Genomic DNA, 72,089 nt, shown 5'->3' with positions numbered 1-72,089 from the left:
ACTTGCATCTTTTACTAGGCCTTGGGTCAGATATCAACTGTTTCACTCCACATTGGTCCGCTAGGTGCAAACTAGCTCAGACTGTAACGGGGCGAATCTGTCATTTTAAGTCCCTGCTCGAATTCTCCTTCTGAATCAGCTGTATGAGTGATCAATGTATCACAGCCATCATTTCAAACATTCGGAACATGATTTGAGTCGAGCACTTTGAGGCTTGCCTGCCCCTAGTACAAAGATCCCTATTGAGAGACACCTATTTCCCTCGGTTTACAATGAAATGACCAGAAACAAATGCCTAATGAGAAATGGCTACATTTCTTTTGGTTGGAATTTTTTTTTATAATGCATGGGGAGACCTCGCCCCACTTCCTCCTACCTTAACCTATACCCTTACACCACCCCACATCTCTATATTGTTAAAAATGTACAAAATACCTAACAAATTAGACCAAATACATTTTGGTCCTTTCTCATTAAGTATTTTTGGATTCGATTATTTCTGTGAATACCATTTCCCGCAGTGCTTAGTGAGGGGAATGCTGCTCTATTTGATAAAATGACCAAATCCCCCAAATTGTCTGCTTTGACCTGAATATATCATCTTCCGAGGTGCCACCCAAGTCACATGACTGGAGACCTAGGAGAAACTGAGGCTGTGTCATTTGCAGCTCTTTCTGGAACTGGAGTATAGTGGGACACAGCCCAAGACTTACATAATTCATGAAGCATTTGGCCTACACACATAAGCAGATATGTGACACAGGTGTGTGCCTGCAGATATTCCAATTTGACGATCATCGTCAATGTGGTAGGAGAATGCACGCTCTTTATGCCACTCGGTGTGTGCTCAGCTGGTATCTAAGGAACACTAATCGTAGCCAAATAACCAAACTAATTGCCAACGAGACCAACTGGTAGGGCCACTGGCAGTGGGAAAAGAATGCACTTGTGCTCGAAGGGAAATGCAGTATAGTTTAGGGGAGAGGTGCACAGAGACTAAAGACCACCACCCACCCAACCCACAAGAAAGTTGTTGAAATAGCAGAATACAGATTATACATGTCTTTCTAGGTTTGAAGGGGCTGGTAAAGCTACTACTTGTGTGATGTTCTTTTCTACAAAATGACTATTTCCACCTGTGCCTTTTGTTATGTTGGCTGACTATTGTTGTTCGGTGGATATTAATGTGTATATCTGAACCACAATTATTCAAGTGGCCCTGTAGTGGCATTCGTGATATATAACACAGCATAACATAACAAGATGCAGGTATGTACCATCAAGGTGATTTTTCAGACCATATTCTACATTAGACCGCTGTAAATGAAAAAAAAAGAGTGGATCTGTCATTCTCTATGCTCCCCAGTGAGTCACAATCACTTTCAATCTCGGAGTTGGGAAACTCAGGATTATGTGCTAGGCTAATCTTGTGTATTCACCAGCACAAGCAATGCTATGACTTGGTGTTTATATCTTGAATGTCCCTACAAGAAAATATTATGGTTCTGTGAGTCTCTCTATGCCCCTACTCCATGCCTGGCTATAGAGCTGAGTTATCAAGCATTTCACCCAAATACTAAGGCTAAGGGTTTAGCTGCTGAACAAGATTGAGACGGCCTTTTGCCTACAGGTGACAATTGTAAATTACCTGGAGGTGGGGACCAAGGAATGTACTTTATCCTCTACCATCTGCCCATGACCTCACAGGCATTTGAACCAAGTGTCCTTAACAGCCTGATGCTATGGTCAGAAGCAGCTGTCTTGGAGAGTGTGGCCCGGCCTGGGGGTCAATAGAGTTCATGGTGAACCAGCAGCGCAAGGTCAGAATGTAAGAGGAGACATGGTGCGCCGTCCCAACAATGGAGAATGGTGCATGCTTCATCACCACGTGACATGTAATGAATGAAGAATTAATAAAAGGCACACAGAGACAATACAAACTGCCAATGGTTTACATTTTGTTCTAGGCACGGCCACTGGTTTGAATGCCAAGAAGTCTAATGACAACATTTTCCCTTTCCAGGACAAATGTAACGTTCAATAACATAATGTGCATGAAAGTACTGCTGTCAATCAGAGCATGGTCAATATGCTGGATAGAGCCAAGCATAGGTTGAGCGTAGACTCTATTAAGTGATATACTTACTGCATCCGCTATATATAAAGTAGGACAAAGTTATGTTATGTTATTTTGTAGTTGTAGAACACCTCCTAACATTGGTTACGGCATTGAAGCGCTGTGCCTGTCAGAGAGGCAAAGGAGGAGTATGATGGAACATGCAGTAGTGTTAGGGAGGAGCAACATCAGTTCGAAAGTTGGGATGAGGGTGGAGGATAGATAGGATGCTTAGGAATGCATGAGATTGAAAAGTGGGAGGAACTCTGTGTATAATTGAACCAAATGCATCATAGGACTGAACTGTATTCTATGGGGTGCAGCACCAAGAGGAGAGATAGCTGCAGAAGAGGTGTTTGGCGCTCCAGGGTATATGTCTGGAACATACTCAGTCCAATATAGACACTAAGCACACCTAGTTAGATAGGTATTCTGATAAGTTAAAATGTTTGAAATTAGTTAGAGTATAGGGTGTTGGTCATTCAAGGTGTGGTGGAGAATACTACAACCTTGGCATCTAGGTTGTGAAACAATTAAATAAAGACTAAAGATCCCTACTCGGAAACTCACGTCCCCTACACACTGTTTTAGGCCATAGACAGTGTGCAGGGGACGTGAGTTCCCCAATAGTGAACTTTAGTCTTTATTGGAATATACTCAGTGCATGGTGAGCCTCGTTAGGTTGAAGCCATGCCCAAGAAAACACAAATGGCAAATCCATTCTATTTACTTCCATAGGGCCCCAACAACATTCGCGAGAGATTGTGTGTCAGAAATCTGAAATTGACAAGTTTGCAAAAGCTCCCAGAAAAGCAAGCAAAACAACGTCAATTCTTTTATTTATTTATTTATTTTCAACACTTTATTAATTTTACAAAATAAACCAACAAATAACTAATGCAATCATTTAGGTAATATCAGAGTTACAATTCCTTTCTGAACAATCAATGAAAACGCTAACACAACTTAAGAATCCTATGATGCAGGCTTGTACTATAATAACTGTAATATGGCACAATCCCCACTAACATGCATTGTCCTTGGACATAATACCCACAGAACACATCGAACGGCGACACAACATAAAAAAATAAGAGAAAAGAAAAACAGACAAAAATATAAAGGTTAAATGTACACATACCCTCCCCCCAATCGGAATTCCTTCACTAACCTAGTTCACACGCAAGTGATTATATACCTACCCACCATAGAGGCTGTTAAAAGATTACCAGAGTTCTAATTAATCATCCACTTTATTTTGTTTTTGAAACAAGATCTTCTCAAAGTCAGGTAGCACTTGCACATCACTCACCCATTTCTCCACTTGTGGTTTTTTCCTTGTTTTCCACAATGTTGATAATTGTTTAGCCACAACTCGCACTTTTCCAATCCATTGACTATACTTCCAGCAATCTTAGACATTCCTATATTGGCTAGTAAAAGGACTTGCAAAGGCATCCTAGGAAAGGTCATTGATAATACTGTATCCATTCTGTCCAATACATCACCCCAAAATTCCTTCACGTTAGAACAATCCCACAACATATGCACAAGAGTACCCCTCTCCTTACCCCAACCCCAGCAAACAGCATTTTAAATCAAGCCCAAACTATGCATACGCACCAGAGTCCAGTATAGAAATCCCCAAACTCTCTAATGTGTAAGTCTCAAATTCGGATCTAACTTACTCCTAAAACCTACTCGTCCTGTCTGCCCCCATTCCTTATCCAAAATTTCCCACATCCTCTTCAATTTTTTCCAGGAGTCATCAATGAGAGGATCCACGGGCATTAGCTTAACATATGTGGATACCATATGTGGTGACCAAGCAAATACAGCACACCCTGCCAGTTCATCCTGTATTGGCATAGATAACATGCCTAGTCTCTGTAAGAAACGGTCCTCAAGTCCATTGAATCTAACTCTCTCTCTCTCTCTCTCTCTCTCTCTCTTTCTCTCTCTCTCTGTCTCTCTCTCTCTCTCTCTCTCTATCGCTCAGACCATATAACTGTTGCAGTTCCTCAAAAGGTACCATTCGTCCATCCTGTAGCACATCCCCTATCTCAAGTTTTCCCCTTGAAAGTCAACTATGCCAATACAGTGTCCTATTAGCAATTTGAAGACCAGGATTATGCCACAGAGGGAGGCATTATAAGTAAGACAGACATTAGCTTCATAGTTAGATAGCGACTAATTAAGGATTTCTATAGTCACAGTAGCCATGGGCAACTTCTCAACCACATTCGGTATCTTCGCCACTGAGTAGATATTGATCAATTTATAAGGTTTAAAGATTCCCCTCTCAATTGATAACCAAATAGGGTCATAGGGATTCTCAAGTGATGTATAACGTGCAGCTATCTTCAGTCTGAAACCTCTGTAATATTTATCCAAATCATGGTAACCAAACCACCCCTCCTGCACACTACGTAATAGAATGAACCTCAGGATTTTATTAAAAATCCGATCAATTATTTTCACCATCTTTTTTGTGAATCTCAATGGTATGGACTGTATAATATAAAGCACTTTTAGTAACAGAGTCATCTTTATTGCACTGACTTTAGCCCAGATTCCCAAATTCAAATTCCCAATTTCTTATGTCCTTCTTCAAAGTCTCTGCTAACCTACTTAGGGTGAATTCTACAATCCTCTTCAGATACCTGATCAAGTAGATCCCTAAATACTTCCCATGTGAATCTGACCTCTTAAAGTTCCAATCAGCAAAACCCCCTCTCCTCCACGCCGCTGAAAGTGGCAAATCCTCTGTTTTGTCCCAGTTAACTTTGTGCCCCAAAGGTTTGCCAACCTTCTGAAAAGCATTCTTCAAAATTGCACTTCCTTCTTCTGGGTTAGAAAGGATAACCACCATTTCATCTGCGTAAGAGAACCTTGCCACGGCTCTTTAGGCCCTCTTATTCTTTGTTCACCCCTGATGTGAGCCACCAAAGGTTCTAATTCAATATTGAACAAAAAGGGTGACAGAGGGCATTCCTGCCTTGCACCCCGTGTAAGAGCAAGCATGTCCGATAGTTTATTATTCACCCAAATTGTAGCCCTCACTGCTTCGTTTAGACAACCAACTGCCTTAAGGAAATGAGTGGCAAACCCCATCCTTCTCATGGTAAATATTAAAAAATCCCAGTTGACTCTGTCAAAAGTCTTCTCTGCAGCAATGAACATCAACATAGTATCCAGAGTTTCTGTTTGGTGAAGACCCATTATATCAATAATGGAGCTTATATTATCATACCCAAACCTACCCCTCATAAATCCAACCTGAGATGCATGAATTAGACTCCCACATGTATCCAGCCTATTCGCTAAAAATTGAACAAATATTTTTACATCGACATGAAGTTGTGAAATAGGCTGATAATTCCCTAATTTGTTGCAACCTCTTCCCAGCTTTGATATCTAAGTGATCATGGCCTCTTGCATAGATGGACATACTCTCCCATCCTGTATGAAAACATTAAACAACTCACCTAGAATGGGTGCTAGAGTTGATCCAAATGATCTGTAAAACTCTACAGGCAAGCCATCTAAACATGGAGACTTTCCACCATTAAGGTGCTCAATTGCTCACAAAACTTCCTCAAGCATTAACTGTTCTTCCAAACCAGCACACTCTTCCCGACTCAAAAAAGGAATTTCAATAGACCTAAAAAAGTAATCCAAGTCGGAACCCAATGGAAATACGTCTTCTGTATATATTGCTCCATAAAATGACCAGAAACTCTTACATATGTCAACATTTTTCACTATCAATTGTCCATGTTCATCCTCTATTCCCTGAATATATGACTTTTCTCTCCTCCCCTTCAATCTGTTAGCTAACAATTATTTGTTGGTTTCCTCATTTATATCATTGCTACCAGAAGGATTGTGTATACTATATACTTGACCATAGTGAGTGCATTGACTTGCAATGTCAAATCACCATTCTTGTGAGCTGATCTACATTGCCCTGGCCAAATGCTGCTGGATTTCGCATTTATGTCCCCAGAATTGAACAAGACATTTCACATGAAGGTGAACATTTTTCATAGACTTGTTAAAATTACTTTTTGTAGTCACAGCCAGCTATGAGTCTTAATTGCTTGGTGGTTACTTTTTAAGCAAATCTTAATCTGAGTAGGGTCCACAGGTTCAAGGAATCTTCCATCTATCTACACCTGTAATCTCTTGGATCACTATGCATATTGTTAACCCTTTAGTGCTTATTCAGTAAACTTGTGTTTTGTTTCGTGGAAGAAAAGCCTCAAAGAGGATATGTATCCCAAAATGTCCAGTCATTGTTACCACCCTGTTGAAAGGTCATGCTAAGTTTGTTATATAACCCATCCGCTTCTTTTTGTCTAAAACATTGGCTAAGGTACATCCTGTAAAATAAGAGTTTGAAAGACTAAGCATCTATTTGTACTCTTGGTGCCTGCGAGGACTGCTTAGCTGGTGTGCAGCACATGGTAACTTGTCCTGTCTGTAAAATGTACCTTTAGGTAGATAATTCTGGACTTTCTTGGTAAGAATCAGCCAGTCCTTGTGGATCTGGTCAGACATATTTGCTCCATAATTAACCCAAGGAGGAATGTGATGTGATGTGAAGGAACCTAGTTCAGGATCATGCTGCATCCTGACACAAACAAAACACAAATGCAAGGCTGCATGTAAAAAGCAAGTCTATGTGCAGCAGTTAGTGATGTAAGCGAAGATCCCTTTTTTTTAGTTTAGACCATAAGATGACGATAAAGCGCCACCTGTTAACCGAAACTTTTGCATTAAATTACATCTAGGGAGAAATGGCATATGAGGAGGGACATAAAGCTTGTAGCTGATATTTGTTTTTTTACTCACCCATTAATTGGCCCTCCCAGGACAAAACACATCCTCCTGTCCACCAGGGATCTCTTTGAACTAGCATTATCAAGCCTTATCATCAACCAGTGTGCCCAAAGTTCCTGCCAGTGTGTCTTCAAAGCAGTCTTCTGAGAGTTAATGAATGAATTGCAGCTGTAAACACATTACTGGTATGGTAAAAACAGGTCTCAAGTTCCAAGACTGCCTTCAGCCACTCGATATATAAGCACATATATGTCTTTCACTGAAGTCCTGTTAAAGACAAGCTTTGGCAAAGCCAAAGGTTTTAGCTTGTGTCTACGTATTAGGCAATTGGCAGTCACTGCTAATATATGCCCAGGAACTTGCACCATTTTGCACCTGCTACCATCAGTGGCGAATTAATACCACTATGGCAGTACCCAGTGGTAGAAGTGGGCAGGCGCAGTTGGGAGAACTGTTCCTCTACTTTTGTTTAATTAAGTTCTACTTTTCCTATACTTTTATTTTAATAAGAAACCATTCTGGAATTGTTTTGTTTTAAATTAAAAGTGTAGGAAGAAGTTGAAACGTGCACTTTCAGTGCACAGACCTGACCGTTCCTGTAAACAGCGGGCACATGTGTTTTGGAGTTTGTATTATGCGTGGGAGGTGTGGTGATGGGGTGTGTGGGGAGTGGGGGCAGGTCAGCAGGGTACATAGTTCCTCTACTTCTTTTCGTACACTTCGACCACTGGCAGTACCTGGCAAATGCCTTTTGCATGCCTACACAAAAGCCCAAACTGCTGACATTGACAATGTTTGTTTATCAGGGTTTGGAACTCAGCATCTCATCAAGCTCCATCTTGTGCGATTTCCACAGGTGGAGTGGAATGGAGGGACATTTCCTGTCAGCACAGCACCACTAGATGCCACTAGATTGACCAGCTTTTAAAGGCAACACACGGTCAAGCGATTCTCTAAATATGTATTTCCTGTCCAGGCTGTCTCTTCTGTTCCCTGCACCCCTTTTCCATGCGCCCAACATTATCCCCCTTCTCCATAATCGAGGCCCTGTCAATCATTCTGCGCTGGCGCGGCCTATTTTGGTAATGTTAGCTCGAGCTGAGGCGCCGTCGGATCCAGTGGGACGTCAATGCTGCATCTCAGAGTCTCACGAGCAAGCTGTGAAAAGTAGACGTAATTGCAATTTCACAATGCGAAAACACACAGGCGAGGACAACCGTTACTTTGGGTTATTTTTATCACCGTTGAGTGCTCCTAACCGGCTCCCTCCTCGTGAAATAACAGCAACCCGCGCGTGCCTGAATAGAGCCATCAGCCATCAGCCGCAAAAAAATAGCAAAACCGGCAAAAAAAATCAACAAAATTGCAAGTGCTGCATCCGCCCTTCAGGGTACACGAACCAGGTTGTTAATTCTCAGGACAATAGAGCAAAGCCTGCCTACGTGTTCTCATCACGGTTTCCGAAACGTGCATTGTGCACCTCCGCAGAAGCTTAGAGAGGGGAATTGCGGGATTGAAAGGTCTCCAGTGGTCCCTAATCCCCAGCCTGAGAGCGAGGGAATGCTTGTGCAAGCTCTTCTGACGAGGTGTTGCTTTTGCTACAACGCCACGACAAATCACTAAGGCCTAGAACCTGTACTCCACACGGCAGCGGCGTCGCCAGGACACAAGATCTGTACCCGCATGACAGTGGAGTCGCCAGGAATTAAATTTAGGAGGGCCACAGAGGGGGCCAAAGACAAAAGTTGGGGGGGGCGCCTATGAAAGGTAATGTGTGACTCACAAGCACTCCTGCAGAGAGGCTTTTGTGCACACCAACTACCCACATTGCACTGCACTCCCCTCCCATCAGAAGGCAGGCACAAAACCATTCAGTGACTAATGGCCCATCATTAGCAGTTCCATGCACTACATTCTGATGGGAGGGGGCTACAAGCTGCTCTGCACACTATGGAGGTCGCTGTGCAGAAGCTGGGCTGGAACACCTGAGAAGTGGCTCGGACTCATGTTCATAACAATACCAGAATGCATACCAAGATCACTGCTAGCTTTGAAACAAAAGGAGAGTATTTGCTGTGGGATATGCAGACGTTTTCCTTAGTGAGTGTTCCAAATAACACCACGAACAGAGAACACGGGTATTGTTCGCCTTAGGTAGGGTGGGAACACGGGGGGCAAGGATTTCAGACCCCCATTCCCCCCAGGGACACCACTGCCACACAATAAAGCAGGAAGGTACTGCTTACCTGGCATTCACAGTTGAGCACATATCGTTGACTATCCCTTATTCGGGAAACCGTGACTTGATGTCATGACGTGAATGCTAAAACATACAGAAAATATGAGTGAGAGGAAGGTGGGGAGTAAGAGGGCAAGTGGGTGAAGGAGAGAGAGAGGCTGAGGACAGAAAAACATTGTGACAGACAGTGGCCACATCTCTTGTGGTTCTATGTTGCCGACTAAGACAACACATTGAAGTATACTGCCTCAAATCCAGACTCAGGCAGGTTGATTTGTATCAGAAATACTATCAGAGGTATTTCACACTCAAATAAATTACCATGGCTAACTAAATACTGACATTTAAGAAAAAATGGGGAACTAAATACTGGCATTAAAGCAAAAATGGGGAACTAAATACTGGCATTAAAGCAAAAATAAATCTTTACAGACAACATCTCCCAAATCCAACTGAACAAAGCAACAAACTCCCCAAACCCAGAAGAAGCTGCACACATACAGGGATAAGTAACCTGGTATCACTCTACACCTACTCGCAGGAGACATAACAAAGAGGCGCATCACACACTGGGAGGCCGAGAATCAAACACAACGAAATGAAATGTACAGGGTCCTAAACAAAAAGTACACACTAGCAGACGAAATCAAGACAATTGATGGCCAAATACAGGGTCAGTGACCAAGGTCTAGAAAGTGGCTTAAGCTGGCAAAGATGGTCTTGAAGGCAGAGCAAGATTGGATCTGAAAGCAGTGGGACCCAAGGCTTGTGGAGGAAAAAACACATTTCCTCTTACACTGCCGCAAATATTAATATTAATTGTATTTAATATTGTGAAATCTATGAACACATGCAACACATATAGGAAGACAAGTACAATATACTATGAGCAAATCTAAAGAAAGGTCAATGGGTTTGCAAAGCACAAAGATAAAAAAAAACTGGTAATCCTGCTACGAGAAACCCCAGATATAGAAGAAAAAGCAGCAGAATACCTAAAGCCTGCCATAACAGCCTGCAACCAACAATCTTGAGATTGCACATGTAATAAAGCACCATGTAATTGAAGTAAATTTATATCCTGGCCATGGCCACTAATAAGAGGCCCACTACTTCTGCTGAAGGAAATAAGTACAGGCTAAATGCCCCCACCCATGATATGATTTGTAGAATAAGATATATGCTCCTGGTATCTCAGCTAGACGATGTTGGTACATGATTAGTGATGGAAGAACTGTGGTAAGGTTACTTGTATGCAAAGTATTGGGGTTCTGAGCAGTGGAAGCACAAATGCAGGGAGCATGATAACCAGTACCCTTTTATTTTGTTTTTAATTAAGGGTTTCCGTAATATGTTAACATTTCCCTTGTGGCTCCTTTGGGGAGTGATGGTCTGCAAAGGAGTCAGATATAGTGTAAAGTCTGGGAGAAAGCGCACCTTGAGCCAAACCGAAACAGGAGTGTCTTCAGCACTTTGCTGTGCTTAAGCCAATGTGGAGCAGTAGGGATTTCCAAAGAAAATAAGGGGCTTGAGAATTCATGGTTCAGCCATTAACGTGCTTGCCTGTCTACTGGAGAATGGTCAAGATCTGTCCGCTCGGCTGGTATTGAGGAAAATCATTGGTGAGTTGCTCAGGTGTGGAATCGTGATAGGCTTTATGGGTCATCCAAGAGTCTTGAGGTCAATTTCTTGCTTTAACAGTACCCAATGAAGCTCCTCCAGTTCTATGGAAATAGGAGCACATTGTTCCAGACCATAGATGATCCGAAGGGCATAGTTATACATTCGCACGCGGAGAAGGCCGCTCAGCCAGCCAATCAGGTGGCTGGAACAGTGGGCGAGAATACACAATCCCTGCACGCTGTACCAGCCACCTAAGGCCCTTACCCAGGTGGGGCTTTTCTTTTTTCTTTTGTCATTGTGGGGAGGCAACAGGGAGTGTCTCCCTGTTGCCTCCCCACCCCCTCCACTTACCTGTCAGGACCGGAGCATTGTGCTCCGATCCCGGAGCTCCTCCCATCTGACCGCCTCCATAGACATGGAAAAGGAACTTAGTCCCTTTTCATATGGCGGCGGTCATCTTTTTTTCTTTCTATTTTTCATTGGGAGCTCAGCTGCGCTAGGGCAATTATTAAACGGCACTCCATTGTGCCCTGTGTTCTCTGCTGTCACACTTGAATAGCCTCCTCTCCTCCATCAGCTCTTTCCCCAAGAATGGCTGCACTAGGATACCCTTAATGTCCCCTATAACCAAGGTATTGACTCTTGTCATGTTTTCCAATTCATAAATCCCTTCCCGCACCCAATGTTAAATTCGTAAGTTTGCATCTTAAATTTTCCTTATCCATCTATGGCCATGGAATATACTGTGGTCTTGCTCCCCCTTTTTCCCATAAGGGAAACTGCCTAAACCCTAATCCGCAATCAGCTCCCATCATCTGGCTATCCATGGTAGGGACAATGGTTCCTGACCGCCTCCTCCCTGGCAAAGATCTTAAACTGCTCACATATAGCAGTGATTCTCCCTTCTCATTATACGATTGTCCTTTGGGACGCTCTGGATATATATGGGATCAAGGATCACTATCCTTAGGTTGTTCGAGATCAGACTATCTTACTTCCTTGCCTGACTGCAGGCTTCCCTCTGGGGTTCATGCACCTCCTCCCTCTTCGCCACGGAAAGATTCTCTTTCCTCGTCTGACATATCTGGTCCCCAGCTAATGTTAATCTCGTCTCCTTCACCCTTATCGAAGGTCATTCTTCTTAAGGATAATGCTATGTGCTCGAGATTAAATGGATTATTCTCTTTGCTTCGTGATTGGAAGACAAGTGTTTGATCTCCCTTCCCTCAGCTTCCTGATTTGCTACCTTCCCATAACTCTTGATAGGCCTTATCGATTCTGTCTCTGATACTTCCTATATCAAAGTTCTCTTCGATGGCCACTCTAGATGGCCTTGACGTTGCTCCCTGTAACGGGAAAAAACTCCTCTGTACTGCCCCATTGTATTGCTGGTTTTGGCTCCATTAGCTCCTTTTGAATGCGGTCAATATCACGCTCCCGCTGTCTCCTCATTTTTTCTAGTTCTTCATCTAATTTTCTTCGCTTTCTCACTTCCCATATAACTCTCTCCTCTTCCTGTCTTATCTCCTCTCTCCTTGCCCCTGCTCTCTTTTTTCCTCTTCTTTTCATCTCTGTATTCTTTCATCCCTTAACTTCTGCGCTTCCTCCTCTTCTCTTTTCCTTTCTTGCCTATCCCTTTCTTCTACTGCACTCTGCCTGTTGTCATACTTTTATTGCTCCTTTGCCCTTTCTTCTTTCTTTTGTTGCTCCTTCTGATACATCTGTTCTCACCGCTGTCTGTTCTTTCTTTTATGCTCATCTTCATTCAATCTTTTTGCTTGTTCCCTGTCTGTTCTATCTTGTTCATCCTGATCTTCCTTTTGGCTTACTTCCTCAATGCTTTTCCCATGTAGCGTGAGCAATATCTGTCCTCCCATCCATTAGTTCTGTAAGAGCGTTACCTCGTCAGCCTTATCCTTCTCTTCCTTGCATCACTTATAATCTCTCGTTCTATGTCTGTTGATACATTCGATCGCTCACTTTTCTCTTCATTGTTTTGCAAGATCTTAAAGATCTCTTCTTTTCTCTTAGTCTCTTCTGGACTATCCGTCACTGCTATAAGCGGGCAGTTCCTATATCGGATTACTATACCCCGTCGCCACTTTCAATTCCTTTAATGGATACAATCCTACATCTTCCGTACTATCGCCTTTTTCTTCTGGTGAGCTAAGGGTAGCTGGGGGCTCAACACCTTCCTCCCTACACTGGTTAAGCATCCACTCTTCAGGTGGTGGATCTTCCCTCTCTTCCTGGTACATCTTCCGAAGCTCTAAAATAGCTAACCTCTTCTCTAATTTTTTTCCTGTGTACGCAGCGTGCAAGTATGTGGTCATGTGTTGCAGTACTGCTTTTGACAATGATCCCCCTTGTGGCCATGTCATGAACATCTTATCTGCCGTACCTTTCACCCATTCCGCACTATACTGTTTGAGCTTGGGCATGTGCTTTGGCAATGTCTTACATAAATGCATCAGAGGAGTGATATCTCCCATTGTGACGAGTCTCAAATGACTGTCAATACTTACCCGTGTTCACAAAATACCTTTATAAAAACAACAGATATGAGCGCGCTCCAACAATCGCCACTCAAACCCTTTATTTCTCCAATAATCTCTGCCTACCTCTGCATTGGTTACAACCACTTCCCTAAATAGACAGTGTCACTTCTAAACTAAGTCTCAATTTTCACACAACTGTCTGTGTTGCCCCTCAACACCTTAATTCAACACAAATACATAAACAGACAGACTAGTTGACTCTTCACTTAAAAACATTGCTGCCCCTAATTAACACTCTGATTACAGAGTTTAGATTGTCTCTTTATGCAGACCTGTCCTGCACATAGCCTAGATTACTCCCATTGGAGTGTGAGACAACCTCTTCTAGACCCTTTTGGGTCAGGCTTCTGGGTGCTATATCTCTCCTTATCTTTTTACAAAATTTCCCATTACCCCCGTTACTTTACTGTTGTTACTTTCTTTACTTTCGTTACTTTTGTTAATTTCAAAATTATCACAACCCTATCCCCTCAGTTTGCCATTCCCCTTAGTCTATTCACCATTCGCTCATTTAGCTCAAGGCCTTCGGTATCCACTTCCTCCTCCAACCAACCACTTTCGCCTTCCGTCATATCATATTCTGTCAACATATCTCTCGAAGCATTTCATAAAAAACAATACTTTATAGCAAACATTCATGATACATGACGTCATACTATGTGGCAAACTAAGAAAACCTATGTGTTGTCTTTGGCTTAAGGGGAACATCTAAGTATACTTTCTATACAGGGAAGGGGTGTTATTGGGTCTCTACAATCAGGTGGACAACGTATGCCCACCCCTAGTGCAAGTCATCTTCATCAGTTATTAAGTACACAGTACAAGATTGGCTCTCAAACTAAAAGGCCCTTTGTTACATGGCCTTCTTCAATTGGTTGGCATGCTTGTACCTTTCTGGAACATTCTTCTCACTAGCAGCACGTAAGCTGGTACCTGGTACATGTCTCCCCACCCAATTAGCCTAACATCTCTCATCACTCATGCCGTCTGCCATCCAGACGGTCCTTTAACTTGCCCTTGCAAAGTAGCATTGCTCCTGAGAATAAAGGGGAGTATAGGCACACTCTTATCGCATTTCAGATCTGCACGACCAACTCCTATTTCCATCCTTGACTTACATGACAGGAGACTGTATTTCAGCCTGTTTTGCAGCATTTCATTGTCTTGAATTAATAAACTTGACCCTGATGGTGTTCCTTCCTTGCACCTTAACAAAGGTTGATTCAGCTTCTCATGTTCACTGTTTTTCAAGGATAGATAACCAGTTCTTGGCCGCTCCATCCATTGACACCAGGCCAGACAGCTATTATAGGCCTTTCCTCGGTCTTCAGCTGTTTTCTTACTGCGACACAGCCCTCCGATCCCTCTTTTTCTCTGGGTCTAAGCTTACTAAATATGTGACACCGATGTCCAGAATTCTATATAATGGCCGCACCGCCTGCAGTCTATTCACTACTTATAACTAGCCTTCAAGATTACTTAGTCTACTTATGTTGCTGAATCTGTACAGTTATAAAACGGCTTGCATTTTCTGCAGTGCTCTTCACATGTTCAATCTTCATTATATGAAAGTTTACCCGATTCCTTACTTCGTCATCAGGTTCTATAAGGTCTATGCATTTTCTTCTTCAGCGACTGTTCCCAGCGCATCAGGCTTGCGTCTTGTGAAGTCACCAGCTACTCTTTCTCTCATTTCGTATTCCTTTGGGATTCTCCTCCAAGAGATTGTCATCTCTACAGGGATACATCATATAGGGGCTTCTCAATGGATACCTTTTCTCAAAGGCTCTTCATGGAATAGGCTCCATCACTGGTGCTGTGCATGTCACAATTTTTGGTTTCCAACATATAGGCAAGATTGTGGCGGGAGTTCCTGCAGAGGCATTCAGCTGCTCCTCTACACTTGGGTTAATCACACAGATAAAGGAGGCACGTACTCTGATAGGGTAAACATTAACAGAATTATTGGAGTTGGGAGAGCAATCCAAAAGAGGCACATGTATGTAGCATCTCACTTCATTACCTCCTTGATAGACTTACAAGAGATGATAATGCCTTAAGCAGGGGTATGTGCTGAGTTTAACAGAATGAGAGCTTTCCACATGGCTAAAAACCAAGTGACTTATATACCCTGGGTAAACACAGATGACTGTCATGGAAACTCCCTATTCCAGGAGGGGTCACAGTCAGATGTGTTGGTGTGCAGCCCAAAAGAGAACTAAGTTACATGTGACCCAATATCTGGCAGAAGATGCAGACACCCATACCTCTGGGAATATCATGGCATGGAGAAATAGTTGGATCTCCTATACCAAGGGAATCTAAATGTAGATTATGGCGGAATTCTGCATAGGTTCATCCAGGGAATAATTGTAAGCACATATGATGCAGACTCTGGGAGAAGTCCACAGCAAAATATAAGAAATCACACATCACTCAAGTGGAGGAAGGCTGAGACTGGAAGACAACCTGCAGTTTCCTCTGATACCATGGAACTGCAATCGGACAACTTTCACCCCAAGTTGAATTAAGTGAAGTAGTATTGGCTAGCAAAGATTTTCTCCTGATATTAATGGGGCAACATTCTGGAGTTCTTCAGTGAGATCTCCATGGCATTTTATATTGAAACTTGTGAGGCTAGTATTGGTACCTTATTCTCAAGGTGCATGACTGAAAGTGCCTAAGTAATGGAAAAGTATGGAAACGTATGTCCACACTGGATCCGAGGGGACTTTGTCAAGGCTGTGATATTGTTACTGACCAGCCACAGGTTAACTTCTTGGGGCAAAGATTGGTGATTGGTGAGGGTCACTGAAGACAAAGAAAATCACTGACAACATTTATGATGCAGTAAATGCATGCCACTTACATCAGAGGGCCAATGTTGTAGGTGCACAGGTTTCCATAGGATTTCTTACTGATGACAGAAAGTGGGGCAAGGGTGTCTGCATTGGAGCATTTACTTTGTTATGTGGGAGGGGAGGCAAAACTATGGTAGAGAGGTTGGGCATGAGGTGCCTGGTAAACTCTCATTTGCAGGGAACTTTCCAACCCAGGGGCTGTGGCTATTGGGAGAACTGCTGCACAATGTGTTCTTAGGCCATGACTCAGGATAGACAAGGTGCTAAAAAAGAGGCTCTTGGGAATCCTCCAAATAATGCCTCCAAATATCTCTTCACACAGCTGGTGGACATCCCTGGTCCACAGAGCCCCAAAGAAAGATCATTCCATGTGAGTTCATTGAAGAGCCATAGTTGGCATCTGTTATTGGAAGTTTAGCGTGTCCTTCTCTATATTATTTTTCGCCTGTTTAGGCAAAATAATTAAATATAAATCCAGAAGAGTAAAGTCACTTCATTCAGTGCCTCCAAATAAAAGCTTTCAATTTGCCTTTCTTCTTAAAAATCACTACTCTTTGGAAGCATTGTGAGTGGATATTAGTGACAGGTGAATCTTGAACAAAGCCTGATTCCCCCCACCCTAATTTAAATTTCCTTACATGCCTTTTCATGCTTCCACATTCTTTTGAAATCATGAACTTGGATTCTGATTTCAATGACTTCCATTGAACAGTACAAGAATATCCAAGACCCTAATAATTCAGCTTTAGATGTTTTGTTGGAGATCACTGAGCCATACACATTCCATTTCTCTATTAAAGGTGAAAAGGAAGGTCGTGGTCAAAACCTCGCCATTCAAATAGTTGCATCGTTCATACTATTGTTAATCAGGTGACAACAGAAAGTCGATAAGGTCACTAGCCCCACTTGGGCAGCTGTACCAGCTTCTGTCCAGAATTGTGAAACAGTTTTCAGGCTTTAAACCTCAATTCCTAAGCAGAATGTCAGGTCAAGTGAGTGGTCTGCTCTATGAGTTGAGGATTCTAGTAAATGTTTGTAGGTTGGGTCTGTCGTGCACGAACAGTGTTATGTTGAGGGGTAATGCACCTGTATGGGTTAGGTCTCCCAGTATAATTATCTTATCAGAAGAAGCCTGTAGTGTCAAGTCACAGTAAAGGATTCTTTTTCAAAATACGTTTGCTTATTCTATGGCCTAGATGTAATAGTGTTATGTTCTAGTTACAGTGCAGAGAACATCTGCGTCGCAAGGAAGCCCACACTCTCATGGCACAACAGATGTGCCTCAACTCCAGACTTGACTTCTCTATTCCTGAATTGAGTCCTAAAATCTTTCAAGGGTAAGATGTCAAGAATTGATAGAACATTGTTTTGATTTACATCAAAGCTAGTAGTTTAGATGTAAGATGTGTTCATAAATAGGTAATCAGATATTTAGTATACCAACTTTTAGGCTATTTATTGAAAATCTACTTCCATGGTCCTGCGGATGTATCAAGCCTTGTTGGGTGTTAACTTGTCTCATGGTCAACTACACTTGTCACCCTCAACCTCTCTCTTTCTTAAGGTCCTAGTCTGAGAACATGAAATAGTAGCTGGTGATCTAAAGTGAGCCCTGCCCACTGCCCAGCATTGTCTAATAGCATTGAAATGAAGTGACTTTGCTCAGTTGTCTCAAACCCTGATAAAGTTCATTAATAGTTGGTGGGGAGCCCCGGTAGCTGGAATAGAAAGCTCATCCCAGGCAGGAGTGAAGCTATGAAATCTAAACTGAAGGATGGATGGACACTGACACTGTAGTCGTTTTAGTGAGTTAAAAGAATACTTCGATTGCTCCATTTATGAGATATTGCATAAAGAATTATGGTTTCCATAGTGTGTGGGTTGGGCGAGCATTTTCTGAGGTCAGAAGATTGATTAGTGAGCTACTTTTTACTTTTTCACTTAACAGATTCTTTTTAGAGGCGAATTGGAATGGAATGGACTTGAAAATCACAAGCCACACTTGAGCTGATACATAACTCGAGTGTTTATTTTGATGTAATCGTGTTATCATAAAAATACTGATCATTAGCAACTGTTTGATTCTGATACATTAGCAACAGAGGTACCAGCAGCGTTTTTATCTTAATTTCTCCTTAGTGTTATACCAGTCGGTACATTTTCAGATGGATGCCCAGTGCTTGCTGGGTAACTGCCAGCATCCAATGGCATAGAGTTGCTTTTGCATGCTTTTCCAACTCATTGGTCAGCTGTCTAAGGTGTGTCAGTATTTTTGTAGAATGGTTTTGCTGCTATCTGCATTTCATTAAATTGCACTTGGACACGTGTCAGATAGTTGAAAGGGCAGATGTGCCGGGGTTGCAATGAACTGTGTGCTGTTGTCTATGCACATGTAACGCAGCTGTGCATTTGTGTAGCCTGGGGGAAACCTCAGGGAGGGTTTGATAGATGTGGAATCCAAGATGGTGGCCCATACCGGGAGGGCTTAAGATCTCTAAGCGGAGAAAGATTACTGCTGAGTTCTGTAGACAATTATTGAACTTCTCTTATGTAACCTGAGTATTGTCCTACAAATTGCAGAAATAATGTGTGATATGTGAGCATATCAGGAAATGGATTGCAATGCAAACCTATTCCGAAATCAAGCAGATTTTTGACTGGCCTGTTATTTTGCAGAGAGTGAAGGTGATTTACCATTGGCTGAAAAGAAATAAGTGCGTAATCAGACCTAGTGATGGGTAATAGATCACCAAACTCTGTGAAATCATCATGAGTGATTAATACTTTGGTAAGTGCACTTGTGGGCACAGTCCTTTTCATACAGACTTGGCTAAGCCGGGCAGTGGAGGCTACTCGACTCACACACCTACAACCCTATTGGTCTTCAGCGGCACTGAGCTGTTTTGAAATGTACCATTTATTATGTCCATGGCAGTCATTTTATTGCATTCAAAAGGACACAGGATAAGCCAGGAACAGTGGCCATGGGCCTGATTGTGACGATTCCTAACGGACTTACGTGCCGGGCATGAAATCCCTCTATTCCGTATGACTCAATGCTTGGTACTTTTTATCACCCTGAGAAACATGACTGCTGAAGCGGGCATATGTGTCATGCAACTGAGTTTGCCTCAGCGTTAGTAGACTTCAACATTTACTAGCAGGGTATGACGTCTCCATTTTGCACAGAACGCATGAATGTTCTCGAGATGGAGTAAATGATGTGTCTGCCACACTCTACAGATGATGGACTCACCTCCTCCAACTCTGCTGGCTATTCAGAGGCTCCTGCATTTCATGAAATGTTCCCATTTCGAATCAGCCCACTAAAGGATACTCTTTTGATCTCTTTCGCGGTGATAACAGATTAAGACACCCTCAGAATGCGTGGGCTCCTGGCCCAGCCCTTCCAGAAAATCAGATGGAGTTACTTGCATTGTTTCACGTTTCCATCGATAATGCCTTCCTCAGTTCTCTTGCAGCCCCCTCAGAAAGATACGTGGTGAACAGGTCCCACCCGACAGGATTGTTTACAGCCCCGAGGTCAATCGTTCAACTGCACTGTGCTACTAAGAAATCCTAAGTATATCTTCAAAAAAAATCCCCTTTGGTTAGTGTTGCGTAGTGACTACGCGAATGTGCGCATGCGCGAGCGAGATAGAGGCTTGCGCATGCGCGGTTAGAATAAAGACGGTTCCACAGCAGTTGGCGCCGGGGACCTGAGCAAGCAACACGTCTCCGGCGTGGTTCCTGGTACGCGTGTGCGCGTTTGCCGTATGAATGCGGGTGGGGGGCCCAGGTCAGCCCCACCAACACAACAGTTAGGTGCAGCCATATCACTCTCCCCCCGCCCCCACCAGCTCACCCAATTACTTGCATCAGCTCATGTGCTGCACTAACATCATCCACCCCCTGCTGCACCATCTCTCTCTCTCCTCGTCTATATTTATTCCCGCTCTGCATGTATCTGTACACGTGCGTGGGAGTGAATGTGGGGGCGGAAGTGCAGTGTGTGCACGCGCGTGTGTGTGTACAGAAAACCAAGCAGCACACAATACTTTATCAGTAGGATAAGTCAGGCGGGTATTGAAAAAGCATGTACACAGAGGCAGAGATAGATGAATGCCTGTGTGCCTTGTCTCTTCTGGTGAAGTTCTAGAGTGGCGTACATACGTTGCCGCCCTCTCCATCGTGTCTTCTATTTCCCCAAGATGGAGGCAGAGCTATTGATGCTCTTTTTTTTTCAGGAAGTTTGCCTTTTCCTTGACAAAGGTGGTAAATATTAAGTCATCTTCGGCTCAGTCTAGGAGAAAGTGTCTTCCAGTCGCAGCTTCTTCCATGTCACATTGCTGACAGATTCGGGTCTCTCTGGGTTTCTCGCTTGAGCAGTGTTGGATAGTTTCTATTTCCAGTTTGTGATCACCCAGTCAACATTTGGTGAGCGTTTACCTGTGGTGTGTGCTGGTGGAAGTGTTGTGCGGGTGTCCTGTAGCATTCTAGTCTTTCTCACACTTTTTATGCTAGAAGGCTTTGTAGTCTCTGTGATCCCTTTTAGGTTCCCTAGGGATGTCTCTACTGGCATGTTTTCTACTATGTATTGGCTGGTTGTTTTGGTGGGGGCAGTTATTGTGCTGATGGAGAGCAGGTGCAAGTGGATCTATGTCACCTGGCCTAAGCCCCACCTACCTGGTGCCTTCCTGGTTGCTGCTCTTTTTCCCTACTTAAGGCGCCCTTCCGTCTCGTTTCCTTTGAAGATGGGGAGCAGGTGCAAGTGGATCTAGGTCACCTAGCCTAAGCCGTGCCCACCTGGCACGTTCCAGGTTGCCGCTCTTTTTCCCCATTTAGCAAGCCCCGCCCAACGTTTGCGTTCCTGGTTGCCGCTCTTTTTCCCTACTTAAGGAGCCCTCCATCCTCTTCTCCGTTTGTGTTCCTGGTTGCCGCTCTTTTTCCCCACTTAGCAAGCCCTGCCAACCTGGTGCCTTCCTGGCTGCCGCTCTTTTTACCTACTTAAGGCGCCCTCCAGCCTCTTTCCTTTGCAGATGGGGAGCAGGTGCAAGTGGATCCAGGTCACTTGGCCTAAGCCCCACCCACCTGGCACCTTCCAGGTTGCCGCTCTTTTTCCCCACTTAGCAAGCCCCGCCCAACGTTTGCGTTCCTGGTTGCCGCTCTTTTTCCCTACTTAAGGAGCCCTCCATCCTCTTCTCCGTTTGTGTTCCTGGTTGCCGCTCTTTTTCCCTACTTAAGGAGCCCTCCATCCTCTTTTCCTTTGGAGATGGGCAGCAGGTGCAAGTGAATCTGGGTTACCTGGCCAAGCCCCGCCCACCTGGTGTCTTCCTGGTTGCCACTCTTTTTCCCTACTTAAGGAGCCCTCCAGCCTCTTTTAGTTTGCAGATGAGGAGCAGGTGCAGCAAGTGGATCTAGGTCACCTGGCCTAAGCACCACCCACCTTATTAGCTCTGCCTCTTCCTTTCTGCTCTTAACTCTTAGATCAAGGGCCTCTCTCGCACGTGCATCTGAAATGAAGGGCTGATGAGGAAAAGGGCAATTCCTGTTTGGAACTGTTCGGACCAGGAGGACCCAGGGCCCGACGCCCTGCTCAGACAGCAGGTAAGCATGCACCAACATGTGTTTACTCCCTCTGTCCCCACAGACCATCCCCACCCCCTCTGTTCCCCTGTGATATTCCTTTGTGCCCCCCTGCCTTTTTGCACACAGGTGTTGCCTGTTTTGTTTGATTCTTCTACCATGCGCCCCCCCCTACAGCTTACTTCTGCAGGAGTCTGTCCGGATACATTCTGGTTTGACCATCACCGTCTTGTGGCCACTGCTGGATTTGACTTTTATGGCCTTCATTGATTCACGGTGCATCACCCTTTCTCAACTCTCATGCTGGACTTCATTTGCATCTTGTGCTCATGGTGACTCTGAATCATGCTGTTCCCATCTTCATCTTGTATCCTGGCTTGCAACATTATGTGTTACTACTGATTCTGCAATTATATTTGCCCTCCCCTCTTGCTTCTCCACTCTTTTTGACTGCTTAATCTCTGTTCTCTCCTCCTCTCCCTTTCTCTCTTTTCCTATCTCCTCCCCTCCTCCCCTTACTTTCTTCTGTGCACTTACTCTATCAGCATTGTCCCTGGTCCTAGTATTCTAGCAACCTCGTCTGTCTCCTCCCCCTCCCCTTACTGTTTGTTTCCTCCCCACCCCCATCTAGCACTATCTGAAATATCGTCAGGCCTAGGATGATAGTCACTTGTTTTGTTCCTCCGTTACCTTTCTGCACCCCTCTCCCTCACCTCTTGTTTCTGTCGGGCTCTACCAGAAATATCGTCAGGCCTAATACGGTAGTGCCTGTCTGTTTCCATTTCCTTCCCACTCTCCCCCTCCCTTCCTTGTCTTAGCTCTTGCACTATCGGAAATGTCGTCAGGCCGAGTACGATAGTTAATTTCACATCCTTACTGTTCATGGTCTGTAAGAATGTCATTGTATTTTCCCTTGTTCACTCCCTTGCCTTGAAGCGATTTGAAACACATTGTGTATAGGTGCTATATAAATAAACTATCATATCATATCATATCATATCATATCATAAAGGGCTCTGGCAATCGCTTTTGCACATCTCTGCAATGCACCCAAGGCCTGGGCAGTTTTTATGCACATATAAAACCTTAATAAAGAACTGGAGGTGTAGGGTATATGCCGAGACATAGACAGTGTAGGACCTGTAAATGCCCACTCACCAGGGGTCGCTCTCAGGCTCATTCAAGTAACCAGGAAGCTCTCCCTGCAGAGCAGGAAATTTCGGCATGTCACGTTTGGCGTGGGCCGATTTGGAGTGGCCAGTTTGCCACAGGAGACGGTTTTGCGCAGCCGGTTCTGGCTGGGAGGTTTGGTGCAATTTCTCACTGAAACAGTGTCAGTGTGGCGGCGTGTCATCCCTAAGAAAATCTCTGCCTCCAACACTGTGCCTTGAAGGTCTGCAAGTAACTGAACACCAAGCTGTTGAGACAAGCGCGCCGGGTCATCCTGATTGTAAAGTCTGTGGTTTACAGCTCCTGTGGGGGGCGGGTTAGGGCCCGACTGATAGGGGAGAGTCTGATGGGCGGGGTTAGTCGTGAAGCATGGCAGGCAAGTGATAGACATGAAAAAACAGTGCAAGGCGGTTCTTTTAAAAAATAAATAAACAAACCACAGACTGGTTAAGCCTATGATTGCTTCTGTCTGTGTGTCATCTTAATCGTAGGGGATATCAGTAACTTTACTATTGGCCATAAGCCTTTGAAGGGTTCATCATGTCTGAAAGCCGTAGTGTACCCCAAGCAGCTGTAGGCAGCAGTGGCATTGTTCATTGCCCTCACAGCCTGCCCCAGTCCCGACCTACACGTCGCCCCTAGACCTCCAATTGTGATGGGGCAGACCAGTTTGCAGATCAAAACAATAAGGGCCGAAAGACTATTGCCCACCCTTATAACACAAACGAAGCCTGCACTGCAATTTCACCCCAGCATTATAAAATCATTGCAATAAAAGCAAAGTACGGGTTCAGGACCTGGTAATTAAAGTACTTGCAAGAAGACACAGCAAAGTATGCAACAATATTGCAAAAAAGTAATCCACTTTCATTACCTCAACAAAGGCCACTACTAACTCTTGACAACTTACTTCCGATTGGCCTAAACTTGTCAAGAACATTTTCATTCAACAATACATCTCAAGCCACGCCTAACCAGATCACCTCAGAAACAGCTGATGAATTTTTTTTCCCCTTTTGAACTTACGGATGCAGAACTAATGGAAGCCTCACAAGATGAGGAGGGAAACGGGCGCCTACTTGAATCTGATGAAATAATATTAACTACACAGACCTTAGACACAGACCACGCAACTGTAAGAACCATTCCGGCAACTGTTGACACACCGCGGAGAGCTCCTCGGTTTCTACAATCCAAGGAATATACGACGTCTAACACCATTCAGTCTCTCCATGGCTACACAACTGCAAAAGGCAGTCAGCAACATACATTCCAACGATACAGTCGCAATCACATCGACCATGCTGATCTCCTTCATAGATTGTGTGACAACATGGGACACATGCAGATGGGGAACTTCAATAAAATTTGTTCGCCAATACGTGACAAACAAAATGGCGGTGGTACAAGAGAAAGTACCTCAAGTACACCTCACGTCAAGCCAAGAGGTCCAACATTTAACATGGACCCCTCCAGTAAATCGAGAAATGAGAATTTAAAGTCTACAACATTACAATCTTCTCAGGAATTACCTATTACCACGGCCGCTACCTCGACGCTGGCAAAAGATCCCAATTTGGAGAATTCAAACAGTTCACATTTAAGTCTGTCAGACAAAACCAGCACTGAGTCAAAACCAAGTTTGTCCTCAGCAGCTGCAATGCAGATCTACAATAATGTTCTAGCAGCCTCGTCTGCGGCACTCCTTCCGTTTTTGAAAATGTATGAGTCACTCCACGAGGCCTACAAAGACCAGACGTCACTCATAATAACTCTAAAAGAAAAAATGGATAAATTCGACTCTGTGACACACTTCCTGCAATTACGGTCGACACAAGAAGCAGAACAAACATTAAGATGGCAAGAGCGCCTAAGTGACCTTGCAGCGCGTCACCACTGCCAGAATGACTCTTTAGCCGACGGTTTGCTTGAAGCCGTAAAATGGATGAGACATTCAGCCATGATGAACCCAAGCATCGAAACTACAAAGCTTCAAGTGCCCTCACGATCGAGCAAAGATCCTCACAACCAGCAAGTTCAAACACAGAATACAAATGCAAATGTTTTAATTTCGAACAACACTGATGCAGCTAGTGAATCTTCAACTACGACCGGCCAGCAAGAAGTTAGAGTCCAGGTCGTGCAACCCCCCAAGTGTGGTTCTGTGTCTTTCCCGAACGAACAAGCAATCTGTTTCAATCCAAAACTGACTTCCAAAATATCTACAGCCTCATTTGGAATCTTCGAAGGTCCGGCAAAATCACTAAAGGTTTCCACGAGGCAAGTTCAAACAACCCAGAAACCGAAAGGCAGGCAGTCAGAGCCTGGGAAAAAATTGCCAGACCCTGAAAAACATGTACAGCATTCAAAGTCACAGAAATTCATCAGAAACGTAACACACGACTGTAGAGTTGGCTTATTCGAAAGAGCTGAACAGCCAAAAATTGATGACCAAAAAATTGTTCAGGAAGTCACAAACCACAGTAGAGGAGGCCGTCATGTCTCTCCGACAAGCAAGAGACAAAGAGTTGACGCAGACCGTGAAAGTCCCATGAGCAAGTCACTGGGATCAGCAATCGATATATCCAACTTTTCTACTTACTCTGATGAAGGCACAGCCGATCGCTTAATCGTCCCTTCCAATATGGCCACCGATGACATCCAACATGAATCCTCGCATAGGCTAAATCCAAGAGCGGGACAGGAGGCAACCTATGATAATAGGTGGACAAAGCCTGAGGACTGTCTAAATCTGCCTATATGCCTTAACCCAAAAAATCCCCGACAGCATGAAAAAAAGCAAGTCCGATACTCATCAAAAGCATCCACATCTTCGAGATCTGGAGCTAACTCGCTAATCTGCAAATTGAAACTACAAAATCTACATCGAGAAGACCATGATTTGAACCTGAACCGCAAAAACGTACTGAAACTATTTTCTTGCATTCCATCCCTCAGAACGATTTTGTCGGAGGACATTCAAATAGTTGAGTATGCTTCTGAAAAGTGTTGTGACCAGGTACTGCTACACATTTCCTCAGGATCAGTTCGAAATACAATTCTGAATGCACTAGAGGAATTGTTAACATTTGGGTTCGACATATCGGTGGAACCGACGAGCTTCAGGTCCGACATCGAAATGTCCAATACAAAAGACACCTTTCAAGGGACCCAAGAACAACGACGTGCTGAGCTTCGTAGAGAAATGGCAATCTCAGTAACCGTATGTACAAATCTTAATCATCCAGTGAAAAATGGCAGCCACACTAACATCTCTGATCGACGTTAGCCATCAATCAGCAGTAAAAAGTGTACTCGTGAATTTATTTCATGGAATACTAGAGGATTCACTCACCTATTCAACAAATTTGAGGCTGACCTGGAAAGGGTCTTTGTCATTTGTCTTCAGGAGACATGGTTGTGCGAGCCACCATCGAGGGACGGATTCCAGACTCTATTAAATCCTGCAATAAAAAATGTAAAGGGGCGACCCTCTTCTGGTTTGGTCATTATGATCAAAATAAACACCAGGTGGCGCCTTGTTGATTCCTCCAGTCCTAATCCGTTCGTACAAAGTGCACTGCTCCAAACTACAGACGAAGACCAAGAAACAAGGAAACACTTGCTTATTATAAATAGTTACTGGAATCCGGCAAAAATAAGCACCAAAAAATTCATAGACTCAATAACAACCTGCATTGATCAGACATTGCTAAACTACAAGAATCTATCAATAATCTGTGCAGGCGACTTAAACTGCTCCTGGTTCAAATTCGATCATGCAACCAAGCAGTTCAAATTATCATCATACGATGAAGTAAAAAGTCGGGAGTCCAAATGGAGGCAGGCGCTATGCAATAGAAATTGCAATATGGTAAATGGACAAGTTCCGGGCGACAAACCACCCCAAAAAACCTGGTCATCCCCATACGCCCAATCAATAATTGATTACTTTTGGGTATCAAAAAGTTTCTTTGAAAGTGACATAAGACTATCAATAAGCTCAATGTCAAGTAGTGATCACAATCTGCTTCGGTTGGCCTGTATGGTAGAATGGACGATTGAGCAAAGGAAATACGATCTCGTAATTTCCGTAAACAGTGGCGGAAACCGGCTGAAGATGGATAGACCAACGATAGAGAAAATAAGCCAGAAATTACGGCGGACCTCTGAACAGTCTGTAAACTACGCACCGTTACTATTTGATTTCATCACAGTCAAATCCGCTGATCGTACAATGGGCTCCAAACATAAACACCTCTCATCTTCAATCCTGACACAAGCAAAACAAGTTATGAGACGAGATATAAGAACCCTAAAGAAGTCCCACAAATCGGACAGCGACACAAATGCAATCAACAGCGCCATACGCATACGTCGCCAAAAATACCGTAACTGGCTAAAATCGCAAAAATCGATAATTGAGCAAGATCAAGCTGAGTACCTGATGAGGCATTTAGTCCAAAAGAATTCCCGAGAAATCTGGGCAATTTTGAACGCAGGAAACTCGAAGCACCAGTCACTACCATCGAACGAGATTGATGCCGACTCATGGGAACAGCATTATGGCAACATCTTTTGTAAAACAGCTAATGAGGACGCTAGAAAACCTGCACAAGAGACAATATCTTGGGAACCTCGAATAACAGGACCAGACATAAGACTCACCATACGATCCCTGAAAAATTCCCACGCAGCAGGCCCAGATTTAATATCAAACATGATGTTGAAAAAGAACGAGGAGCAATGGGCAATCTTCATCGAACTATTATTCGCCCTTGTGCTTACATCAGCAACTATACCTGACTCCTGGCGGGACGCAATCATAGTGCCAATCTACAAAAAGGGCAATCGGGCAGATCCAATCAACTATCGCCCGATTGCCCTGCTGGACACTATAGGTAAAATCTTTGCATCTTTTTTACGTCAAAGGCTGGCTGCGTGGTCTATGTCAGAACAAATCCCTGATATCCGGCAAACAGGTTTTACCAAAGGCGTGGGGGTGGAGGTGAACCTGTTGCTCCTAAACATTCTCAAATTAGAAAGCCAAAAGGCAAAGACAAGACTATTTCTCGCCTTCATAGATCTGAGGGGTGCTTTCGACAGTGTAAACCGAAACAAACTGTGGCAAAAACTGGCAAATTGGAACTGTCCAAGAAACCTCATCGAGCCAATTAGAGCACTATATACGCAAACCACCGTCAGCATAAGACTAAACAACGAAGGCACCCTATCCAAGCGGATACCAACCAGCATAGGTGTGAAACAGGGATGCCCATTAGCTACTGAACTCTTTAAATTGTTTATTTCTGACATCCCTGCTCATCGCAAAGATGTGCGATGTTTTCCACCAAAACTGAATAACATCGAAGTAGGATGCATAATATATGCTGATGATGTGGTTTTACTGGACAGAACCGAGATAGGCTTGCAACGCCAATTAACAAACCTTCATGACTACCTGCACAAAAATAACCTGGAGCTAAATATTGAAAAAACTAAGATCATTATTATTAGCCAAAATCGTCCGAAAAGACAAAAAATCTTCAAGTGGAAAATCGATGACATCTGTCTTGAAACAGTCAATTCAATCAGATATTTGGGAATCATCTTTAACAACTCAGTCCATGAACATCACTGGAAAGTTGACATGGTCAATCGTATGACTCAATTTGGCATTCAGGGACAGTTGCTGAACAAAACGTTTGGCAAGTTCACTTTAACACCGGTCTTGATTTTCTATACCCAAAAGGTAGTTCCAGCAATCACCTTTGGATCAGAATCCGGTTGGAACATAGATGTCTCGTTTTGGCAAAAATTGGAAGGAATCTTCTGGTGGCGTGTTCTGAAGCTTCCAACCTACATATCAATGACCCAAATCAGACACGAACTTTCACTGAATTCTCTACATTCGCATGTAATGTGGAAGTCCTTAACAGTAATGCGAAAGATGAATTTGTCTCCGACAGCCCCTGCATTCCAAATTTTCTCTGCGACAAGTAACACAGGGAATTCGAAACTTCTCGATGAGTGGAAGCAAATCATGCTGAGAATCTTAGCCACTGCTGATCTCAACCTGAACGATCTACTAGAGAGACCACAACTAGCAAAAAAAAAGTTCAAACAATGGTGCTGGATTTCGAACAATGATTCACGTCTCTTGAAACCGACCACCTTATACGCTGGAGTTGGGGCACTTAAGCTAAATGTTACAAGCAACTACCTAAAACACTGCCCGTCTCGACATCATCGTGAGCAGTTTCTAAGGTTTCGTTTAAATGCCATAAAAACGAAAGAAATGATGTGGAGTCGTCACTTTAAAGAAGTGAGTAACAATATATGTCGTTTCTGTCACTGTGAAACCGAAACTTCTGAACATCTCCTCACTAGATGCAAAGATACCACCGCCAAACGGATGACGCATCTGGGAGACTTCATTCCTGTGGACTGTATTAGTCGAGATTGGTGGTCATATGCGGCAGCCGGACACTGTATAAAATTAAGCTGTGCCGTAGTTGACTACTTGGACTCTCTACGTCTCGACACAAACTTTATTTGAAACAACGTTTCATCCAGGATTTTCAGAAGTGGCTCGAGCGGACGGTAATAGTCTGATGGACCTTTGCTTGTTTTGGAGAAGTCCTCTTCTCTTTTTCTTCTTCTTCCTTCTTTTTGGATACATAGGACCACATTGTAATAAAAGTCTGATGTCACAATGCTTGCATTGAGACATGTCAGACTGGTGTTTCAATAAACAAAAAAAAATTATCTCATATCTGTTCGTTGTCTAAGTAAAGTGCACTCTCTTAAGCTTTGCTGCAGAAAAAGTATTTGTTGCTGCTGTGTGACCTATTTTTGATCCGTTGCTCTCAATTAATTAAAAGTACAAGAGCCAAAAGCCTCACCTTAGCCATTGAAGATAGCAAGTATGTTAAAGCAGTTTCCATTTACTCCTCTTGCACTTAGCAACAGCAACGGGAACTGTTAGGAAGATCCTCAGTACTGCCATTTGCCAGCCAACACATGTTTCTTTGCACGGAGAACATGTGGCCACAGAGCATTGCCACTATCCATAAGCGAAGACTGCTTAAAAAAACAATACATTCACAACTGCCCACTGAGCAGCAGAAAGCTTTATCATGTGTGCCCATGGGCAGGAATGTACTGCTGCGCCGAAACATCCCTGCGCCGGACTGGTCACGCCAAACGGTGTGCGCCAAATCGGCCCGTGCAGAACTGGCCTCGCCGAAATGCGGTGTACCCCTCTCCCTGCTGTCTGGTTCTTGCCAGCGGTGGAGAACTGTACCTACGGAGCAGCTGAGGAGGCAGCGTTGTGCCTCGTCCAGAGGGAACCAGGTAAGGGAAATAACACATTTTGTGTGTGTGTGTGTGTGTGTGTGTGTGTGAGGATTGCATGTATGCATTAATGTATGTGTGCATGCATGCAAAGGGTTTCAGTAAGTGCACCTATGTATGTATATATGTATGCAAGGGGGTGTCTGTATATTCATGCATATGAATACATGCAGTGAATGGTGTACATGGGTCTGAGTGCGCTTGCGGATGAGTGTTCCGTGTGAATGTTCTGAGCAGTAGTGTGACTGACAGAGAAGCTCTATGGATGCATGACAAGTACGTGAATGTGTATGAATGTGTGACTGAATGCGTGTGTGTATGAATGTGTGTGGGTGTCTGTGTGTCTCTGTGTGTCTATGCATGCAAGGTTGTGGCCTAGGGGAACACTTGGAGCATGAACATGTGGTTACTGCCAATATTTGAGTGTGGGGGGGAAGGGTATTACAGTGGGCTGCCTGGGTACTACTGTGGCATGGAATGTTGTACTCGCATTAAGGCAAAATGATGAATGTTCTTGCATGGGGGAGGCATGTTTCCATGGTATTTTATTTTTACTGGTGTCAAGCTCAAAGGCAACCTGGTGAGTGTTCTTACATGGGGAGTATTTGTGCAGCTATCAAGGCAATGTTTTCTTACTGTGGCATGACATTTCTTTACTGGCGTGCAAGGGAAATACAACATGAGTGTTCTTAAATGGGGACATGGGGACTGAGGGAGTTGTGTAGCCAGCAAGGACATGTTTTCTTATTGAGGCATGGCTTTTTTTACTGGCATTAAGGCAAAACCAACTGGAGTATGTTCTTACGTGGGGTTACTGGCATATATTGGAGATCTTGCATGAACATGTGTTGTTACTGTATCATTAGTGGCATTATGGGCAAAGCAAACATGAGTATATTCATATGTTGGTATACTGGCATATATAGGTTCACCAGCATCGACATGTATGGGCACAGTCAAGAATGTGTTTGTATTTTCGACACTTGCAGAGTATTAACATATAGAGGACAAAGACATCATGAACATGCATTGGAATATACTCCTTTGCATTGTTGGAGGCTTGGCATCTTTTTCTTCAAGTCTTATCCTACAAAACCGACTGTGAACAATGTGGCTTTTTAACACAATTGGTCCCAGAACATGTTCTGTAAAATGCACCATTTTAACTCATTATTTGAAAACAATGGTCGGGGGCAAGGCAGCCCTCAATCCCTCTTGATTAATTAAAAAAAATTGACCTGCTACACGTGGTCACTCCTGCGCGGTCGGCTGTGGGCTTCCCTTGGGGCGGGCCCTACTACACAGCTCCAGGCACTACTTGTTAGAGAAACCTGGCTACGCCTCAGGGTATATGCTCCCATAGAGCCAGATACAACAAGCCACACCTATAAAACGCCAAGAAAGACAGGCATTTTTAGAGCCTTGTGATGAACACAGCAGATTGACACTAGTATGGGGAAGTAGCCCCACCTGGAACAATGATGCTGTCAAACAGTTTCATCATTGCTTTTAAAGGGTATTAAAATGTACTAGTTATGTTATGCTATGTTATGTTATGCAATGCTATGTTTGTTATATTACCACCAAATCACCACAGTAGCATTTTCAAAGTGCAGGTGTTTGTCTGGAAGTTGATTACTTCTACCCAACCCCCCTGGGGACCCAGACCATAGTCTGCAGAAGAAAAGAAAAGGGAAAGGTTGAAGCAGGAGACTACAGATGCATCAAACACATTGGGCCTCATTAGGACCCTGGCAGCCACGTAATGAACAGTGCCGGTAAGGGACCGGCGCTGTTCATTACGGGCCGCCCTATTACGAGGACTGCTGCGGGTCCCGCTAAGGAAAGCCTGGTCAGACCAGCCGTCCTTAGCAGAACCCGATAGCAGTCCAGGATGCTAACAACGGGCCCGTTATTAACGGGCCCGTTGTTAGCATCCTCCCCATGCCAACTCAAATGGGAATGGGGATGTACCGGGTCTGGGTCCCGCGAAAGGGATTTACCGAGCCCTCCAAGTCAAAATGGCCTGGTAAGTCCCCTTTGCGGGACCCGGACCTGGTACCCGGTATGGGGTAATGAGGCCCATAGTGTTTTCAAACGGGGGTGGGGCAGGTTGAAGGAAGGAGGATAGTCATTTATTAAGATGTGGAACAAGGTTGCAGTAACCTATCAATCAATTTAAGACGCAGTCTTGGGTGCCCGATTGAGTCAAATGCATGTCCCTGCTGATCAGGGCCTGTCAGGTGGAGATTTGATCTCGTGCTGGATGTCTCAAAAAGTAGTACTATTTGACTTGTATTTTAACTTTTATGGCTGTGGATATAGGTCTGCATATGAATGGGGCGAGGTTTCCGGATGTCACTGTTATAACACGCCCCTCTATGTGTGTTTTCTTCCAGTGCATCTCCATCTGTGTGTATTGGGGCGATTCGTCTCTGATATTATGTATTTGTAATTTGAAGAGTCCTGCTTTTAATTCCTCCATTGTATCTGCCATGGGGATCTTTAGTAACTTATAATAACAATAATAAAGAGGTTTCAATTGTCTTGCATGTGTTTCTTTTCCTCTGTGAGAATGTCATCTGGAATCGCCTTTATAAAGTTTGTTGAAGTGGAATGGACCATGTTTTTCACCCTTGAATGGCTAATTCTATTTTGTTTTACTTTAATCTTTTACGTATTTTGTTTTTTTTTCCCCACAGGTTTGAACGTGAACTGGTACCTGCAGCAGCCTCTCTTTGGCATAGTTCACCATTCATGTATTTGTAGATTTTCCTCACCTGCGTGATTTGTGTGGCTTGGTGATGCTAGCACAGAATTTACTCTTCTCAACTATGCTTCGGGTTGCCTGTCTAAATTCTCTCCTCGGCTGTGTCAGATTTTTCGTTTGGTGGTCCTGATAAGAATCTTATGCAAAAAGTATACAAAAGTCAAACCTATTGGCATTGTCAATGCTTTTTTTTGCTTTTTTGCGGTCTTTTTCAATGATTGCTTTCTGTTCTCGAGCAGACTTTCCTCTGGCATTTTATGGGACAGCGCTGGCATTTCAGCCCTTTTAGAAGGCAACTGCGCCCATGGTCCCAGGAGAAAGCGCCGCTGCCTGTACTCCGAGATGCCATCTTAAGGACCAACGAGTTTCATTTTCTGTGAGCTTGAGGCCAGGCGGGGCAGCTTCCCCCCTTGTCTGTTAATCTGTTGCTTTCAAAATAAGGTACTAAAAATGAATGGCTTTCTTGACGTATTCTGGCCGTGGCTTGTGGTAACTGTGGTTGAGAGAACTTGAAACTGGGACAAAGGTTCCGACCGCATGACATTCAGACCGTAATTCTTCCCTACCACGTAAAAAAGAAAATCGTACAGTTTCACAGAGCTAATTATATTCGTTCCACAACGTTTGACTTTTTTTTTCTTTCTGTTTTGCTTGTATGATCCACCTGCGCTGCTATTAGTTAGCCTGACAGTCGTTTCTGACGAGGGCATGGCGGGGAGCATCCACCCCCTACCCCTCGCTGACCCCTTACGCCCCTTCTGACCAGAGTTTACGGGCTGAAGTTATTAGCACCTGGTAGTGCTAATAACTTGTGGAGCGGTTGCTGGAGAAGATGGCGCATAACGTCGTATTTTAAGGCAGCCAGGAACCGCCCTTCTGCAAAGGAAGCTTTGAGGACATTTCCAGATACAGGGCGAGGGCTACGAAAAAGGCTTTGAAGAAGATGAATGCAATGGGATCAACTAGGGAGTCACTCAGTGACAGTAGTGAAGGCAGCTTGTTGTGCCAGGGGGTCTGGGAGGTGCATTGGGCACATGAGGAGAACATGGGGGGGTGGGTTGGCCGCCTCCCTGACCCCTCCACTGTCTCCACCACTGGTCAGTGAGCGTGATATTGTCAAGAGCAATGGTGAGAGACTCAGCGGATAAAGGAGAGACGAGGCGCATCAAAAGGCAAAGTGTTTACATGTTGTATTTGCAGTGTTCAGATACTTGAGGGTCACAGAGTGTGGTACAAACCCACAACGGTGCACTAGAGCGAAGGAATAAACACTCACGTTTTATAAAACATACACCCCTTCCACAAATAGTTGCTCGAAATGCACTGCGCTCATGGATACTTAGGGGATGGGAAACAGGGTGATAAGCAGACATCAGTGGTGGCTGGTGAATTATTTAATTGTGGGGGCTTACATATGTCCTGCATAATGTGAGATCGACCGAGCATAGCAAGGGAGCACACTCCGAGCCAGGGATGAGGGGTTGGTGAGGGGTTCCCGCCCTGAGACTTTTTTTTTAATAATGGTCAACATTGTGGATTATATAGCAAACTTTGTGGAAAAATGGGTAAAAAGCCAGAAAGTTTGCAATCCGTTTTGTAGGGTAATTCATTGTAAAATCCAATAGATGCAAGTCACCGACAGTGCACAGGAGCATTTCCCAATGCATTTTCATGATGCCTTTCTCCACAATATATGCCAGTATAATACACTTTTTCACACTGGCTGTGTCCATATATTTCAGTGCTGGCTGCACCAATATATGCCAGTATTCCCATATAGGAACAGACACATGTTTGCTTTGCAAATAATAGCTAGAAAATAATAACCTACTGTCGCCAGTAGGTAACCACGGAGAAAACTCTCCCAAGTGTTTGATTCAGCTGCAATCAAGTGAAAAGATGCTTGTAATCTACCAAGTGAACATCAAAACAAACTCTTATCATTGCTCTCAGCATGTATTGCTTTTTATCTTTCAAATCACATGAAACCAAAAAGTGTTTAAATAAATGCATAGAAAATGTTTTGTCTAAAAACCACAAAACCAATTACAAAATGTAGTGAACTCAATTTCCTCAGTTGTTTCCCCAAGAACACTGATTAGCCTTGTATTCGGTTGCCAAACAGAAAACTATTCATTCATGAGAGTAGGTCTTGAGGTTTAATTAGTAGCTCCCCCCAGAATGTTGCCAACTCGTTTCGGATTATTCTAAATCCATACTCAGGGCTTGTTTGCTGTTCTTCTGACATTCATTCTTAAATTAAATCCATAAAACATGCATAGGGTTACTCGTGTTTACTTCATTAAACTCAAAATAAATGAATTAGCACTTACCTTTAAGAGAAGTGCAAGGCTCCTATTAGTGTGTACATATAAACAAATCAAACTGTACTTATAGGCATCAGTTTAAGACATGCATCGGCCCTTGAAAAAGGGAATTTGTTCAAGTGTGTTACTGAAAGAAACGAAAAAGCTGTTGGGGGTACTCACTTAGACTCCCCATGGGGTTAATCCAGACCCCACGATTAATGTGTGTTCCACAGCATTCATGAAATTTCATCCTGAAACAACATATCAGGTCCCACTATCAGTTTCCATTTCAATATTGCTCCCTTCCCCTTCACTAACTAGCTTGTGAACAATGATAGGTATTATAGCTCCTGGCCCAGTATTTAAGACTGGTAGAACCTCTAATGACAAATGACTGGCATTTAGCCAGGTGTGGCAGCGATATATTTTGTATCTGGCATTTTTTCAGTGATGTGGCACAGATATATGCTTACAGTTTAGACAGTATTTCTTTTGTAAATGAACCGTTTTATTGATGATCAAATATAAACTAATAAACCATTGGCCATGTATGCATCCACGTATCAACCCCAACAGCACAATGCCAATATTATACTACAAGAAACTCCAGTTCCGAACCATCAAACCATTTCTTCCCCAGATCTTCTCAAAGGAAAATGTGTGGGGCAAGAGATGGGGTGGCCAATAGATAAGGACCACAAGCATATACATCATAACTCAAATATCGCAAACCTATATTGCTGCCTCAAAAATACATTTGAACAAGTGAGCCCAAACAGATATCTTGCAAGCCCAGATTCTCCTTGTCCAGATTCAAGATGTTCTGATGGGCTCGTGAGTGAAATGTTCATGTTTACAGCAGCAGACTAGGCATCAGAAGTTGTTCAATATTTCTCATGTTCTGCTACAGAACAGCTTGCGAATCCTATAACTTTCTTTTATTTCTTCTAAACATTGTGGTGTCAAATGCACCATTTCAAACCATTATGTTCAATATTTCCTTTGGTAAAGATCTCCCTAAACACAAAGATCCAGTTTGAGGCTCACGAGATTCACTCACTCACACTTGAAGCAGGCATAACGCTTCATCTGAGTGAGCTGCCCGAGTGGGTCTCCCGAGGAACACCCCTCATTTTCTGGAAGGGTTCCAAGAGGCTTGATTGAGATTGTAACGATTGGGGAATAGGGCTGCACAATATGTAAATGCACAGGTCTGAGCGCAGCCATCACGTGAGGCTGGCAGAGAAAAGCGCGAGGCCCCGCCATGTCTTGCAGAGGTATTCTACAAGGAAGGACCACCTAGAAGAACATTGTGTGTCATCGATTCTGCTGCAGAGCAGCATATAGACTCTTCAGTGTGCAGTCGAGTACACAGCTACCCATGTCCACCAGCCCCAGATAAGCCTCCATTGCACTTGACCATTGATTTCTATTAGTGCTGTCCATATTGGTAACAGGGTCCTCTCAGTATCGGCTGTGCCACCTACTACCTGCCTCTTAAGGGCAACAGGGGCAACAGAGCAAAGCGACTTACTGCCATTGTGCCAAATAGCTGCTTGGCTTTACCTGCCCTGCTGGACTTGGCCTACTCCTGCTTTCTCTATCTAACACGTTATGTTGCATCTATCATAATGATAATGATGTGTTGTTTATACAGCACTTGCGCCTAAGCGCCGTACATAGAACATAGTTACATGCATCCTCATCCCAACCAAATTTGATACTAATTTATCAACCTCGGAACAATGAAAGGCTGAGTTAGCCTTGCCAAGATTCGAACCTGCGATCTGCAGATCACACATAGATCACAGCAATGAGCACTCAACCCACTGAGCTATCTCTCTGGCTTATTCATACTCCCTAGCATGAATACTCTTTACCAGGTATGAAGTTTGGCTGTATTGCCTATAACCATTGATATGTATTTCCCCCACTACCCTGTGCTCCTTATCTCACCCAGCACTCCACTCTCCATCCTATCATCCCTTCTTCTCACATTCTCCTTGTGCCCTGAATGCCCTCTCTTCGGATCCTGCATTCCAGTGTCTTCCTGTGTTTATTAGTCTGCATTCTTGTGATCTTGTTCTCTCAACCATGGGGGCCCTTTGCTATTATAGTCCCGTAACCACTGATTTCCAATCATCAACACTTCAATGTCTCTGACTCCTTTTCTCCTAATTTAATTTCTCTTGCATGCACCTCTCCATTCTTACCCTTCTCTTATCTCTCTCCATACCCTCCTGTTTGGGCTTCCCCACTCACCCTTCACAGCCTGCTCCTGATGGGTTCACTCCTCACCCCAAGTCCATGTTTATTCTATGAGCCACTCCAAGAAACCAACCCGTCCATATCTCTCACTCCCACTCAGTCTACCTCCCACTTTATTTTGGCACCCATTTCTCCCCTCCCCATCCACCCTCTCACCTTATGCCTCATATTTACGAGCTCTGGAATGCCCAATCCACCTGTAACAAGATGTGCTTCCTCACTGATCACTCTGATTCCCACAGGCCATCGCATGCAGTCATTGCAGTTATTCAGGCCTGGATCACAATCCATCACAAATCCATACAGGTACAAGTACCCTTTCCTAAATTCCTGGACCTGACAGAGATGATGGTGGATTTTACCTCTTCATCAACCAGACAAACCCTTCTACCCACATCCTCCATCTGATTAGCAGTCCTCTTCTTTCGGAACACCACTATGCAACTCTTTGAAGTCACCCTACTATTCATCTGATAGTTCAACTTCCGGGCTCTCTAAGTCCCTTGGTTAGCTCATCTCATCCTTCAAATTCTCCTATCAAGTTCTTTTGCTGCAATACTGTAGAGGAGCTGATGAATTCCTCGGCAGGAAGTCCCGCCCCCATTCTGCCTATATGTTGGAAGCCGGAAATTGTGACATGCGCAACGCCAGTGATGGTGCCGATCCCACGAAGAGCCTTTGAGACAAGGTGTCCGTTGAGAAGACCCTATGTGATGTACTCTCGCGTAGATGACAATCTCTTGGAGGAGGTCCCTGAAGGAATATGAAGATGAGAAGAGAAGAGGCTGTTGACGTCACAAGAAATAAGCGTGATGCCCTGAGAAAAATGGCAGAGGAAGAAGAGGCACAGACCTTATAGAATCTGATGAAGAAGTAAAGAATCGAGAAGACTTTCATTTGCGGAATGAAGATTCCACATGTGAAGAACACTGCAAAAAATGCATGCCATTTTATAACTGTACAGATGCTTGTAATGCAAGTAGATTAAGTAATCATAAAGACTGGCTATACGTAGTGAATAGACTGCAGACGGTACCGCCATTAAACAGAACTCTGGATATCAGTGTCACATATTTAGTAAGCTCGGACCCGTGAAGAAAGAAGGATCAGAGGGCTGTGTGTCGCAGCAAGAAAACAGCTGAAGATCGAGGAAAGGCCTGGAATAGCTGTCTGGCCTGGTGTCAAAGGATGGTTATCTATCCTTAAAGAACAGTGATATGATATGCTATGGCATTTATAACATGCCTATACACAAGTGTTTCAAGGAACGACAAGGCAAGGGAGGGGGAACAACAGAAGGAAGACAAAGACAACAATCTTACTAGGCCACGTGACATTTAGATCACGCGAGTGAAGGGGAGGGGAGAAAGGGTGAAGTGTGGGGGTAATGGAGGAAGGGGCAGTCCAATACATAGAATCAACAGTAAAAATAAATAAATACAATAAAATAAATAAATAAATAAGAACAATCGGTACAAAAGTGCCTCCATTTAGTGGCAAGTGCAGGGGTAAGTGCAGCCATCAAGTGTCAAGAGCTGGTAGGGTACTGTAGGGATAAAAAAAAAACAGGCCCCAAGTGCAGGTGTTGCCAGGGAGGCAGTGCAGGGATGCAACTGGCAGGGGAGCGGACCTGTGCCTGAGATCACAGGATAGCCAGGTCACCAATGCGGTTTCAGTCAGGAGTTCAGCAGGACGTGGACGTGAGAAGCTGAATCAGCCCTTGTTAAGGTGTGAGGAGAGAACATCATGAATGCCAAGCTTATTAATTCAAGACAATTAAATGCTGCAAAACAGGACGAAATAAGGTCTCCTGTCACGTGAATCGAGGATCAAAATAGGAGTGGATGTGCAGATCTGAGCTACGATAAGGCTGTGCCTATAGGCCCTTTTATTCTCAGGAGCAATGATACTTTGCAAGGCCAAGTTCAAAGACAATCTGAATAGCAGAAGGCATGAGCGATGAGAAACGTAGGGCTAATTGGGTGGGGAGACACGGTCAAGTCTACCCACCAGCACCTGTGGTACCAGTTTATGTGCTGTTAGTGAGCCAAATGTTCCAGAAGGACATGAGCATGCCGACCAATTGTAGAAGGCCACATAACGAAGGGCCTTATAGCTTGAGAGCCAATGGTGTACCGCTATCTAGTAACTGATGACAATGACTTGCACTAGGGGTGGGCATAATTTGTCAACCTGACTGTAGAGACCCAATCACAACCCGATCCCCTAAAGAAAGTATGCTTAGATGGTCCCCTTGAGCCTATCACAATCCCACGTAGGTTTTCTTAGTTTGCCACGTAGTATGATGTCGCTTATAACACATTTTTAGTACTTAAGTGTGTTTTTTATGCAAAATGATTGAGAGCACGATTCAACGTCCGTTGATGTCTGTTTTAACTCCCTGTTTTAGACAATTGAAAATAAAACAGCCAAAGGATACATTTTGCCAAACTTCCTGAGTCAGTTTTATTATTTGGTGTAAGAATTATTCTACATCCCCATCCTTGTATGATGTGTTACCAATTTAAAAGGGCCCAATTGTGCGTTCAATACCAACATCTTTTTTTCTTTCTAATATGTTATTACTGGACTCTCTACTTGCATCTGATTCTCCGCCATCTGTCACTGAATCGTAAATTAGTGTACGATGCTTAATTGTTCAAGAACAAAATTGACTACCTCCCTACTCATAATGCTCCACCCCAACTCATGCTTTCCCATATCCTTTCCCGACCCCTCACACTATTCAGCGTGGTCTATAACATGGGATAATTATTTTAGGCAATCCTACGCATCACCAATGTATCACCTCTACTGTGACTACTGCCAGGGTAAATCTGCTAAACTTCAGAAAAATATGTCTCCTTCCCACATTTTGGTTCAATAAATAACTTACGTCACCTCTTGTTCTCGATCAACTTGACAATTGCTCTAGCATCCACCTTGGTTTCTTTCATACTCATTTTCCACCTCAACATAATAAAAAGCTTTGCCACCCTTAATCTCTGAAACCTTCTCTTCTCCTCCTCAACATTTGCATAACAGCTTCACACAAGTTGCCATCCTTGGTGTAGCTCCGCGGCTCCGCCCTGCCTAGCTAACTCCAGCACTCAATAGTCATGATGTTTCCTATGATCATGTGCCCTCCACTACTCCGTTCCCTACCCACCTTGTTCAGCCTCCCATTTCCATCCACTTCTCTCTTCTTGACTACTTCACTGGAATTTCCTTCTTCCTACTTAAAAAGCATAAGAACCATTCAAAGCAGCCCCTCCCCCCCACTCCAACACAAATTATTGCATCATTTGGCTTCCATACATTTGCATATCCATTGATTTGCATACATCATTATTACTTCATTACTGTTCTTTTATTTCCAAATATACTATGGCTGTGCCATCCCCATTCAATGTTGCCCTTATGATCACCCCTCATTCACTGACCAACTGTCTTTAAGTACCAACCTGTTTTTTGTTTGGGTAGTGCCAGCCATAAACCACAACTATCGCATTAGAGTACAGAGAGGGAGAAATGGCATATGAATATGGACACAAAGTTTGTAGGTGATGTTTGGTTATTTACCCACCTATTGACTGCCCATCGCGACACTAATCTATATTAACAGTCCCACCAGTTCCTGTCCTTCCCCACCCAAAAGAACTCCAACTGTTTGAACTCACTTTATTCAAGTATAATCATCAAACGTTGCATTCAAGTGCCTGCCAGTGTTTTTTCAAAGCTGCCTCCTAAGAGGTAATGGGCCTCATTACAATAGTGGTGGTTCGGAAACAACAGTGCCGGTAAGCCTTCCGGCATCCTTGTTTCCGGACTGCCGCATTCTGAGTCTGCCTGCCGGAGCCTCTGTGCCTGAAAGGTCTGACTCTGCGTGCGGGGCACAGCGGCCATGGTAGGCAGACTGGTCACGGAAGCACTGGCACCATTAGCAACGGTGCCAGTGCTTCCGTGTCCCCACTCCCATAGAGTCCTATGGGACTCTATGGGAATGGGGATTTACATTTTACCAGAGCGTGACTTTCTGGGCCGCTGGGGCTGTAATCTCCCAGTGGCACCGGGAAGTCAGTCACCGGTAAATATCAATGGGTCCAGCGGCAACCCGCCGGTAGCACTGGCAGGGCTACCACCAGACCCGTAATGAGGCCCAATTACTTAATTGGAGCTGTAAACTCACTACTGCTGTACTGAAAATGCCTTCAACCACTCGATTTATAACCACTCGATTTATAAGCGCTGTAACCGCCGGATTTAAGGGTCTGCCAAATCAGGGCCTCGGCTGATTTTCCCCCAGCTCTTAGCTGGGGGGAATTCTGCTGAAATTTCGTGCTCATACTGCCGGCGGGAAATCCGCCGGCGGTAAGAGCGTGAAATTTCCCCATTGAGGCCAATGGGGAATGGGGCATTGCCGAATGGGCTCAATGGGGAATGGGGATTCCCAATTCCGCCAAACCCGTGATCTGGCGCTAATAGCGCCAGTGGGTTTGGCGGTAGGGCAGATGAGGCCAGCGCTATTAGCGCGGGCGTTACCACCCAACTTGTGATGAGGACCTATGTGTGCCCTTCATTGAAGTCCTGTTAAAAACAAGCGTTGGGAAAGCCAACAGTTTTAGCTTGTGTATAAGTATCAGGCATTTGCCAGGCACTGCTTTTAGATGCCCAAGTGCTTGCTCCGTTTTGCACCCGCTACCATCAATGCTCAGTTAATACAACTACGGCAGTGCCTGTCAATTGCCATTCCCATGCCTACACAAAAGCTCAAACTTTTGGCATTACCAATGCTTGGTTGTTTGTAAAGCTCCCTAAATGGAATGTCTCTGCTTAATGCTATATATCCAATTGAACAGAATTTATTGTGAAAACGCTCTCTCCTACCAAATAAATACTAATAAATAGAATGGAAAGTCATCGAACTCCTGGGCTGCAGCCAAATTCCACTGCCGTGTGGCCCAGAATCTCCCCCACTGTCTCCTGCCTTAGAGCGAGACTCTCCTGACCCCATCACATAGTGGCTACTGCAAGCTGTAGACACTTGTAGATGTAACATAATGGGATCCCTCTCAGCAAAGCATCTCCATTTCACTTCCCCTGTAAAATGTATGTTTTTTTTAACTTTCCATTCACATTTTATTTCATCACCTTTTGGACAATTTTATTTATATTTTTTAATTTTATTGTTTAAAGCGAGGACCTAACTCGATAAGAGCAGCACACTGTACAGAGTGTGGGTAGCCAGCATTTGGGCTAGCATCTTTTAACAGTAGCGCAGTTCTGTTAGTTGAGGTATGTGCCTGAATGCATCATTGGAATTAGTCCTTGGTCAGGTGTTCCTAAAAAAAGACATGTTTTGCTCCAAGATCTTTTGGTTCCATGTGTTAATATCCCCGCAAAAATATCTCCATACAAGAATATTGTCATATTTTTGCAAAGATAAGAATGGAACCTGCTGGGGGGCAAACCCCATAATTTTTTTAATGGAGCGGGGCCACCCTCGCAAACCCCTGCACCAATAACCTTATATATTATCCCCACTAATAATATCTCTTATGGCCTTACCCCATGACCATATATATGGGGATCATATGGATGGGGATAATATTACCTGATACCGACCTTTTGAGTCAGGTTAAGTAACAGTACAAATGTGTATTTATTTGAACAACAGGGATGTCAATTTTGATTAGAAATGACTTTCAAAAGCACATTAATAGATGGTGCAGGCATTACTGGAAAGAGTTCAGTACAACAAAAATGAGAATAAATGATGAGCCAGTTTTTGAAGGTGTGAACAAAGTGAGACATGGGGCCTGATCACGAATTGGGCGGTAACACTTAAATACAGTGGTAATGGTGTTACTGCTGCATTTAGGGGTCCTCTCAATCTCCAGTCTGGTGTGTTTAACCCCAGCTCTGAGCTTTCGGTGCAATTACAGCATATGAAACAAGATGGTGGCGAGACAGAGATGTAGTCATCCAGATAATGGGAGCAGGAGCATTGATAGCTTTGTATGCTAAGAGAAGCAACTTGAAACGTGAGCCACTGTGGATTGGGAGCCATCCATTTTGTTGCCAGTCGGTAGAAGTAGGAGGATATTTGCAGAGAGTGTGGGTAGTGAAGTTCAGAGAGTTTTCTAGTAGTAGAGAAGAATTCTAAGGAGTATACAAGAGTAGTATTGCTGAGCAAGAGGCTAGTGTTTTCGTAGTTTGGTGAGTGCAAAATGGAGGAACCTTTCATAAGTTTAGGTTAGTTACGAGCATCAGTGGTGGTAGTAGTGATGAATTGTTGCTGTCAGAGGTCACTATCAAAAAGGACCTCAATGTTTCGAGTCAGGGTGCAGAAAGTTAAAGCAGGACGGAGATAGGAGAAGGGAGGAAAAGGATGGCGTTGAAAGCCGGGAGAAAGGTGACTTCCATTTTTGAAGAGCTCACCATGAGTCAGCCAGCAGCTGTTCAGTGACGGATCCCAGTGAGACAGTTGGTAATCCATGCCAAGATGGCAAGGGGAAAGGAGGGAAAGGAGGGAAAGACAAAAAAGATTTAAGTGTCATCAGCAAGAGGTGATACTGAAAGGATACAATAAATCTTCCTAGGGTGGCGGTATAATGGGTGAAGAGCAGAGATCCCAAGACTGTTCCTCAAGGGCCACCAACGAGGAAAGTGGTGGAGTCAGTTGTGTGAGCACCAGGAGATTTTTTGCAAAAGCCGAGGTCCAGGATAGTGAGGAGAAGAGAGCAGAGGTCATCAGTGTTAAAAGAGGTAGAGAGGTTCAAATGGATCAGTATAGAAGAGAGTTTGAAGTGGTGAGCATTAGGGACGAAAGTTGGAGACATGCATGAGTGATGTACTCGGTAGAGTATTTACTATGGAAGCCAGATTGAAGTGGATCTCTGATGCCATTATCCTCAGATTACTTTGTTATCTGGACCAAGAATACCCACTCAAGGACAATTGAAGAATGTGGAAGGAAGGAAACCTGGCAATACTTCCATTGGTTGCTTGGGTCAGCAGGGGGTTTCTTAAAAGGGGGAAGGACAGTTGCAGATTTGAAGGAGAGAGAGAGAGAGAGAAATAGAGAGAGAGAGAGAGAGAGAGAGAGAGAGAGAGTGAGGGAGAGAGAGAGAGAGAGAGAGAGATAGAGATAGAGAGAGAGAGAGAGAGAGAGAGAGAGAGAGAGAGAGAGAGAGAGAGAGAGAGAGAATGATTTGAGCAGAATCAGGAGTGGATGGAAAAGATTGGAGATCCTGTGAGAACAAGAGAATCAACTTTGAAATATGTGGATGCAGGAGAAGTGGAGGGAGATTGGGAGGGGAGAGTAAGGTAGATGTTAAACAGAGTTTGAATGATGGTTATGAGAGAAGGGGTGGAGAAGAGTAAGTGTAAGGAGGAAGAGACAGAAGTCAATGTGCAGATTGTGCTAGCATTGAGGGGGTCATTCAATGGAAGGGTGGGTCAGATGAGAGATGTCATGGAAGGAGTACCACAATGTCTATGGTTAATTTATGAGAAGGGGGAAGGTGAGAGTAATCACGCTGAATGGGGAGGAAGGATTGCTCAGGGCAACGCATTTGTCTTGGAAGCAAGACAATGCAGTGCAACACAGGTATGAGTCTCAATCCCACTCTTAGAAACCACTTGTTGGTATTAAGCACATTATAAATTAACAATTATAAATTATAAAAATTATCAAATATAAATTATAAATGTCAAGTGTCTGAACTCCCCAACAAAGAGATCTTTGGTGGCCATAGAGTTTAGACATAGCAGGCAGAACATTCTGTTAATTCAGGAGACTTTTGAGTGGGAAAAACAGTAGGTGGGGGCGGGTTTTTTGGTCCTCCGGGCCGGCTAAGGCAGCTGGCGTTCAAGGTGGAGACAATACTCAGGACCATAGTAGTGCAAGGAACACTTTGTGGTACACAGGTGACCATGGCGATGCTGTACTGCCCGAGTCAGAGCCAGGTAGCATTGTGTAGATGGACCTTGGAAGTCATACTAGGTGCAGACATGGGCCTTCTGTTAGTGGGATTATCTCAACATTTGGGCCGATCAGGATGTGGATAGACTTTCACTGCGAGGGAAAGACTGTTCCAGGTTGGGGGGAGATACTGAAGGATTTCAAGATGTTTAAGATACATGGGGGTTAATTGATGTGGGGTGTTTGCAGAACCCTGTGGTGAGGGGTTTACCTTCTTCTCAGCGCCACATGCCACTTATACTAGAATAGATTAATTGTTTTTGGAAAAGGGGGAAGCAGGGTAGACCCAGTATTGTCTGTTTCAGCCAGTGTGCTGGTTGGATCACGATTTGGTGTGCATGGATGTGCCTTTGGAAGGTCTATGGAGGAGAGAATATCCCTGCCATGTAATGACTCCCCTTGGAAAGATAAGGCGTTTGCCAATTTCCTAGGGAAGGTGATCAGGGAATATTTCAAGTTGAATGATGTGGGAGAAAGGAATCTTGTGCAGTCTGGGAAGCAGGTAAAGCAACATGGAGAGTCTGCTCGTTCAGGAAGGGGCTAGGAGAAATGGGGAGCAGGCCCTGTTTGAAGCTACTCTGAAGACAGAGATAGTGGTCCTGGAGAGCTGAGTGAGGGGGTTTATGAGGGGTAAGAGGTTGATTTCCAAACATTTAAACAAAAGAGACAAGAATTAAAATCTTTGGCAATAGAGAAGACAGTCAAGAAGCTAAGGTTCCTCAAGAGAAACGCTATGAAAAGGGGGATGAGGCACATTCACTGTAGGCGGCATGATTGAGGGCCCAACGGGTATCTAGTTGGGTTGATGAGGTAAAAGATGATGGAGGGGAACTGCACGATGCTCCGCTGGACATTGATGATGCTTTTGCATAATTTTATGTGAAGTTATATGATCCGGAAGGGGGGGGGTGTTGGTTGAGAATATTAGGGGTACCTTTCTGAAATTTCTCTTCCTAGACTGATGCAGGGGGAGAGAGAGCAGGTAGAATTAGCGATCTCAGATGATGAAGTAATGGTCAGTACTTGCAGATTGCTGGTGGGCAAGGCCCCAATGGAGAATGGATATACGATAGGGATGTACACAATGTTTTCTGGATTGATCATGCCATTCTTGGCTATGTTGTTCAACCACATTTTGGGGTAAGCGAATTGTGCATCATATAGGTCGATATCCCTTTTGAACGTAGATGCACATTTTTTTACAAGGCTGATACCTTGAGAATTGAGGCTTAAGGATTTACTTCCAAAATTGGTACATCTGGATCAAGCAGACTTTATCCCAGGAAGAGAGTGGGCAGATATTATTATAAAAATATGCAACTTTATGAGCCTTGTAAGAGGAGATGGAGGGGACTCCAATTTATTGACACTTGATGCTAAAAAGGCTTTTGATCGGGTGAATTGGGGCTTTTTATATGAGGTATTGGGAAACTTTGGGTTTGGGGATCGGATACTCAATGGTATGGCATACTTGTATGGGGATACTGGAGCACTGGTTGTGGTCAATGGGAGGAAGTCGAAGAAGTTAGATTTACAAAGGGGGACTAAGCAGGGGTGCCTGTGTTCTGCCAACCTGTTCTCTTTGTCTTTGGAACCTTTAGCAGAATGTATTTGACTGGGATGTTGAGATAAAGGGCATACATATAGGGAATGTATGCTGATGATAATGCCTCATCTAAGGGAACCCCTGGTTTCCATACGAGAGGTGATGTTGGTGATTGAGACATATGGAGCACTGTAAATGTTCAGAAATCAGTTCTATTTCTGTTTTAGCAGAGACAGTGAGGCAGATGTGGGGGACTTGAAGGAGTTTCAATTTGAGATTCAGAGGACTAGCCTTATGTACTTGGGGTGATGGTGGGAAGGTCAATGCAGAGGCTGACAGAGGTGAATTTCCTGCATTTACTTGTGAAAATATTCGAATACTTGGATACATTGACCACCCTCACACCGTGTTGGATTGGGCGATTGAATGCGATTTAGATGAATGTGATTCCACAAATTCTTTATTTGTTCTAGATGGTGCCAGGCTGGGTCCTAGGGAACTAAAAGAGGCTATGAATAGGATTCTATGCTTCCTGTGTCAAGGCAGGAAACAGCACCTTCCATACAACACATTTATCCTCCCAAAATATTCTGTGGGTGGTGGATTGCCTGATCTTGCTTCTTATTACAGGACCACTCAAATGAGAGCGATGGTGTGCCACCTTTGGGTAGATGGAGCCAAGCAGTCGGTCTTTCTGGAGAACCATGGGTTGAGGCCGGTAGTTGGGGAGTGTTTGTGGGTTACGGCAAGGGAGGTATCAAAGAAGGTGAAGAGCCATGTGATTTTGCGGCAGGTTTGGAAGCCACACAAGAATAAGGTAAACGTGACACCGTGGCCCTCTCCGCTCAGTAATCTATGGGTGCCGCCATTTAGGAAGGACTTTTCAGGAGCCCCAGCAGATTCAGGGATTGAATGTTTTGATCTCGAAATTTTTGGTGGTTTTGATTGATAGGAGTTGTTCCAATGCTCTCAAGTTATGGTAATCTTTAACGCATTATGGTAATTGTGTTCAGTAATGACTTGTCCTTTGAGTCTTTGGCGCTATGCATGGTGCTATCCATGGAATATACTACATCCAGGATTATGTTGGGGGAGGCAGTGGGGAGAATGGTTCATAATGATGTTTGAAATGTGAGTTTTGTTTCTTTTTTTACCATTTTCTCTGCACATTTTCTAAAAGCCTTAATAAACTGATATAATAAAAACAAAATAGAATTCAAAAGCAACAAAATGTTTCTCAATACTGATGATGTGATGTGAAGGACTGATCAGTTTCCCCAGAACATGTGTGTGAAAGGCAAGGGAAGTGAAGCTGAAAGATTGGGGTACCATAGAAAGTTGAGAAAAAGGAAATTGCTCCTATCACTTTGCCACTTATTTTGTTCTCACTCCTGTGGGGACATTCTTATTGCACTCTCTTCTATGCTAATGCTAAGCAGATCCTCTTTCCACTATCATCTCAAATGAAATGGCAGTGGTTCATTGTTTGGGATGGGACCTTCTTTGGCCCTAGTGAAGCAGCATTTGGATTTCTTGCAAAAGGGTCTCTCATTTTCAATGGCGGTCTGATTTCCTCCATCGATTGTGTGCTTTTTAGCTGGTCCTGATTTTACCACCTGGACGAGGCAGAGTGAAGGTCAGTTGGTGGTAGTGGGGTGACATTGACGAATGTCATCTATTTCTGCTTGATAGCAGCATTTTGAGTCAAGGCACAGGAGTTTGGTATTAGCACTCAGTGCTTAGCAGCCAATATTAGTAGGATACCTCATTCAGTCATTAGTGGTCAATGTGGAGCGAGGGGGTGGTTGAGTTCTCTGACACATTTTTGTGGACTTCCCTCTACCCCGCCTAACTCGGTTGACCTAATGATGACTATCTGGGTAACAGATAAATGGAAGTGACGTCAAAAAGTTGGGTTGTTAGAGAAAGAGTTAGGTCCGGTACAAAAAGCCTCTAGTTGTTTCATCTGTAAACATTAATGGGAACATTAAAGCCCTGAGTGGGGAGGCAAACATTAGGAAGAGGGAAGAGCCAGATAGAAGTTCTTCCATTGAGAGCATCTCAGGCCAGAAGGCATGCACGGGCACACACCTTCCCATCGTTTTCCACACCACACACGGTGCCTTCCCTTTACTACTGTGCTGCAAACCGGATCTTTGTTGGGGCGGCGAGGGCAGCAAGAAAGCAGAAATCTCTGACACTGGTTAGCAAACCAGCTGCAGTTGTACCGCACTGCAGCACAGCCGGTAGTGCTCAGGAACAGGAAAGCATGGTAGAGAAAAGTGGCCTCATCACGAGTTGGGCGGTATCCTGAGCGGGACACCGCCCAACTGTATTTATGTTACTGCCCAATCCTCCAGCGATATTACCGCCGGATCACGGGTTGGGCAGTCACTATAATTCCCCATTGGGTCGATTGTAAATGCAGCCAGACTCGAGACTGGCCGGACTCTTAAATGCGGCGGTAACCTTGTTTAAGGGTTACCGCCAACTCGTGATGAGGCCCAAGGTGTGCAACAAGGAGGCGAAGATTCAAACCACACCATGAACAAACACCTCTAATACACACACGCTCTTGCAGATGCTACCATCAGAATTCACTTTTGAGGCCCTGCAGCTGACAGCGCCTAGTTTGAATGCCCCCGCGGTTGGAGGCGCACCTGAAAAACGTTTTTCCCTGTCCCTCGCTGGGCGCTGCCCTTAAACACACAATACAAGAACAGCAGGGGCTCAGTTGCTGTGTTTGTTTATGTCAATTAGTGACCCTCGTGACCCTGGCGCGGGCGATTCTTTATTTGTGCTCGCCCGCACCAATTGTTTAAGAGCAAATAAAGGGAGGAATAAAGGTGACTCCAGGACTCAGCGCCAGTGGAAAAGTAATCGATTGTTTACTGCACAATCAAACGATTGGAGAATTAGCCGTCTACTTAGTGATTACATGTGTTTCGGCTAGCCTGAGCCTTTATCAAATGAGGGGCGATATTAGAACGATACAGTCCATATGACTGTTGTCCGGTATGTAGTAACTGGGACAGATCCCCAAAATCAATAGTCCTGCTGCTCTAGATTCAAACGTGTTGGCTGCACCTCAGGCTGACAGTTAAGTTTGCATGACAGTGAGCTGAAGGCAAAGGGCCCTTTATTTGCATCGCTGGTTCGCGCCCTTTTGAGGCCGCACCCTCTCAGCGCAGCTGGTTATAGGTAGAAATATAGCATTAAAAGTTGTGAACACGTGGGACAGGGAGCGCAGAAGCAGCCTAGAGCAACATGTGTTACGGGAATGAGGCAGGTGTTTGGAGGGGGTAAAAGTATCGAGGTGCTGCTGTAACTGCATAAGAATTTTGAGAGGGTTTTCCTCCTATAAATTCTATTTTTTCTTTACATTTTTTAGATGTTTTCTCTGCAGCTCCTTCCTGTACAATCTTGAAAAGGTACAGGTTTGATATGGCATTGATAGCCTAATTCACAGAGGCATTTTATAATGGCGCAATCCCATAGGAAAACGCTCTGTGAATCAGGCCCTTGATGTGGTACAATTGCAAACATTTATTCAAGCTATAGTATAAAGACAACTGGTGGTACATTGATCTCTATCTTTTTCAAAATCCTAAATTCAAGGGAAGGAGGGAATGTTCATACTTCTTTATGTAGCACAATAATTTGGTCGAACCTGATCCTCTACCTCTGCACAGGGTCTAGGAACGGTGTGGGTCTATTTAACCTAAAACATTTGACCTAATCTCATTTGATCAAATTTATTTGACGTTTTTTTGGTCTAAAATGCAGAGGGAGACGCCCCACAACCACCCCACTTCCCTTCAACCTAATCTATACCCTTGCCCACCCCCATATATATATTCCATTAAATTTGACCAAATAAAAGGTTAAAAAATTTCAATCAAATGCTTTAGGTCAAATCATTTTAGGTCAATTATGTTAATACCTTTGGAACTGCTGTTAGAGATACAATAACTGCAAAAGCGGTCCAGGAGTAGATGTGTTTACATGAGCATATATGTGCACGCATTTCAATCAGCAAACAATAGAAAGGGGCAACATTAAATAAACAAAGGTTACGTAGGTCGAGAAATACGATGTTTTGTCATCGAGGTTCTGCCTAAGCTTTTAAGACGAGTGTACAGAGGAGCTGGGAAGTGCCACAATGATGTGCACATATTTTATTTCATTAACAGCTCATGCGGCGCAGGACTAATTAAGCAAAATGCAGATACATATTGTAACTGTGAAAAAATAGTTCCAGAACTGAAAGAAATGATTGTAAACAATAAACAAAGGTTAAGTAGGTCGAGATATACGATGTTTTGTCATCGAGGTTCTGCCTAAGCTTTTAAGACGAGTGTACAGAGGAGCTGGGAAGTGCCACAATGATGTGCACATATTTTATTTCATTAACAGCTCATGCGGCGCAGGACTAATTAAGCAAAATGCAGATACATATTGTAACTGTGAAAAAATAGTTCCAGAACTGAAAGAAATTATTGTAAACAGTAGAAAATAAAAGTAGTGGAACTCAGTTCGCATTATTGGTTGCTCACTTCGACCTCTATGCATGCACAGGAGGAAAGTTGCCAGGTACAGAATCAGGGTTGACTCAAGAGTCAGAAGGCAGTCAAGGGGGAGAAGTAGTAGCAGCCATGGACCAGCTTTTGGGTAGCAATGGCATCTGGGGAAAAGGAAGTCTGGCAATGAAGCCATCAATGCGATAAACCCAAACGTAGAGATAGCACACACATGGATATGGTTCTAAAAAGCTCAGAGCGCATGAGCTGCAGGGTTGAGAGGTTCTTGGGCCTAGCTTTGCAAGTTTTACTCAAGCTAACCCCGAAAAAGGGTGACGTGAAGCTACTACTACAGCTTCTACAGATCCAGACACCATCCCCTTCAGCTTCCCCCTTTAAACTCTCTTACCCATGTTTCTCTTATCATTGCCTCAACAGTTTAAAGCTGCTATGCAGAGGTGTAAGAACTGTGCAAGCAGACAACATCATTGTGGCCTCTTTTCTCCCCTCTTTCCTACTTCGCCTCCCTCTCTTATCTTCACTCTTAGTTCTTTAACTCATCCTGTGCGTTGTAAGTGCTTTGCAAGCACATATCAATATATTCCCTTACTTAAGAGGTTCACACGCAGTTTGTGTTTCCTTTGATGAGGACACAATATCCCAAAAGCTTGCCAAAACACTCACAGATAGCCATCCTAGAAGTGAAGGAGTGTCACCCAACCTCCCAACTCAACCGCTCCCACGCACCTCCTCCTCCCATAGCAGGGAATGATTGAAAACCAATCCACTGCCAGGAGCATGGACTGAGGGGGCAAGGGCCTATTTGGTGGTCAAGAATTGGATAAGGAGACAGACCCTGTCATTTGCTCTCCAAAGAGAACTGATCTCACCTGGCATGTGAGAAACTCTATCCAGGTTCTAGCGGCAACCCAGAGGGGCCAGCTGCCTTTTTCCCTTTTGTCCAGTCTGCCCACAGGGCCGAGCCATTGGCCGACTTCCAGACCATAAGTGTTATGCAGAGTGGCCGAACTGGGAGTTCTTCTGCTGAAGTCAGATGTGCGAAGGGTGCGTGATGTGGATGTTGGGCAGAGGGAATTTGCCATCATGCCTAAATATGTACACTTTGTAACCGCAGGGAAAGTCAGCCACCCACATAGACTTCACAAGCAATGCCAGGCTTCCCCCTTCTGTCAAATAGAAACTGCAAAACACCCGTTCCCTCCCTCATCCCCCGCTTTCGACCAAAAGGAAACATTTACACATTCTCAGAGTAATTGCAGAAGTTCTTTCATAGTAAAGTCAAATGGAGCCTAATCGAAAAAAAAACAAATATAAAGTGGATTTCCCAGCCACCTCTGAAATTGAGCTTGTAAAAAACCTGCAGAGAGGATCCTGAAACAGACTTGCATTTCTAGCTTGAGAAATAGTTTGTGGCAGGATTACTCTGCCTGTGAGATAGCTTGATGGACTAATTCAGGGGTCAAGTCCTAAAAAAATGTCGGGGGACTCATTAGCATGTCAATACAATGGCTTATCACCAGAAATTAGCATTTGAAGGTGCCCTCGAAGAAAAGTGGGGCAACTTCTGAAAAAAGTGTGGGGACTCGGTCTACCCACGTGTACCCTCGTCCTGCGCCCTGGGTTAAGTTCCTGCTGTAGCTTGCTGGTGCCATGGTTGAATCTCAATAGGGACAACACACCCCTCTATCTTCCAGTGCTACGTAGAAAATACAACTTTTTTCTTTTAAGGACATACCAAATATACACACCATTCTTTATAAGTTTCAATTCATGGACAATAACCATATAACACAAAATATCAGATGAACATGTTGTGTTATCTTAGGTTGTCGTGTACTGCGCACTATTACTTTTGGCATGGTGTGGTTCTGCAAGAAAGTGGATTGGGTAGGTAAGTGGAGGAAGAGGGAGTAGGATAGGGGTTGTGCCTTTTTGTGGTGCTTGTTTTTTTATTGTTTGTTTATTACAAACTTTTATTACAAAACATCTCCAAGACGTTTTAATTTTCCGTAAGCGGCGTGCAGTACTCCAAAGTAACATATGCAATCAGTGGGCTCAAGGTAGTCACCAGCTACTGTCCATTTAAAGTTCTTGGTGCGTTTCCCTCTTTTTGGACCAAACGTCACAATTCTGGATTTTTTTATGTTAATTTTGAGATCATTTTGCTGAAGATAATTTTGAAGATTTGAAAGGAGTCTTTGCAGATCAATTTGAGTTGAGTCCATTAACACGATGTTGTCTGCATAGATGACCCAGCTGATTTGAAGCCAGCCCGTTTATTTGTGGGGGGCAAAGAGTTTGTTTCTTTCAGGGCTATTGGTAGGTAAGCAATAAACAGTTTAAAAAGCAATGCCGCTAAGGGGCATCCTTGCTTTACCCCCTTTTTTGTTTGGATTTCATCAGTCAGATCACCTTGAGCATTGAGTCGGACTCTAATTGTGGTATTTGTGTGCAGGGCCATAAGTGGGTGAAGCAACACGTTTGGACAAAACCATTTTTGTAGCTTTTCCCACAGCAGTTGTCTATTTATGCTGTTGAACGCTTGCCTTAGATCTATAAAAGCGAGGAATAGCTTTTTCCCATCTTTTACAGCTTCCAATTTCAATATGTTAAGTAAAAGTAGGTTTACCTCTGTACCTACGCCTTTTGTAAAGCCGGTTTGCCGTTCATCTATGGTCTTTATGTGAGAAGCCCACTGTGTCAATTTAATTTGAAGGAATGCCGCAAATATCTTCCGAATTGTATCAAGTAGGGTAATCGGGCGATAGATTGTTGGGTCGTCCTGATTGCCCTTCTTGAATATTGGTACTATCACTGCAGTATGCCATGATTCTATTTGATTTTAGCATAACATTTGTTAGGCCATCAGGGCCCTTGAGTTTTTTAGTTTTTGAATTGCTGCTAATATATCAGCAGTTGATTCACAGGCGTTCCACCTCAGAGGACTTCTACTTATGAATCTTGCTGGTACTACTGTATCGGCGTTAAAAACATCAGAAAAATGGTTTATCCATTCAATTGCATTTACACCATTAGACATTAGACCAATTTGATATAGTGCACCTTCATTTATTATTGCCCAAATGTGTCTGCTATTATTTTTGCAATCAAACACAGAATGTGTTCAGCTCTTTCTTGGTCATGTATTTGAGAAAATGACTTCAACCAGTTTCGATATTGCTGGCACCTTTTCTTAACGGAACTGCCTTGATTGGCCAATCAGGATTGTTTCAGCAGTTTTATATCTTTATGAAGGATCTTTTTTGCTTCACTCACCATTACACCAAAAGGGTACTTCTTTCTTTGTACATCTCTCTTGTACAACCAGGATGAACTGGCGTCTGGTTTCTAGGTGTGTTTGGATTGTGCGCACTGGGGTAACTGTGTCCGAAAGGGCAATGTCCAGTGATTTGAATGTTTGTTTGTGACAGTTAGTTTTCCAGTGAATGTTTGGTTTGTGTGGTTTTGTGTAACTAAGCTTATCCGTTTGATCATGTGAGGTAAGTGTGGGGTATGCTGGAGAGGAGTTGGGAGCGGGGAGGATTAGTATTTGAGGTGCTGATTTTGTTTTATTGTTGGTACCAGAGTTTGTGCTGTCATTGGGTTGTGTGAGTCCCCCTCTGCGTATCGCTGGCAGTGCTTGTTTTATGTTAATGATTGTGAGTTGAATAGCTCGGTTTGTAGTGATTTTCTAAAAGGTGAGGTGGTCTTTTGTCGTTCTTATTTCGTCAGGATTGTGTTCCATAGATTGGCGCTTAGACGTGAGAATGTAGTTCCTCCAAATTTCCTTTGTTCATATTGTTTTGTTTCAATTTGGAGGTTGTCGCTTGATCTGAGGTTTCCTCCTGGTTGGTAGAGGTTTATCTGGGCCTGGAGGAATTCAACTCCTTGTCTGTGCAATGATTTGTGGGCGATGCAAAGGGCTTTGAAGTTACTGTAGTTTTTTATTGATCCGTTCAGACATTCCAAAGTAGAGACTGTTTGCATAGTCAATTCTTGAGAATACTGGGGAGATGATTGCAAGGGTTCTATGTGGGATGAAGAGATAGGAGAGGTTCCCTCTGGGTAGTCTCAGGGGGTAGAAGCATTTCTTTATTAAAGCATTGACTTGTGGCTCCGGTGAAAGTCTGTTGCCCATGGGTATTCCCAGATTATTTACCACAATCAACGCTTCTGATGCTTCCGGTTGGGTTCCCATGCCAGACGGCCAGTTCAGTTGTGAGTCTGTTGTGTTGTCCTGTGGGGGTGAGATCATTATTTCTGTTTTGGTCAGGTTTAGCCTGAGGGTGTTTGTTGTCATCCAGCTGGATATCACGGTGAGGCAGTTGTTGAGGGTGCTGTTTAGGTCTTGGGTTGTGGCTATCTTGACGATGAGTTGGGTGTCATCTGCATATTTGTAGGCGGTCAGTCCATAGTTTCAAATGATTTTCATTAAGGGAGGCGTGCGGATGTTGAAGAGAAGTGGGGAGAGGCTAGAGCCTTGTGGTATGCCATAGGATATGTTCTTGGTGTTGGAGTATATGGTGGTAGGTAGGTTCTTTCCGTTTGATCTGCGAGGAAAGATTTTAGCCATTCTAGAGCAAAGTCTTTTACACCACTTTTATTCATTCTCTCAATTAGTGTTGAGTTTCTGATTGTGTCAAACATGGCTAATATGTCCAGTAGTATGAGGGCAGATTGTGTGCTGTTGTCTGCATTTATTTTTAAGTTGTCCCACCTGGATATAAGTGCTGATTCTGTTCCTCTCATGGGTTCTGATGCAGACTTGCGAGTGGTCAAGTATTTCATTAATTTCGACATGGTTGAGAAGGATTTGTTATCACCTGGCTCTCTAGTAGTTTTGCCGGGTAGGGTAGATTACATATAGGTCTGTAGTTGGTCAAGTCTTCCACACATCCAATTTCTTTTTGTTTTTTTAGGAGTGGCTTGATATACACTGATTTGAAGGATGTTAGTACTATTCATCTGATTACAGATAGATTCACCAGTAACCAGATGCGAGAAGCTGGTGTGCTGTTTTTGAAGATTTATTTGTAAATGCCTGGGGGTGCATTGATTGCTTGGGGATCCAGCGAGGTTCATTTCTTTTTATTTTGTTTTATTTTTTTATTTATTGTGCATTAGTTTAATTGAAAACAAACTTTAAGCACATTACAAACATTAAAAGAATTACAATTGATCTTCATATTTAAAATTACCTTAAGATTCAAACAAAAGTGTTGCAGGCAATTAGAAGCAATCACTCAAAATTAAAATTATCTACAATTAAAATGAAGTAAAACCTTGAATAGTCTCACCTGATATACTTTCTAATCTCTTTCACTTCTCAATAATGTTTATAAACATGTTCCAAATGTCAAAAGCAGAAGCACAGACCACAACAGATTGCACACCCATAATTATTGACCAAAATTAATCTTCTCTTATATTCGGCATATAGCTTACAATGTAGCTATAACCCTTTTTATTTAAGCCCACAAAGGCAGGACAGGATGTTACAACGTGTCTAGCAGTCTCTGTCTCTAACTTGCAACTTCTGCATAAAACATCACGAGGAACAGTAGCATGCCAACAAGTAATGAAATCTTTGGTAGGGAGTATGTTAAAACGGAGATGCAAAATAAAACGCTTTAACCCATAGCTACTATGTTTGATTAGGTAACTGTGTGGGGAATTTCCTTTGGAACTTTGAAGAGTATTCTCTATATCTTTTGCATTGGTGAAGTTTCTCAATGTCGGTAATCGTGTCCCATTGTTGGGTCTTTAGTTTGATTATTTTTTCATAATCAGGACAAGTTTCTCTACAATCCTGATCAAGACCCAAAGTTGACAGGTGTTTTGCAGTGAAGCCCTTCAGATCTGCAATGAATGGATTCAAGTAAAGGGACGTACCTTTACCCAACAGCTGTAAAAGTGTTTTGGAGCTAAGGTCTGATTCTCCCAGCCTAGCACATAGAAGTACTCTCCTAACACACCACAGTGAGTATAATGAAGGAAGCCCTTACTCCTACAAGGACTGCTTTCAGGTGATTGATTATGGATCGCAGCAACTTTGCTTCCAATTTTCCCAGCCATTTGACCTGTTCCAAGGATAATACCTCGAGTGCATATAATATTGCTGGAACCATACATACTTTATAGATCTCTATACATCCAGCAATATTACGCCCCCTCCATTCTCTGTAAAGTTCTTTATAACCAACAATCTTTTCCACACTTTTTTCATACACAAAATCTGCTTATTATGAGCAGGTTGGCTTCGTTTTTACTGGGAAACCCAAGTATATGAATCAGGCACGTTCTTCAATGCTATATTGTCCAATTGCCATTTGTAATTTTCAATAACTGGATGTCTACAACCCAAAGACATTGTACTAGTTTTTGATATATTAATGATCAATTTGTTATCCCTAGCATAGTCTACTAATGCTGTTAATGATCACTGCAGGCCAATGCAAGTCTGGTCGAAAATAATAATGTCATCTGCATATGACATGCTAGTGAACTTAGCTCCATTTATTTTGGTGGGGAAATTTCATATGGTATGCAAGAAATAGTCCATATCAGCAATGAAAGCATTGTACAATATTGGGCCCAGAACACATCCCTGCTTTAATCCTCGATTCACAGATGTGTATTTTGATTGATGCCCATCAGAACTGAGACGTACAGTCACTGAGGTATTAGTATACAGAGATTGAATAAAGTATAGCAATTGCGGGTCAATACCCCACTTCTTCAGTTTCTCCCACAATTTGGCTTTTGGTATCAGGTCAAAATCCTTGGAAAAGTCAACATAGCAGCAAAAAAAAACCCCAACCTCCCCCTTTTATTCATGAGGAAATCAGGAATTGCAAAGAGGCAATATTTGTTATGGTGTCGTATGATTTTATAAAGCCTGTTTGAAAGGTGCTCAAGATTTTATTTTCTTCCAACCAATGAGACAGTTGCTCAAGGAGTACGTTGGTGAAAAGTTTTTGACTGGAGTTCATCATTGCCAATAGGCGATAATTTGATGGCTCCAGTCTCCCTTTTAAATATGGGCACTAATGTGGATTTTTCGCCAACTAGCAGGGATGTTACCGGTCTGAAGTATATGCTGGTAAAGAACATTCAGGATCCTTGCCCACACACAGGGGTGTTGCTAGGTCTGGAAAAAACCTGGGGCTATGCTTATGTTGGAACTGTCAGGACTGGGGGCTAGCTAGCCTTCTGGTTGTAGCTCCTGAGATTCTATCCGGGGTTACAACCAAAAGACATGAGGCTATAGCCCCATTAGCCCCCCCTAGCAACGCCTCTGCCCACGTAGTGGGATTTTCTTTAAATACAATATTGTGGATGCCGCCAGAGCCAGGGACCCTTGATGAATTGGCTTTCTTGATCAATCTATCTAAATTTGCCTCAGAGATGCTTTAATGATATTCTGAAAGCAAAAACTGGCAACCCGATAACCATTGTAGTTCTCATGTTTGTGTTGTGGGGAGGAAGATGATGGTATATAATAGAGGTCCTGAATGAAATACTTCCATACCGCGTGTGAGATAGGATTCAACTGCTGGGGAGAAAAGGACTTACAGTAGTTATTATACGACTGCCAAAATGTGGTTGTGTTATGAGTTTTTAACCCAACATTTTTTTTTTGCCAGGTTACGTTTCTTACAGAGAGTTTGTGATTCCTTTGCCAGTTCCCATATTTGGATAAACGATTTTTAATGCTATATTTTTGGCCTGTGAATCTAATTCATAGTTTACTCTGACCTTCTTACGCTCCTTTCGGTACAAGTTTTTCCGCTCTGCGATAACATGATCATATGGGGCAGAGGTACCAGTGATATTATTACTCTTCAGACTCCATTTCCTGTTTAGCAATGTGTGTACTTTGGTAGTCAGCATTTTGCCCATATCCCATCCCGCAGCCACGAAGGCAGCAGTCAAACCAGCAAGGTCCTTGGACAATAGTGCATTAGTACATTTTATGTTGTAGGCTGACCATCTAAGACGGTTGCCTAGGAAATTGAAAGTAGGAATTGTAGGGCTCCTGTGTACCATTGGATATATTTTGTGATTTGTGTTTAAACCAGAGTACGCCATGGTTGCTTAACTTATTGTGAATTATAGTAATTTGACTAGAACTTGTATACAAAGCAGGAGTGCTAATAACATAGTGAATAAAAGACTGAAAAATACCATTGGACCAGGTGTAATTAGGCTTGTGACCATTAAGCACAGGGGGATCCAAAAATCTTAGCTCATAAAAGTCCACAATCTTGAGCCAATTATCAGTGTCCTGATTTGCTAATGCGTCCTCCAGGTACCTGTCATTCTAGAAAATTGTTGCACCTAAAAAGATAGTTGGAACCATGCAATGGTAGAGGTCATAAGTATACCACTTACAAAATGTCAATGTCATTCAAAATTGTGTCAAATATATATGTACATAGAACGAAAATCCCATACCTGTCACAAAAAAGAAAGAAGTCAGTGGTCAGGCGGCCTCTCTAAAGATGTATAGGTAAAATTTGAATGAAGTGCTGCCTGTAATAGATATTGAGAAAAAAATTTATGAATCCTACAAAAATAGTCCTGAAGTGGCAGTGAAAACAAACTCTATGCGGTATGCTGTTGTGGCAAACACGCAAAATAACTGTAATGACAAATTAAACATGAACATTGTCAGAAAAATGGTAATTGTAGATGTGAATCTTGTATTATCTTAAAGACATCTCATGGGGTTTTACCTCAACTAGAAGAAAGTTTGCTTTCTGAGAAAATACTAGTTGGGTATGTCTAGGAGAAGGAGAAAAGGAAATCTCATTCGAAACCCTCTAGCATGATTATAGTTCAAAATGATGCATGTTAATAAAGCTCTTGAAAACATTCATGCCATGTGCTTACCATATACTGAGAGGGTGCTTGTTCCTGTGGCTGGCGTTCCAAGCTAGTGCAAACCGGCTTCCAGGGCTCACATGAAAATGAAGTGTTTGCTAGCCACGTATTCAAAAACAGGTCGTCAAGCATGTGGACGTCACCACGTATTGTGACATCACAGCTCTGATGGAAATGCAATCGAAAAAGTGCATACTAAATCTATGTGTTCTTATGTTCTTCTAACTACATGTTCCTAGCTATGAATACAATGAATTAATAATTAAATGAAACTTGTAGGAGTCCAAAATTAGCAAGCATGGTGCTTCAACATATGTGATCCGGTTGGAGCACAGACAAGGCAGGGCATGACGCTGTAGAGGAGCAGGCAGATGCCATCCTGCCAGTCCCTGCCCTGTCGCCACAGTCATATTGGAACAGTCGGAGAAAAGCTATAGATGTGACCCTCTGCATTCTTCCTATAGTGCATTGAGTGTATGAGAGATGTCATGCGCTCAGACAGCCATGTAAAATGTACCCTTGCACTGAAATTGTGGAAGGATATCGCATGGAAGAAAGTTACATGGAAGGATGTGCCTGCCAAGATGTCAGAATGCATCAATGAATATCCTGGATGGAGGTTAAAGAGAGATCTGCCGAGGACAATGTGATTTCATGAAGAAGATACAGGCACCTATGCTGAAACGATATGAAAATACTAGCTAACTAGTACTAAGAGTAACTTGAACTTGAAGCTAAAGTAATCATGGATCTAAAAGAAGATGGAGTAACTTACTGACCAATAACTGTAAATACGCAGTAACGCAAGAAAGACAACATATAGAAGCTTGCTATAGAGGGATATATAATGTGGCAAGGACGGCCATATCAGGAAAATGGGCGACTGCTCACGTTGAATGTAACCAAGCTATCACAGAAAATGGCTGAGGCTGTAGAATCAGGAGATGTGAAAAAACAGTCTAATCAGCAGACCAGATGATGCGTCAAGGTTGGCCCAGAGCAAAGATGCTATTTTCTAAAACGATAAGCACGGAGCTCAAAGGCAGTACTTGGATAAGCCCTGAATGTGAGACATTCTTCATAAATGAAGGAAGACGAAAACATCTGTGAGAGCCAAACTGCTGGTCAATTAAAAGTACACAAAGTTCATATGAGATAGAGTGAGCAAGTCTCTAGAGGCCAAAAGATGCAACAGCACCTTGCACAATTAAATAAAATATCAGTAAAGGAAAGGTTGAAATGGACAAATTCGTGGTCCACTCATATGTGAATCAGAAGTCAACAACAAAGGCTATTCATTAGAGACTCATTTAAGATAGTGATGTGCTCACACTCTCTTGAATGTTCCAGGACAGTGAGCAGCAAGAAGATCAACTACAAATGAGAGACTTTGGCTTGTGGCCGACTGATGAGAGTGATGGACTAATTGGGGAGTAGTCTGATGGGATTCAAAAAGTTTCTTTTCACATATGTGCTGCTAAGGAGCCAACTCAATCAGTGGGGTTGGGAGGCAGCCTGACACACAATGTTACAGGAGCCAATCCACTGATGATTTGTCCACTATAATCAGTACTGAATGCATTTAGGTAGTTTAACGCATGCCCTACAGACAAGGGGTAGCCAATGAAGCACTAATCCTTATATGTCCTATAAGTAGATATGTTCCCTTAACCAATCCCTCCCCTAAATAGGTTTTGTATTTTGCCACATAGTATGACATCATACTTGACGCATCTTGAGGTGTAAGACCTTCCACACAATCAAACTTGAGTTTTAGTGTGCATGCATCAGTCTGATGTCTGCTAGGTGACCCAGCTTTATTAAACTGAAAATAAAGTAGTACTTTGCCATATTCCCTGTTTGTCTGGTTATTTGGTTTGTGACCATTATTGTAGTTCAATCTAGCACAAAGATGCTTCAAGGTGCTAGAGCAAAATGCCCTTTCCATAACTGAGATATTACAAAGTATGTGCCACTTTATATGGATGAAACCAACTTATTATATATGTGGTATTGGCTGGTTATACCAGTGATATAAAGCAGGTCTGCATGACCTTCAGGTTAGTTATCAGTAAGTTGTTTTATTGTAGTTACATCAATATACATTACGATGTCTCACAGGAACCCACTGGCACCCATCACCCAGGCAAGCTCTGCTATCTTCAACTACCTAAGTGTAGAACGCTTACACATAACATTCCCCCACTCATACCACAACATTCTCACAGTATTCTCTCTTACATCATACATTTCATGCATCCATTAAAGCACATTGCAACATATCCCCCTTCCTTTCCAGCTCTCACCATATCCCCACCAAACACATCACAAAACATCTCCTTTCCTTGCCTAGCCCAAATCATCCATAACCAAACGAGCATCCACTCATCATTCACACACATCGATACGAGTACCAGCCACACATTGATGACTCAAAGAGCTTGTGGAATGGAGATGGGGCAGTCCAGACCCCTCCGCAGAACCAAGGACAAGTGGGGCCATATGTCCTTACCATCATACAGAAACTGAAGGCACCTTCCGAACAACTAACACTCCTCCCTTGAACAAATCACACAAGACTGAAATAAAATGCACACATTGCACCTCTTTCACACCACGCCTTTTTTTTCAAAGAAAGGCAAAACTTTGGAACATCTTGGAGGGCATGCCCTCCCCCTTTCTACTCATGTTGAAATGTATACACTTTAATCACACTCCTGTGACTACCTCACACTCCTTTGAGTGTAGACATACACATGCACACCTATTTATGGAGCGGTGTTTCTCCGTGGATAACCACACGCATTGCAGTCCCACTTTCATCCAATGACTACCTCACACCGGAGACATAGAGCATCATTATAAGTTTGCCGGTCTGGTAACAATGGTACCGGTAAGCTTGCCGGTACCGTTGTTACTAGACCGGCAAACTACGAGTTTTGCCGGCGAGCAGAGCATGTCGGATGCACCGGCACCATTCACGAATGGTGCCGTGCATCCGACCTCCCCATTCTCATTGAGCCCTATGTGGCTCAAATGGGAATGGGGAGCTTTTTTTTCGGGTGCCCGCGAATGGGCAAATACCGGGGCCGTATTGACCATTCACGGGTGCCAGAAAAAAAATGATACCGGCACGGCTGCCGCCGGTCTCATAATGAGGCCCATAGCCCCTTAATCCTACTAAACATGCACACCTTTCTATAGAGTGGTGTTGCTCTGCAGATAGTGCACCAACACACTCACACCAGATCCACCTACCCATGACTACTAAACACACACCGGAAGATGTAGTTCCATACTTACACCACATACACAAATGTGGACTTCAAAGAGCGCGGGTCGCTCAACCATACACACACAGATAACTGGTGGAGACACACACACTCTACCAAAACATGTCAGTACTAGTACATGTTTCTGGACACTTCGTCAAAATGTTCAACATTCAGTATTCATCACACAGTATTAAATATTTTTCTACAATAGCCACATTGTAAGTTTTTGTCACGATGCCTGGCCCCAGACATCAGGAGCAGGCCAGTCTCCCCAGAGTACAGGCACCCATGGGAACTCATGGGGGCCCAAAGGATTGCCTAGGGCTTCATGGACTTAGTCCTGGTGCCGTTGGCGCCAGGCTCATAGTGCCTTTTTCAGACAGATCAGGTCATCAAGTAGAGAAATCATGTACAGGCCACCGTGAGGCCTTTGAAGGGATTACTATCTTCCAGGGACTATTTTCTTGGGTGTGGTACTGGGACTATTTTACCTGGGGACTACTTCGTGGTGGCTATTTAAACCACGCCGGAGAGCAGAAGACGCTTTGCGTTGTTCTGCACTTCTGCAGCGTAGCGCTCACCGTGCCTGCAGCTCCAGCATCCAGTCCGCAGCTACGGCCGCCTTGTTATCCACAAACCAAACCTGTAAAAGAGAAAAGAAGAAGCAGATTAGAACAGGAGCCTTACCATTTGTCATCGCATTCATCTGGGAGTCGCCGCACATGCAAGAAAAGGAACACCTGTTACCGCGCTGTACTGTCAGCAGCAGCGCCGCGGAATACTCACCGATGCTCCTTTCATCCACACGATCCCGCGAGGCACTCTGATGAGATCGCCGCTCGGAGCACCGCATCTGCAAAGGAAAGAAAGACAACAGGTGATCTGTGCTCCGTTAAAAGACATTTAAATTTGCACCGCAAGATACTTACTTGGGAACAATACCTGCTCGAGACCTCGCTAGTCATCATCATATGTTCCTCATTCTAGAGAAGCGCTGCACCTGCAAAATAAAGAGAGGAAAACTGATTAATCACATGAATGAACAATATCGCTTGCTAAGACTAGTGCTTGGTGCAAAAAGCTGACTCTTACCTTGGCGCTACCTCGTTTCTTTCAGAGAAGAGACATTCATCTTGGGCCATTCTGCAAGAGGAAGGAACATAAGAAAAAGTGCGAGAGTGAACTATAAAACAACCTGAACCCTAAAGCATTGCATCATACTTTGGATTGGCATAAAGACTTACCTTTGAATCATTGTTGTCTGGAACTCTGCCATAAGTTTACGGGATCAGTGAAGTTAACTGGTTTCTACGCACCCCTGCATTCCGACGCAGGATGGAGAGCCCATCCTTCTTAACAATAAGGTGAGACATAATAAGGGGAACACAAAGTGGTTACGGAAAAAACAGAAGTTAAACCTCTTTCCCGTGGTCGGCTAACTACTCTTTTTACCACTTTAGGAAAGTCCTCCTATGTGCCAGACAGACGAAACTAAGTGGGCAAGTGCAGTCGCTCATCACTACACTAAGAGCCACATTGGTGGAGACTGTTGCAGTCCATCTTTGTTCGCGCCCCTGTGGAACCCAGGTGAGCGTAACAGAACGCGAAGCCTCTACACAAATTTCTACCCGGGTGTCATGGAAACTTCAGAAACTGACCAATTAGCCCAGCTCCTGGGGGAGCTTAGGGTTGAAGTGCATTCCGCCCGCCAAGAAACCAATGCTCTAAGAAGAGAACTGATTGTGGCGAAGGAGCGTACAGATGACCCCGCCAGACAATTACTTCAAGCTCAAGCTGGTCACTCACCATTACCTGGATTGGGGGGAGCGTCAGCCCAAACTCAATCAAGCAATCCAGTACAAGTGGTATTACCGGGGGCTATCCCTTTAGCACCACCAGAACGCTTTGCGGGGGACCCTAAAAGGTTTGCAGTTTTTATGAACCAGTGCCGCCTGCACTTTTTATGTAGGCCTGGAACCTTCCCAAATGATCAATCGAAGGTGGCCTTCGTACTGTCATACCTCAGTGGCAGTGCAGCCGATTGGTCTATTCCACTAGTCAACCAGGATGACCCTCTTCTTCGGGATTTCCAGGGATTTCAACAAAACATGGAGAAGTTATTCACCCGACATTCTCAAGGTCAAGCGTTAGATAATGAACTTTTGTCCTTAGGTCAAGGGAACTAAGACCTATTAACCTACATCGCAACTTTCAATAGGTTGGTGGTAGAAACCGGATGGCCTGAAGACAAACGAACACGCTATTCCATCGTGGGTTAAGAGGCGAGCTAAAAGACGTTTTAGCACAGGTAGTAAACCCACCTCAAGAATGTGCGGAATATATAGAAATGGTGGTTCAGCTAGACCACAGACTTCAGAATCGAAAAGCTGATCGGGCTAGATTCGAGAATCGAGTACTGGTGAGATCCAAGGACAACACCCCCAATGGAATGGATGTATCTGAACCCATGCAAATTGGGGGCGTTAGAGGACCGTTATCCAAAACCGAAAGAGACAAAAGACGACAGATGCAATTGTGCTTATATTGTGGAACCTCAAGGCATTTTTTACGAGATTGTCCAGTGAAACCACCTAAGAAGGCAGTAGGAGCCGCCGACAAGATCAGTACTGAATCGAAGCGGGAAACAACCCCGCCTGACAAGCGTAGAGGTCCGCTTGTCGAGCGAGAAGAAGGACGCTCAGACCTCACACCTAACCTTACCAATGATCCTTATTGGTCACCAGCAGCCATCTCGTAGGCATGCGGTTAGAGCATACATCGATAGCAGAGCCATAGGTAACTATATGGATCAAGAATTGGCTATAAGGATGAATCTTTCTCTTTGCGAAAAGACCACAACTGATGTAGTCACCACCGTCGATGGGACCGAAATAGCTTACGGCCCAGTGACTCATTCAACGATGGAGATTACACTGTTGGGCCAAGATGGGCATCGAGAGAACGTTGTGTTTGATTTAATCATGGCTCCACAGTTCCAAATAATTCTGGGAATGCCATGGTTAGGAATGCATAATCCTTGCATAAACTGGCGTGAAAAGAGAGTGACGTTCTCGGAGTGTATGCACACTTGTTATCCGGAAGAACCCCCGACCAAGAAGGTCATGAGCCCGACAACTCTGTTACCCCACGAATACCAGGATTTTCAGGATGTATTTCAGAAAGACCAAGCCAACACTTTACCACCCCACAGATCATATGATTGCCAAATCGACCTCATACCTGGCGCACAAATTCCATGCAGTAGGATCTACGCCCTCACTGAACCCGAGAATCTTCATTTACGGCAATACTTAGACCAATACCTGGCTAATGGTTTCATCCGCCCATCAAAGTCTCCTGCGGCCTCGCCTCTGTTCTTCGTCCCAAAAAAGGAAGGGGATCTAAGAACTTGTATTGACTATCGAGCATTAAATCAAGTAACTGTAAAACCCGGTACCCCATGCCCCTAATTCCAGAATTATTGGACCAAGTAAAGGATGATCGTATTTACACTAAGTTGGACCTCCGAGGGTCATACCATCTTGTACACGTGAAAAAAGGTGACGAGTGGAAGACCGCCTTCCGTACCAAATACAGATTATTTGAATACCAGGTGATGCCCTTTGGGCTTTGTAACGCCCCGACAGCGTTCCAGTTTTTTATGAAGGATGTCCTTCGTGAACTAATTGATGTCTGTGTCCTCGTGTATATTGACGATATCCTGGTATACTCGTCTTCTGAACTAGACCATGTGAAACATGTCCGTGCAGTACTAGAAAAATTACGGCAACATAAATTATACACAAAATTGGAAAAGTGCTTTTTTCACACTACTGAGGTCGAATTTCTTGGAGTTGTCCTGACCCCAAATGGGGTTCGAATGGATTAACGGAAGGTAGATGCTATCCTCAAGTGGCCCTCACCTACTTCAATAAAAGGGGTACAGAGTATGCTTGGATTTGCGAACTTCTACCGCAGGTTCATTCCCGACTTTTCACATTTGGTGCACCCCATCACATATTTATTGCGGAAGAATAAACGCTTCCAGTGGTCAGAAGAAGCAGAAAAGGCCTTCCAAGATCCAAATCAGAAATGTACTTCAGCTCCTGTTTTGAAGCATCCACTCCCAGAACCCCCATATGAAGTAGAAACTGATGCATCCGTCTGGCTATGTGGGAGGTTCTTTCCCAAAAAGCTCCAGAAACAGGTCAACTTCATCGAGTGGCATTTTGGTCACGAAAGTTTTCAGCACCTGTGCTAAACTATGCTGTCACCGACAAAGAACTCCTGGCCATCAAGTCAGCATTCAAAGCCTGGCGACACTATCTTCTCAGAGCCTGACACACTATCACAGTAATCACAGATCATAGGAACTTACAATATTTAAAGACAGCCAAGGCTCAATCATCGTGTCAACTTAGATGGGCCTTATTTTTTGCGGAATACGATTTTGTGATCACTTACCGACCTGGTTGTCGAAACAGCAATTGGATGCTCTATCCCGCATAGGAATGGAAGAAGCAAATACAAATCCAAAACCAGTGCCCATAATTCCAGAAAGAAGAATTCTAGGAATAACTACTCTGCTAACTCTAAACGATATCCATGAGAAAATCCAGCAGCTTCTCGATGCTGCAGCCTTACAAGATTGGTCAAACAAAGGCAAAAATCATTTGGTCATTGATCGTCTACCGTACTACCAAGGATGTCTTTATTTACCTAGTAAAGAACTACAAGAACAGGTTATCTCCAATTATCATGAGTCTTTGGTAGAAGGCCATCCTGGAATTACAAAAAACTAAGCCAAAATCAAGAGACATTTCTGGTGGCCTACTTTGCACAAAGACATTAAGTTATTTGTGTTATCTTGTGGCATTTGTGCCCAAAACAAGGCCCAGAAGAAAAAGCCACCGGGATTATTACAACCTTCAGACATTCCACCTACGCCTTGCCATACCTTATCTCTTGATTTTATCATGGATCTTCCCCCATGTAATGGGTTCAACACTATTTTAGTAATAGTGGACCTCTTTTCAAATATGGCCCACTTCAACCCATTAAAAGGCTTACCCTCGGCCTCGACCCTGGCCAAAGAGTTTCTTGAACACATCATCTGAATACATGGATTTCCTTCAGTCCTAGTTTCCGATCGGGGCAGTCAGTTTATTTCACAATTTTGGAGAAAATGTTGTCAATTAGCCCAATTTGATGTAAGACTTTCAACCAGCCACCATCCACAAACCGATAGTCAAACCGAGAGAACCAACCAAACGTTAGAGCAATACCTATGGTGCATGTTACACCAAACTGAAGGCAACTGGAAGGATATTTTATGGATAACCGAATATGCCTACAACAATTTGTTGCACTCTGGGACGGGACAAAGTCCTTTTTACATCATATATGGAAGAAATCCTCGAACCTCTGAACTCAATCCACCTCAACACTTGGAGATGCCCGCCGTAAACAACTTACATGCTACTATAACACAGGCCTTCAAAAAGTCAACTGAACATTTAAAACAAGCAAAAGAAAGGTACAAGAAAACCGCTGATCAACATCTGAGGGAATCTCCAAAATACCAGATTGGAGACCAAGTTTGGCTAGCTTCAAGACATATACCATTAGCATTAAAAGGGACCCACATATTTAATACCAGATATTTGGGACTTACACAATTAATGCCATTATCAACCCAGTGGCTGTTAAATTGGAGTTACCTCCGAATATGCGAGTCCACCCGGTATTTCATGTTTCACTTTTAAAACCGGTACAGCCAGGAACAAGAATAACAAAACCACCAAGCCCCATCCTAGTAGATGGCGAACCAGAATTCGAAGTAAAAAACAGTTTGGACTCAAAATTGGTCAGATCAAAACTCTTTTATCTTGTTGATTGGAAAGGCTTTGATCCACAAGAAAGATCATGGGAACCAAGTGACTATATTCATGCACCACGACTGGTAAAACGGTTCCACCAGAACTTCCCAGACAAGCCTGGACTAGCGAAAAAGACCACCTTGGGGGGGTTTTGGGGTGGAGTGCTGTCACGATGCCTGCCCCCAGACATCAGGAGCAGGCCAGTCTACCCAGAGTACAGGCACCCATGGGAAATCATGGGGGCCCAAAGGATTGCCTAGGGGCTTCATAGACTCAGTCTTGGCGCCTTTGGCACCAGGCTCATAGTGCCTTTTTCAGACAGATCAGGTCATCAAGTGGAGAAATCATGTACAGGCCACCGTGAGGCCTTTGAAGGGATTACTTTCTTCCAGGGACTATTTTCTTGGGTGTGATACTGGGACTATTTTACCTGGGGAATACTTTGTGGTGGCTATTTAAACCACGCCCGGAGAGCAGAACACGCTTCGTGTTATTCTGCACTTCTGCAGCGTAACGCTCACCGTGCCTGCAGCTCCACCATCCAGTCCACAGCTACGCCCGCCTTGTTCTCCACAAACCTAACCTGCAAAAGAGAAAAGGAAAAGCAGATTAGAACAGGAGCCTTACCATTTGTCATCACATTCATCTGGGAGTTGAAGCACCTGCAAGAAAAGGAACTCCTGTTAGCGCGCTGTACTGTCAGCAGCAGCGCCGCGGAATACTCACTGATGCTCCTTTCATCCACACGATCCCGTGAGGCACTCTGATGAGATCGCCGCTCGGAGCACCGCATCTGCAAAGGAAAGAAAGACAACAGGTGAGCTGCGCTCTGTTAAAAGACATTTAAATTCACACTGCAAGATACTTACTTGGGAACAATACCCGCTCAAGACCTCGCTAGTCATCATCATACGTTCCTCATTCTAGAGAAGCACCGCACCAGCAAAATAAAGAGAGGACAATTGATTAATCACATGAATGAACAATATCGCTTGCTAAGACTAGTGCTTGGTGCAAAAACTGACTCTTACCTTGGCGCTACCTCGTTTCTTTCGGAGAAGAGACATCCATCTTGGGCCATTCTGCAAGAGGAAGACTGGTTTCTACGCACCCCTGCATTCCGATGAAGGATGGAGAGCCCATCCTTCTTAACAATAAGGTGAGACATAATAAGGGAAACACAAAGTGGTTACAGAAAAAACAGAAGTTAAACCTCTTTACCGCGGTCGGCTAACTACCCTTTTTACCACTTTAGGAATGTCCTCCTATGTGCCAGACAGACAAAACTAAGTGGGCAAGTGCAGTCGCTCATCACTACACTACAAGTCACATTGGTAGAGACCGTTGTGGTCCAGCTTCGTTCGGCGCCCCTGTGGAACCCAGGTGAGCATAACAGTTTTCCTCTAACTGTCTCGGATTATACAAGTGAAAAGGATCTACGTGTGTTGATTAAGTTTTCCAAGATGTTCTGTATCCAAAGGTGGTTTGTTGGCAAGGAGAGTCCTATCTGGCTGTAACCAGTGGGTGGTACCTACCTCATTCCGTAGCCTGATGTTGAACGATGCCCATGACATAGACACTGCCGGTCATGGTGGGTTTCACACATAAGAAATCTTGCGGGATGTTGCTTACTGGTCACACATGGGCCAGGACCTCGATACTTACCTAAAGGGGTGTCTGTATGTGCTCAATTCCAACCCAGTTCACTCACACACAGAGCTCTCCTACAAAAAAGCGCAATGACATTGCCCTGGTCAGATGTAAGTCGACTTCATCGGGTAAGTGGGGGTAGAGAGACACAACAAGAAAATGTTGAGTTTCATAAAGAAGTTTGTTAACTTCATTCACTTATAGCCTGGAGGCAGGACAGGGAGTCTGGGGAGAACACCAGGGGCCTTGGAAGATGGAAGAAAGGGGGTGCTGTGCTACACCCCCAACCCAAAGACGGAAGGGGAGGCTGGAGTGGCCACTCTCTAATGAAGGAAATTGAGTCGGACGGGCTCCAAACAAAAGCAAAAGATGCAAAGAAAAAAAAGGGGGATTTCGGATGAAAACCCCAGTCTGCCCTGCTCTTGCCCACAAGATATCATGGAACACGGGGGGGCATTTGGGGTGTAATATACGGCCCCACTCCAACAGAACTTAAGGGCCCACTGGAAAAATTACCTGCCAGCCTTCATAAAAAAATAACAATACCCGCAAACTGAAAATGGGCCTATTTAGGCAAACTATGTTGGTGCCTTCCTGCAGAGGAAATCCAGAAAAAGCTAAACA

This window comes from Ambystoma mexicanum, chromosome 8, assembly GCF_040938575.1.
Source record: "Ambystoma mexicanum isolate Mex_15411 chromosome 8, UKY_AmexF1_1, whole genome shotgun sequence".
In the NCBI taxonomy this organism is placed as follows: Eukaryota; Metazoa; Chordata; class Amphibia; order Caudata; family Ambystomatidae; genus Ambystoma; species Ambystoma mexicanum.
This window is presented reverse-complemented; position numbering follows the sequence as displayed.